The sequence below is a fragment of the Diabrotica virgifera genome, chromosome 3 (assembly GCF_917563875.1).
Source record: "Diabrotica virgifera virgifera chromosome 3, PGI_DIABVI_V3a".
NCBI lineage: Eukaryota > Metazoa > Arthropoda > Insecta > Coleoptera > Chrysomelidae > Diabrotica > Diabrotica virgifera.
The window spans coordinates 247,124,425-247,196,513 of NC_065445.1; the positions used below are offsets into that span (position 1 = coordinate 247,124,425).

At 34.2% G+C, this 72,089-nt stretch overlaps 3 protein-coding genes and 1 long non-coding RNA gene across 5 annotated transcripts; 2 read left to right on the top strand and 2 right to left on the bottom strand.

Annotated features, from left to right (window-relative positions):
* Positions 1-20,848: 20,848 nt before the first annotated feature.
* LOC126881653 (uncharacterized) lies at positions 20,849-46,976 on the top strand. The gene is made up of 2 exons (XM_050646032.1): positions 20,849-21,292; positions 44,812-46,976. Exon 2 carries the CDS (start codon positions 45,762-45,764, stop codon positions 46,521-46,523), a length of 762 nt encoding a protein of 253 aa, XP_050501989.1. The 5' UTR covers positions 20,849-21,292; positions 44,812-45,761; the 3' UTR covers positions 46,524-46,976.
* On the bottom strand, positions 35,616-38,539 carry LOC126881654 (uncharacterized). The gene is made up of 2 exons (XR_007696952.1): positions 38,098-38,539; positions 35,616-35,935 (listed from the first exon to the last, which is right to left on the bottom strand). It is a non-coding gene; the product is annotated as an uncharacterized LOC126881654 (long non-coding RNA).
* Positions 46,977-65,626: 18,650 nt separating the features above from the next.
* On the top strand, positions 65,627-67,130 carry LOC126881655 (uncharacterized). The gene is made up of 5 exons (XM_050646033.1): positions 65,627-66,000; positions 66,085-66,282; positions 66,600-66,668; positions 66,728-66,778; positions 66,843-67,130. The coding sequence occupies exons 1-5, from the start codon at positions 65,764-65,766 to the stop codon at positions 67,107-67,109; spliced, it is 822 nt and encodes a 273-aa protein (XP_050501990.1). The 5' UTR covers positions 65,627-65,763; the 3' UTR covers positions 67,110-67,130.
* A 1,986-nt stretch (positions 67,131-69,116) lies between these two features.
* LOC126882465 (putative nuclease HARBI1) lies at positions 69,117-70,638 on the bottom strand. 2 transcript variants are annotated; one of them, XM_050647427.1, is made up of 5 exons: positions 70,163-70,638; positions 69,707-69,903; positions 69,512-69,644; positions 69,305-69,460; positions 69,117-69,250 (listed from the first exon to the last, which is right to left on the bottom strand). In XM_050647427.1, the coding sequence occupies exons 1-5, from the start codon at positions 70,403-70,405 to the stop codon at positions 69,224-69,226; spliced, it is 756 nt and encodes a 251-aa protein (XP_050503384.1). In that variant the 5' UTR covers positions 70,406-70,638; the 3' UTR covers positions 69,117-69,223. The 2 variants fall into 2 exon arrangements, with proteins under 2 accessions (XP_050503384.1, XP_050503383.1); XM_050647426.1 differs by having other exon boundaries at positions 69,216-69,460.
* Positions 70,639-72,089: the final 1,451 nt, after the last annotated feature.

Below are 72,089 nucleotides of genomic sequence, written 5' to 3' on the forward strand. Positions count from 1 at the left end.
TATATTACATGAAGATTCAAATTTTCTCTTTACAATTTCAAACATAATTTTTATAATTAAGATAAATATAGATGCTAATATTACACAAGACATTGCAAAGACATTGTCTATTTCACTTTTCACATACTCGCTGGTGTTGTTGCTGGCACCCATGGTGTAGGCTGAATACGTCTCAATGGATATGTAGCTTGTGGTAGTTTTCTAAAAGCGTAAAGACCTTGCTGCTGCTGCTGTAAATTCAACTCTTCAGGCTTCCACGTTTTGTCCTCAATATGCAGACTATCGAAATGTCTTTTAATTTGTTTTATATCCTCATATGATTTAATATCTTTATTTAACTGATTAAGTTTAGTTTGAAATTCCATAACCCTATGTATGTACTCGGTGGGATTCATATCAATACTGAACATGTTCAGTGTCACAATGTCTCATAAATGCCACGTTCTGCGTCAAATGTCGGACGGAAAACTGAACAATGTCACATATCTACGTCAAATGTCACGTTCTGCGTCGAATTTCACGTCATTCACGTCCTACGTCACGTTCTGCGTCAAATGTCGGACGGAAAACTGAACAATGTCATATAAATGTCACGTCATACGTCAAATGTCACGTTCTGTTAGGCACTATACGGAAAAGAAGAAGAATTGACAGTTAATATTGAACGTTGACAGAAGAAGAATTGACAGTTGGCTTCTGTGTCGTTACCGCTTTCATTTGACACCCCATACGTCAAAATCGGACCAATGACAACAAAGATGTCGAATGTCACGTTCTGTTAGGCACTATACGGAAAAGAAGAAGAATTGACAAACGAAAAGAAGAAGAAGTGACAATAGCTCAACACAATGAAGAATAATTGACAAACGAAAAGAAGAAGAAGAATTGACAGTTGGCTTCTGTGTCACCGCCGCTTTCATTTGACACTCCATACGTCACAATCGGACCAATAGCAACAAAGATATGCTGTAATGCCGTTTTGGCACTGCCGCCATCTTTGTTTTTTGTCTCAACTTATTCGTTACCCCCTCCACGTTCCGACGAGCCCTCTTACGTCAAAATCGGACCAATAGAAAAGAAGATATGACGTAATGCCCTTTTGGCACTGGCGCCATCTTTGTTTTTTTGTCTCAACTTATTCGTTACCCCCCTCCCCGTTCCGACGAGCCCTCTTACGTCAAAATCGGACCAATAGAAAAGATATGACGTAATGCCCTTTTGGCATATTCCGATGCGCACGCCACATACTGCGTTCAACCCCCCTTTTCATCCCCTTTCCAACGATACGTCACACGTCATCCTACGTTAAGCCGTTTGGCATTTATTAATATTTAAGGGTTGCGATTTAGGGGATGTGCCAGAACGCAGGTTGTCTATCTACTTATCACAAGAATAAAGAAAAGTCCCAGATATAAAATTCACTATTAAAATAAAAATAGTAAATAATTATTTAAATCTGACACTTTTCTTATTGGAACTTCTTTCTGGTAACATCCTTAATCTCTGACTTTTACAATTTATAAGACAAGAGATGATGAATAAAGAAAGGGAAAAGGACTCTGCAGTATACAGTTACATTCTGCTTTCATTAATCTAGAAAAAAGATCAGAAAGATAATTCAAAGTCCGAAATTGTAAAAGTCAAAAAGAGATTAAGGATGTTACCAGAAAGGGGTTCCAATAAGAAAAGTTTCAGATTTAAATAATTATTTACTATTTTAATAGTGAATTTTGTATCTGGGACTTTTCTCTTTTCTTTAAGAGATATCGCTGAAGCATCCTAATAGTAGATAACTATTTTTGAAATTCCACTTAAATAGACAATTTGATTTCGTTTTGATTCAGAGGTGTGCAGGAAGCTCCACTGGGGACGCCGTAAGGCAGAAACAGCTGTCTGGAGATTGTGTATCGCCTCTGGATCGAAAGGAAACATAAACTGTCTCTTCACTATCACAAGAGTATTTTAATATTTTTATTGAATAAAAGTAGTCAAAAAAGGACTAGTTGGTGGAGCGAAGAGATAAAAATAGCTGTGAAAGAAAAGAAAGTACCATGGAGAGCTTATCTAGAAAATAACAGTTAATAAGCAAAGAAGCTTGTGAAAGAAAAAGTTAAAAAAGCTAAATTGGAACAGTGGGAGAGATTTGGAGAAAAGATGGAGCAAGACAGTAGTAGGACAAACCAAAAATTGTTCTATAAAGGTCTGAAAAAATGAGAGGTAAATCAGGTAGTACTGTCGTGCAAATAAAAAAAATAAAAATGGAGAAACACTTACCCAACCACAAGATATAGTTAATAGATGGAGTAAATATTTCAAAGAGTTGAGTAATGAAATAACAATGGAAGAATTAACGGAAGCCATTGCAAAAATGAAAAATGGTAAAGTGGCAGGAATAGATAATATCAAAACACGATTGTTGAAATATATGGGGGAATCTGCATTACACTACTTACACAAATTACTGATAACAATTTGGAAACAGAAACGCATCCCAGAAGATTGCAGTAATGGCTCTTCTGGTAAAGAAGAGAGGTAAAAAAGTAATGTTCAAATTAACGAGGTATTTTCATGCTAAGTGTACTGGCTAAGATTTATGAATGAACACTGGAGATGAGACTGAGAAAGAAAGTGGAACATCAACTAGACGATGCACAGAAAGGTTTCTGACCTGGCACAGTGTCCAAGATCATATATTTACTATAAGACAATGGAAAAAGCCTTTGACAAGGTACCCGGACATCACATTTGGAAAGGGCTTAAACTGTTCGATGTTTGAGGAGAACTAATTGATGCAAGTAAAATTTATGTACTGGAACATTGTGCGAGCATTAAACTGTGAATCAAACAAATTTGCTAATACACAAGGAGTAAGGCAAGGTGGAGTTTTAAGCTCACTGCTATTCATTATATTATATATATGAATGAACCAATAAAAAAATGCAGTAGAGTCCCGAAAATTAGATTTAGGTTACCATTGATTAAAAAGTATAACTCTGAGTAAATGTGTATTTGCAGATGACATTGCATTGATACCAAGTTCAGAGAAATCTTTACAAAGCAACCTAAATTTATAGACGAGAGAACTTGCAGACAAAGGAATGAAAATAAAATTAGCAAAGACCAAAACTTTACTTATTTCCAAGACACCGAGAGAAATCCATATAAACATAGACGGAAATTTAGTAGAACATATGAACGATTTTGAATATTTATAAACTATAATAGACAAAAAATGCAAAAAAAAATGAACAACAGAATTGCTAAAATATCGCGATTATATCACTCCCTCACTACAGGTTTCATTAGCAAAAGAGAAATTAGTGAGAAGACAAAAGCGACAGTATATTATATACCTCTCTTCTCTGCTTCATGGAAGTGAAACATGGCTGGCTTTCCTAATAATTAAGCTTGAATTATCACATCTTTATTATTATTGTAGACATTTAAAATCCTTATTAATTGAATTACATTAAACTTACCACTTATAAAATGTTTACTTTTCATATTTTAATTTTAGTTCCCTTATATCTGTTCTTCTTGTGGCTTTTATCCATTGTCCCCAGCTTTGTTTGGATAATTCATTTAAATGTATTGCATGGGGAGCCTTGGGAACAGTACAAAATAAGACTTTTCCATGTCTGCCCTACTCCCACAATTTACAACAATACAAGTTACATGTATAAGCTTCTCAAGAAAGCCCTTGCTACTTGCAAACTGATAACTGCTATGGACTAATTCAGTTCTGTAGGCGATAAACTACTTTATATTTGATTTGCTAGCACAATTTCGCTGCACAATCGACAATAAAAAATAAAAACGAGCAGTTCTTTACAAATGTAAATAGTAAATATTAGGATTAGGTTATGTTTTGTGCCCCCAGTTAGGCCATATTCGGAAGTTCCTTGTCCCTTTGCTTGATTGGCACACCGATATATTCGTTTAATACTGTCCGCTGTCACGAGTCCTAGTTATATATACCTTATCTATGCACGAGCCGCTGTCACATCCGCTGGAATTTACACTCAAATGTCCATAGAATTTCTGACACTTACACTCAAAAGTGTAACACTAAAAAACAAAGGAACAGACCTAGTATTTCGTGTTCTGAGGTCGTCCTTGTGACAGTCGGAAAGAAACTCAGCTGAGCTTTCACTTTTAGTTGGGAATTGTTCAGAGTGGCATGGGACTAAATTTAGATCAAGTACCGGTTAATACCTAGTTTAAAAAAAAGAAAAAAATGTGAATTCCATTCCAACCCATTGAGGATTATTTGGGAGAAATAATTATTCTTCCAATGGGGTTTTCTATACAACATCATCGAGTCTCATGCCACTCCCTTGAAAACTTAGACCTCCCCGTACCATCGGAGAGGTAGGACAATTTCCAACCACAAGTCATCATGGGTAGTAATTTTGGGAACAAGCTATTTGGGGACATTCCGGCTCCTTTTCATTCTACACCTGGACCTACAGGAGGTACCATTTCGTACCGTCCAGGTGCTCATTTTGGGATGCAGTAGCGGACTTTTAGGAGTCATTTGGATTTGTTTGGGAACATTTAAGTTTGTGTGGATTTGAGTAACTATAGTGTTTATATTTCAGACATTTGGTTAATGTAATATTTCTTTTCAATTTAGCTTAACTTTGGTTTTTATTATAACATATTTCAATATTAGTGTATTAGGTTCCCAAACTTATTTACGATCTATGGTAAGTTACTTGTGCACAAGGTAATAAGCCTAGAAAATTAGGTTTTTAATACTTTATTATTGCTTTGATATTGGTTTATGTAATTCGGGTAAATTTATTTTTTAATATTACTAGCTTGTTTCCCAAATATTTTACTGTTATTCGCTTTATTCCATTTGTTCGGTTAATTTAGGTCATCGTCGGTATTTATCTGAACTTCATTTCTACTTTAGTCAATTGTATATTTATCTTTATTTATTCATTATTGTATTTTCCCTTAGTGAGGCTTGGGCCTATTTATTTGTAGTATTTTCATCTTTGTCAGTTTCCTTTAGTTGTACGTAGCAGGCGTACTATAACCATTTGGTAGAAGACATATGTAATTTTGTACACTATATGTAAGTAAGAGGTACTTATACCTGTAATTTTGTAACAGATAACATTATTGTTGTTATCTTAGATATAACTTTTTGTATAACTTATGTCATTTTAGAGTCACATGATATACACTTTGTGTAACTCAGAGATTGTCAAAAATCTAGTAGTTATTTTTAATAAATATTTATTTATTTTGTATATCAATTATTTTATTATTCCTTTATGTTCATTATTACAGGTTTAATATATTTAATATTTGACAGCAGTGTAAGATACCTGGGAAAATGATCGAAGATCATTTTCATGGCGCCCATGATTAGTTAGTTTTATTTATTTTGTTCGTCTTTAGTCATTATTCATCTCCATTCATTTTCAGTACATTATTTTTATTTTATTATTTCACCTTTTAGTCATCATTACTATCTATATAGAGCTACTGTTCTTCGACAGGCATGCAAACGAGCCGTATCCATCCTTGAGTGTCAAGTGGTTTTCTTGCATCTCTTGCTAGCCAACTCTATTCAGTTTGCCTCTGTCTCTTCCCACTTCTACTTCTATCCCTTCTAATCCCCCTTTCTTCAGTACTACTGCACTTTAGTAGTATTTTTCCTATTGCGGCTTCTCAACGTAGAAGCCACTTCATCCTCTTCTTTACATCTATATCTCTACATATTATGTCTCATATATTTGTCCCATAGCTTACATCAAGTTACACAGATTTTTTTCTTACTTCTGTTGGAGTATATCTTTTTACTTTCACTCCAACAGAAGTTTTCTTATTTTTGTTACACTCTGGGGATTTTACTTAGTTATGTCATGGTCTACTTATTCCCAAATTTTGGTGCATTATCTCGATCAGGAACGTCACAAAAAACCCAATTATAATTTTTATATTCACCCCTGTCCCCACCCCTTTGTCAGCCATGCAGCGTTCCGCCTCTGGAGATTTTAATTCGTTACGTCATGGACTACTTATTCCCAAATTTTGGTGCACGATCTCGATCATGAGCGTCACAAAAAAATAATAAAAACCGCGACTTTGACCCCTTATATCTACCCTCGGCCCCCACTCTGGTTTCCGGCCGTTGGGGAAAGTAATGTACACAACTAGTTAAACATATCCCCATATAGTTTTTCCATATTACTTATCACACACAAAATCCGCTTCTATCTCTCCGACTATAATGACAATTCACGGTAACAAACAGACAAGGTGAAGTATAAGGTTTGTTCGTAGTACGATCCAATTGATCAGCAACCGTTGCCAACCATCAGACGCATGCGCAGTGAACAGTTAGCGTTGCGCAGTTAACAGTTAGCGTTCGTAGACTACGAACGCGCATGCGTCTGATGGTTGGCAACGGTTGCTGATCGTTCTACGAACAAACCTATAATAAATATACAATAAAATGTTTTAATAATACTCATCTTACTCCTGAGGAAGACAAATCCAAAGACACAAAAAATATAATAAAAATAACACTAATATATTCTTTTCACATCTTTTCTTGCACTGATATATTTATACATAACTTGAAAGATTTAGCAACTAAACGCCGTACTGTCTGTGTGCGCATGCGCGCAGTATTATGAAATTTTACTCTTAATCGCGCCTAAAGAAGTATAACTTCAAAAAAACTATAGAACGAAAGTTGCTTAGAATTAGTCATTTTATCCATTTCTGGACTTATTTTAAACACGCATTTTTTCACTCCCATGTCAAAGCAACCAACAGCACAAGTTCAACTTTGAAGTGGAGAGTAATAAGTAGAACCTAAATCTAAAAATTTACGCAATTCGGAGTTGACCCTGAAAATTACACTCCAAAACGATTATTTACTGGACTAGTAGAGAAAACAGAAACACTAGCTTCTAAAACATACATATTTATTTATATCAGGTTTGTTCCAACATGAACTTTTGGACGGTCCAGAAACCGTCACGAAACTACTTGTACCGTTTGTTGTGCGCATGTTCGTAATTGTATCGCCCAGTTATCGTCCCATGACGGTAATAATATATTTGTTGGTGACAGCTTGTGTGCTTTTAGTCGATCAAAGGCTCAAAAACTTTAAGGAATTAAATCCTAGTGCACAATTCAGTCCAACCAGCACATTATGCATTTGCCCGATAACTGAAATGATCATCACGAAACCGTCACCGAAAGATCACAATTCTTGTTGGAACAGTGGGAAGGACGATCCGATGACGATCATATTTTTGTTGGAACGGATTTTGTTTACTGCTCAGAAGCGTTACCGTTTCGTGATGGTTCTCGGTCGTGTTGGAACAAACCTATCATTTTTCTATTCTCATACTATAATATATCAATTATGATGTCACTACCTGTATCATAATGTTGGTTTGTATTTTAGGATATTTCGAAAATGAAAATAAAATGAAAGTTTTGGAAAAACTCATCGAAGATTCATCTTACAAAGGAAATGATATGACTGGACAAGCAGAAGAAAATACATCAAATAGAAACATGAAAGTTGTGATTGGAAAACGATCTTGTAAATGTGAAGTTTGTTTTAAGCAGTTCTCTCACGAATCTTTTTTGAAAAAACATTTGAGAGTGCATACTGGGGAAAAGCCATACAAGTGTGAAAGCTGTTCTAAGCAATTTTGTGAAGCAAGTACTTTGAGAAATCATTTGAGAGTGCACACTGGGGAAAAACCTTATAAGTGTGAGATTTGTTTTAAACAATTTAATCTAGCAAGTCATTTGAAAAGACATTTGAGAGTGCACACTGGAGAAAAATCTTACAAGTGTGAAATTTGTTTTAAGCAATTTAGTAGAGCAGATCATTTGAAAAAACATTTGAGAGTGCACACTGGAGAAAAATCTTACAAGTGTGAAATTTGTTTTAAGCAATTTAGTCGAGTAGATCATTTGAAAAGACATTTGACAGTGCACACTGGAGAAAAATCTTACAAGTGTGAAATTTGTTTTAAGCAATTTAGTGAAGCAATTAATTTGAAAAAACATTTGAGAGTGCACACTGGGGAAAAACCATACAAGTGTGAAATTTGTTTTAAGCAATTTAGTGAAGCAATTAATTTGAAAAAACATTTGAGAGTGCACACTGGGGAAAAACCATACAAGTGTGAAATTTGTTTTAAGCAATTTAGTGAGGCCAGTACTTTGAAAAATCATTTAAGAGTGCACACTGGGGAAAAATCTTACAAGTGTGAGATTTGTTTTAAACAATTAAGTCAGGCAAGTGATTTGAAAAAACATTTGAGAGTGCACACTGGGGAAAAACCTTATAAGTGTGAGATTTGTTTTAAACAATTTAATCTAGCAAGTCATTTGAAAAGACATTTGAGAGTGCACACTGGAGAAAAATCTTACAAGTGTGAAATTTGTTTTAAGCAATTTAGTAGAGCAGATCATTTGAAAGCACATTTGACAGTTCACAATGGAGAAAAATCTTACAAGTGTGTAATTTGTTTAAAGCGATTTACCCAAGCAAGTAATTTGAAAAAACATTTGAGCGTGCACACTGGAGAAAAATCTTATAAGTGTGAGATTTGTTTTAAACAATTTAGTCACGCAGGTAATTTGAAAAAACATTTGAGAGTGCACACTGGGGAAAAACTTTACAAGTGTGAAATTTGTTTTAAGCAATTTAGTCAAGCAGGTAATTTGAAAGCTCATTTGACAGTGCACACTGGAGAAAAATCTTCAAGTGTGAAATTTGTTTTAAGCAATTTAGTGAAGCCAGTACTTTGAAAAATCATTTTAGGGTGCACACTGGAGAAAAACCTTATAAGTGTGAGATTTGTTTTAAACAATTTAATCTAGCAAGTCATTTAAAAAGACATTTGAGAGTGCACACTGGAGAAAAATCTTACAAGTGTGAAATTTGTTTTAAGCAATTTAGTAGAGCAGATCATTTGAAAAAACATTTGACAGTGCACACTGGAGAAAAATCTTACAAGTGTGTAATTTGTTTAAAGCGATTTAATCAAGCAAGTCATTTGAAAACACATTTGAGAGTGCACACTGGGGAAAAACCTTACAAGTGTGAAATTTGTTTTAAGCAATTTAGTAGAGCAGATAAGTTGAAAAATCATTTAAGAATACACACTAGAGAAAAATCTTCAAGTGTGAAATTTGTTTAAGGCACCCGAAGTCCCATTTAACATTACATTATGTCGCATAGCTCTGTAACCGAAGCACTTATGTCCGATTTCACCAAAGATACCTAAACAGTTGCCTTACTAAGTAATTCTTATCGAAAGGAACTTTGAAACCTCTTTACTCTGGGTATAGAGATTTTTGAAGAGAAGAACTGAATAAAGATGGGTAAAATAAATGATAAGAGATTTAAGACGACAAGAAGAGGGGCTTAGCTCAGGAGAAAAAAATTAAAAGGGCAGAGAGACACTAAATCTCAAGTGAGTATTCGGGCTAGCTTCAATATACCGAATATTGGCTTTGGAGATATGAGAAGAAAATTTGGTAATGAAATGATAGTAACTAGGAAGAAAATGAGACTGTTAATACAAAAATGGAAGGAAAATAGATCAGAATGCTAGAGATAAAATAATAACGAGATACAACAAAGAAAGAAGAAGAACAAAGGGCGCCAACTCGAACGAACAACTTGGCTCTCAGAACCAAAAAGTTGGACAGGTTCGAGATTTTGAAGTAACGAACAACAGGAACTCTATGACACTGGTTACAACCACCTGAAATACAAAAATACTAAATACTGATCTTGTCTTGCTATGTTATATACTGGTAATACAGACTGAAATAAAACACCAACCTTAATACATACAAATATATTAATAATAAATATTAAATGTTAACAATTTACATATAACGCAACGTGATAACAGTGATAGTGGATGGGGAAAAGATCAAATAGGACCGCAAAGGCCACTTAACAAGCAATTATCCACTATCACTGGCCAAGCAAAGGTATTAAAATCAAAATCCAAAGCAAAAGTCCGTCAGAATAGCACTAAGTCCTTACAACTAAAAAGTTAGTAATTATTTCCCAAATTGAACTACGCTAGAGTGAGATCCACAACAAGAACGCTACGGTTACCAAAAATAATAAAGATCTCACCTAGCAAAAACACTAATAAGTAAATATATAATGAGTTATATAAATGAGTTATATAAATGAGTGATATAAATGAGTTGTATAAATGAGTTGGTCAGTTACTCTTTATATACAATGTAAAAACCTACAAGACATATTCCCTATTTGAAATCCGCGACAAACCTTTAACGACCCCTTCCCTATCAAATTTTTAAGCTACAATTTTTATTTATAATGATTATTGAACAAGACCTAATTTTATTTATTGGAAACTACTACTTCTATTAAATTAAAAAAAAACCAAGGACCTAAAACCCTATCTATCAAGAAATATGTACCTAGTTTACCTCAATTGTATGCATACAAGAAGTTTACAGTGCAAGCAACTATAGAGTACCCAAAATATGTAAATAATAAGATTAAACAACTTATCTTAACCACAAGTCCTATTTAAAAAGGTCCAGATAGGAATGAATTTCCTCTTGGCACGGCAAAAACTAGTGGGCTGCTGTGGTGATAAATCCAATCCAAAGTAACTCTAGGGGTAACCCATACCCTAGCTGCTTACAGTAACTGGCACATATTTATATGATGGCACATTAAATGATGATACAATCTATATAAATTGACTAGGCTAAGTGTCTATGTGACAAGTAGCTACGGGACGGAATCTAAAATAAATTTTATCAATTTAATTACATTATTTATAACACTATGTGTAGACAGCACAGAGTCACTGCACTGGAAACCAAAACAAAAAAAAACTCAGGTTAGGTATACATATGTCATGTCAAACTGAAACTAACTCAAATCATCAAATCAGACATGGCAGGGACATTCGCATGACATGTCTGATATTCGTTAAAACTTTTTTATATTATTACCTCAAAAAAACCTAGAGCAAAAAGTGTAATGAGAAATTGGAATTTAACTTTAGCACTAAAACATATGGCCTTGACTGTTCCTTTGCAAATGGAAACGAATATCCTTACCGTAATATAACTTATAATGTGACATTTAAATTATTTCTTAACTGAAATTAATATCTACAGATAACGAACGAGATATCTAGGATGGTGAATTTGATTTTATAATGAAGAAATAAAGAGAACTATATCAATATACTCACTTGAGCAAAGCAACACATCGGCGGTATTATAACCTTTTTCCTTTCTTGTAAATAAGCCTCCAGATATAACTACTGCATGATTATTATTAGTATGGGTTATTGGCTGATGTTCGAGGTCTTTAGTTATATATTTTCCCAATTTTGCCCAAACTCCGTCACCTAAGTAATGACGATGTGTTGCCTCTTTGTGAGTTCGTGACCAACTAAACTAGAAATCGACAATCATCGATTTTCTTTCTATTGGCGCGCCTGTGCACCGAAAAATCGTAGTTGGATCTTCGCGGGCGTCACCCAAGGATTTTGTAGAGGGGTATATTTTAATCCAATTTTAATTAAAGTAATTTAATTAGTAGCGTGATCGCTATATTCTCCCTCTTCTCCAGCAAAAAAAGGAAAACTCTACAAGTTTCCTTTTTTTTTATTTTCCAGAACTAACTGACGCTAGGCGAACCTGAGGATGGACACGGTAAAGGAGAAACGTTGTGGTATAAAACCATAATTTTGGTAGGCTCAACAGCCATACTATTTGCTGAGGAGACAGAACAAAAATCAGGACGAAGTCATACAGACAGTATAGAGGCCACGCGAGATATCTTTAATGGTACGTGCAGAAAGTATAGAACATAGAAGGGATGTGTAACTAACCGACATACGTAACTGACTGACATAAGTTATTCAACAAGATAATTTACTTTAATTTAGTAAAACCAAAGATAGAGAAAAACAAATAATTACGCGTTAATCACTAACATTCTAAATATAATTATACAACCTTATAGAGTAAGTTAACTCTTAACACTACTTACTATCTACATTCTCAAGTGTTAGTAAACCCATGATTAAAACTAAATTACAGGTGTGTATTAACAACCCTTAACACAATATAACTAAGAACCATAAACAACAATTAACCTAAACGCATCCTATTAACTTTACCCAACATTGACACTAGAGCGAACAAATTCTATTAATCACCCCAGAATTCAATGAGGGACTAATTCATTAGGACCAGTTAAAACTACATTACTACAAACCTAAACATATATGATATGGTTCCGGATATCAACATCTAAAACTCAAGGTAAAAGATAATCCATAACGTCTACTTGCTTTCGTAGCGATAGGAAGACACAATCTAGGTAAAGATACTAGCAAGCGCACTATACGCATAGTATAGGGTATGCTAAAAGGTAAAAGAGATAATTGCAAGCCCACATTTACTCGTGGTATGCACAAAGGTAAAAGGTAATAAAAATCCTAAGTGTAATACCTAAACTGTACTATTGACGTGGTCCAATTCTTTACTCACGACAAGCACAGGGAAGGACAGATTCTTAGGACTTTAAAATAATCAAGATAAAGATAAGATATGCATTCAATCAATATATAGATAAGAGATAAACTCATCTAGGTAAAAGTACGAGATAAACTCAAGGTAAAGATAAAGATAAATGCATCAAGGTAAAGGTACGAGATAAACTCAAACTAAAGGTAAAGATAAACTCACATCTACCTTTTCATATTTAAGGTAAAAGAACATCTACTAACACAATGCTCAGTAGGGAGACAAATAAGGTAACTCACATACTCACATCCACTAATCCAAGCAAGTGGTAGAGACAGGTAACCAAACTTACGGTAATAAGATATGTTAAAACTCAAATCATTTAAAAGATAACAGCATAGGAGATGACAACCAAGTTAAACAGACTGACTTACTGCTGAATATCAGAACGATCCAATTCTACATGACACATTCTAATTTCAACCTAAGAGATACTCTAGGAACAACTTATAGATATTAATATATTTGTGAGCCAAGTGAAATGCCCAAGTCCAGGGTGATCAGTCCTGAACCCACGCTAAACCCTGACACAGTAAGTAAGTGAATGCATAAGCTTTATGGCCATGGTCCACGAGCTCATGCAACCGTCAATCAAAGAAAATATTATAGAAACGGTTTCCTAACTATCCCTATAAATATCTATCTAACCCAGAATTCAAGATGGGGAAAATTCCCATTATCCATCCTGCACTCCTATGATATATAGTTTGGACTTTAAGAGACAACCAACAGCAAAATGAACAAGTCCATAAATTAAGATATTAACCAACATTAAGATAAGATAATATAAGATAAAATAAGATAAAAGGCATAACAACAGATGTTAACCAGGTAAACAGAATAGATAAATAGATCATAAATAACAAACTGGCCCTCACAATTTAATCTTCATCTGAAGATGAACCATCTGAATTGTCAGACAAGTTATGTGGACCTACAGTCTTATCCTCAAGTAAATCTTTGACATGAAACCTTCCTAGTTTCCTGCCGGTGGACGTTTCCTTTAACTCATAAATCAAAGGGGAGATAACCTTAATAACAGTGCAAGGTATGTATTTTTGACACAACTTGGCAGATTGGAAATTCACTTTATCTGACTTGACAAAATTTTTCTTCAGAACGGAATCTCCGACTCTGAACGATAAGGCTCGCTTTCTCAGGTCATAACGGCACTTATTTCTGTCATAAGATGCTTTCAAACGTTTGCGAGCATCCACATATATGTCAGGAAGATGCTGAATATCTTCTAAGCGGTGTAACTTATCTGATATTGCAGGAAAATTAGTGGCATTTTCTGAGATTTTACCAAAATAATCACCAGAAAGAGGAACATGACGACCAAACATTAAGTACGATGGAGGACATTTGGTTATTTCGTGAGAAGAAGTCCTGATAGCTTGTACTATAGAGTGGATATGAGTATCCCAAGCTCTCTGATCAGGAAATGAATATGATCTTAAAGCAGTAACGATAGATTTGTTTACTCTTTCAGTATGATTAATTTGAGGATGATAGTTCGCATTGTACCAGATCTTTTGTACATTATATTTGGACATGAGATCACGAAAAGCCTTGGCTGTGAACTGGGGTCCATTATCGCAAGACACGATCTGTGGAACACCATAAATTAGGAAAACTTCATTCTCTAGATACTTGATAATGGCTGAAGTAGTTGCTTTAGACATAGTATGCACCAAAGGAAATTTTGTAAAGTAATCAACAACTACTAAGGCATATTGAGCACCTTTATACGACCTAGGATAAGGACCAATAAGATCTAAAGATATAAGCTGGAATGGAAAATCAATCCGTCGATAATTACCCATTAAACCTGGTTGGGGAAGATTTGTCGACTTACACGTAGCACAAATTTTGCATCGAGCGAGATAACTACGAATAGTCTGACGCATCTTGGGCCAGTAATACAGTTCAGATATACGACAGAAAGTTTTGTAGAAGCCAAAATGCGCTGCAGTAGGATGGTCATGAAAAGTGGCCAAAACCTCTGCTCTGTTTGCTGTTGGAACGACTATCTTCCATTCAGACATTCCAGTAAGGGCATCCATAGAACTTAAAACATGTTTATATAAAACACCATGCTCAACTTTAAAATCAGGAAATTTACCTGGAACATTCTGAACATCATACAACATTTTTCGATACCAATCATCTGGTTGTAAAGTAGATAAATCTAACAAATTAATATCAAAAGTTCTAGATAGTGCATCTGCGACTACTACACCTGCAGCTTTACGATGAACAATTTTATAATCATATTGTGCCAATTTTAAAATCCACCTAGCCAAACGAGGAGATGGGTTCTTCATACTTTGTAGCCACACCAAACTACTATGGTCAGTTATGACCGTAAACGAACGACCTTCCAGAAAATATCTGAAATGTTCAATGCCCGTAATTATAGCTAACAACTCTTTTTCGGTTGTAGTATAATTTTTCTGGGCTTTGTTTAATTTCCTGCTTGTATAGGCTATAGGGTGTTCCTCTCCATCGACAATTTGATAGAGTACACCACCAGATGCTGTGTTTGAACAATCAGTCATCAAATAGAAAGGCTTAGTGAAATCTGGGGCTACCATAACTGGGGAGTTGGTGAGAGCCTCCTTGATTTTAATGAAAGCTTCATTAGCTTCAGGAGTCCACGCAATGTTTTGTCCCTTTTTCCTATTTTGAAGCAAATCAGTGATAGGGGACAACAAGGTAGAATAAGACTTAACAAACTTTTTATAATAGCCCACCATTCCTAACAATCGACGAACCTGGGTGGTATTTTTAGGCACAGGAAAATCACGAATAGCTGACACTTTGTCAGGGTCAGTATGTAAGCCATGAGAATCTACAACATATCCTAAAAACTTAATAGAATCACGACAAAAGCTGCTTTTATCTAAGTTAATAGTCAAATTTGCATCTTTGAGACGCTGAAACAACTGTTGCAATACAGAGATATGAGTGTCGAAATCAGGAGTAATGACTAGAATATCATCAAGATAATATTGACAATAGGGATCTAAAGCAGGACCTATTACCAAATCCATTAATCTACACATAGTCTGGGGAGCAGACACCAGACCAAAAGGCATTGTAGTAAACTGGTACAATCCTTTGCCACTTACTGCAAAAGCCGTAAGTTTCTTACTCTCTTCGCTTAATGGGATCTGTAGAAATGCCTTCTTTAAGTCGATGGATGAAATGTATTTAGCATTTTGTAGCTTGGTGAGGATGATATCTATACGAGGTATAGGATAGGCATCCCTATTCATCGTAATGCTGTTAAGTTTACGTCCGTCAAAACAGACACGAAAAGTCCCATCCTTCTTCTTTGTCATCCATAAGGGACTACAAAAGCTAGACGAGCTCTGCTCGATAATACCAAGCTTAAGCATTTCCTCCACCTCCTTAACTAAGCTCTCATGCCAGGCTTGAGGCAATGGATACTGGTATTGTCTGAAGGGCTTAGACGAACCCACATCAATGTGATGTTCGATGAGATGAGTTCTGCCTAACTGATTCTTCGAAGAGATAGAAGAGAATGATTTGATGACATTATTCAACTGCTCTAACTCCTGAGCATTGAGTCTACTCATATCTTTAACTGCATCAACACAAGAGTTATTAAAAGAAGAGACAGATAAAGAAAATTCAGAAAAATTCAATTCACTATTAAAAGTTTTCAGAAAATCCATCCCTAGGATAACTGAATTCTTAACAGAAGGTATAACAAAAAATGTAATCATCCTTTTACATGAACTAACAGAAATCTCAGTTGTGAACTGACCTAAAATTGGTTGGACCTGACCATCAGCTGTAGTCACTTGCAAACTCTCATCCATTCCTATCTTAACATTAGAATTCTGGAGAAATTCCAGACCTAAAGAACCTAAAATAGAGATATTGGACCCTGTGTCCAGTAAAGCTAAACAAGAATGTCCTAAGATAGATATTTCAAGGTATGGACGATTATCCTTGTTTTTTCTAACTAATAATGAATTAATGTCAATATCAATGAGGGAAGATAAGGGATTACTTGGAGAAACTACAGAAGAATCACAAAGGACATGGTCAACTAACGTCCTCTTTTCGGTTGGTATCTGCCGTTCCGTGGTCTTTTGTCTTTCGGTGGAGGTTGGGATGTTTGGGTGGTTGAGGCATGGACCTCCTGACTCGAGAAACTGCTTCCTGGGTTTTGAGGATTTTCTAGGGTATTCCCTGTATTTTGATGAGGAGTGGGAGCCAGGGGAGACGACCCACTCCTTCTGTCGTTTCCCGAACAGAATTCGCACTCAAACTTACGGACTCCTTGATGTCCACACCCATAGCAAAACAACCCTCTCGGTTCAGAACAGTCAAAATACCCATGTCCTGGCTGACGACAATTCCAACAGGTAATTCTGGAGTTAAAAGTGGAGACATTACCCGACCGGGAATAATTTGGCCTACCAGAATAGGAAGATTCGTTATTTCTAATGTTTGACCGACTAGGGACACTAGATATAGGTTCAGAAGACCATGACAAAACTTCTTCTAACCTCTTACATTTTTCTGTAAGGTCAGCAATCGAGAGAATGTCAGTGAGTGCCAGAGTAGGATGATAAGACGGCAACAAATTTTTCTTAATGATTCTCACTATATGGGACTCAGAAAGAGGGACTTCCAAACGTTTACACAAACTGACAACTTCATTGATGAAGATGGTGACTTTCTCCTGGGGAGCTTGTTTCCGGGATTTAATTTCGTCTAATAAGTTGTCTTCATAGTTGTAAGGAAGAAAATCAGACTTAAGTTTGGCAACTAACTCTTGCCATGAAGTAAAACTACCTCGATTATTGAGGTACCAAGTAAAGGCTGAATCCTTAAAAAGATCACCTGCTGATGAAAAGCACTCATCTTCACTGTTCCCACGCGCTAGACGCAGACATTCTATTTTCTCTAAGAAACTAACAACATTTTCATTCGAACCACCAGAAAAATGTACACCCCATTTATGAATTGGAGCTGACTTAAAGAAAGGAAATGAATTAACCGAAACACTAGGGTTATGAGGAGTGGAGTGAGCCTGTGGAGTTACTTTAAACTCAAGTTCTCCTTCCAGATTAAGTATCTTGAAGTTAAGAGACTTCTTGATGGCATCCTCTTCCTCGGTTACTGACTCTAACAAATGAACTCTACCTGAAACATGACCTAAACGGGAAGTCAAGCGACCATATAAAACATCACTATGGGAGCCAACAAAAGAGCTAATTTGGGTCTTCAAATCTGCAAGGGTAGCTTCTATTTCACGGACCTCATCACTAAAATTTAGTTGGAAAGCTGACAGAACAGCATGACTCCGATTTGCTGAAGCTTGCTTTAACGCACCTGTCAAAACGATCACTTTAGCCCTATCAGTAGTTAGCGATGGATCAGCTAACTGACGAATTTTCAACTCGTAATCTAATTCAGGGGTTGACAGATGTTCTGCCTTAAAAGATGCCATTACACACCACTGGGAAGTAAACACGAGAATGAGATAAAATGTAAGTAGGTAAAGTTTAACTTACTCTCTGTCCTCAAGTTAATGTTCTGAGTCGATACCTATACCAGCAATGTTTATTTGTTTGGTCCAGTCGTGAAATCCGATGAAATGTACTGCTACACTCCCGATAAACCTAAAATTGAATAATACTTTTAATTCAAGGTAGTGATTCACTATTAATGCTACTCCGGACTTGTAAACATCGATGAGATTGTTAAATTCAAGATATTTAAATTTTTAATTTTAATTTAATTTATTATTAATACCAAAATAGTTCTTTAACCAATCAAAACAAAGCGATTTATTCAGTCAACACAGTATACTATAGCAAAACAAGTTTATACAAGATATAGATATAAGATAATCTCCAAAAAAAACCAAATTGAAGTACAACACTGAACGTTAAAGTGAGAATCTAAAAACACAATCACTGAAACCACCAAGATAAAACCAAAAGTTAAAGAAAATATATTTACAGCCAAAAATGTAAAAGAAGCCACACGTTGGGTCTAGCCAATTGAAACCTCTTTACTCTGGGTATAGAGATTTTTGAAGAGAAGAACTGAATAAAGATGGGTAAAATAAATGATAAGAGATTTAAGACGACAAGAAGAGGGGCTTAGCTCAGGAGAAAAAAATTAAAAGGGCAGAGAGACACTAAATCTCAAGTGAGTATTCGGGCTAGCTTCAATATACCGAATATTGGCTTTGGAGATATGAGAAGAAAATTTGGTAATGAAATGATAGTAACTAGGAAGAAAATGAGACTGTTAATACAAAAATGGAAGGAAAATAGATCAGAATGCTAGAGATAAAATAATAACGAGATACAACAAAGAAAGAAGAAGAACAAAGGGCGCCAACTCGAACGAACAACTTGGCTCTCAGAACCAAAAAGTTGGACAGGTTCGAGATTTTGAAGTAACGAACAACAGGAACTCTATGACACTGGTTACAACCACCTGAAATACAAAAATACTAAATACTGATCTTGTCTTGCTATGTTATATACTGGTAATACAGACTGAAATAAAACACCAACCTTAATACATACAAATATATTAATAATAAATATTAAATGTTAACAATTTACATATAACGCAACGTGATAACAGTGATAGTGGATGGGGAAAAGATCAAATAGGACCGCAAAGGCCACTTAACAAGCAATTATCCACTATCACTGGCCAAGCAAAGGTATTAAAATCAAAATCCAAAGCAAAAGTCCGTCAGAATAGCACTAAGTCCTTACAACTAAAAAGTTAGTAATTATTTGCTAAATTGAACTACGCTAGAGTGAGATCCACAACAAGAACGCTACGGTTACCAAAAATAATAAAGATCTCACCTAGCAAAAACACTAATAAGTAAATATATAATGAGTTATATAAATGAGTTATATAAATGAGTGATATAAATGAGTTGTATAAATGAGTTGGTCAGTTACTCTTTATATACAATGTAAAAACCTACAAGACATATTCCCTATTTGAAATCCGCGACAAACCTTTAACGACCCCTTCCCTATCAAATTTTTAAGCTACAATTTTTATTTATAATGATTATTGAACAAGACCTAATTTTATTTATTGGAAACTACTACTTCTATTAAATTAAAAAAAAACCAAGGACCTAAAACCCTATCTATCAAGAAATATGTACCTAGTTTACCTCAATTGTATGCATACAAGAAGTTTACAGTGCAAGCAACTATAGAGTACCCAAAATATGTAAATAATAAGATTAAACAACTTATCTTAACCACAAGTCCTATTTAAAAAGGTCCAGATAGGAATGAATTTCCTCTTGGCACGGCAAAAACTAGTGGGCTGCTGTGGTGATAAATCCAATCCAAAGTAACTCTAGGGGTAACCCATACCCTAGCTGCTTACAGTAACTGGCACATATTTATATGATGGCACATTAAATGATGATACAATCTATATAAATTGACTAGGCTAAGTGTCTATGTGACAAGTAGCTACGGGACGGAATCTAAAATAAATTTTATCAATTTAATTACATTATTTATAACACTATGTGTAGACAGCACAGAGTCACTGCACTGGAAACCAAAACAAAAAAAACTCAGGTTAGGTATACATATGTCATGTCAAACTGAAACTAACTCAAATCATCAAATCAGACATGGCAGGGACATGCGCATGACATGTCTGATATTCGTTAAAACTTTTTTATATTATTACCTCAAAAAAACCTAGAGCAAAAAGTCTAATGAGAAATTGGAATTTAACTTTAGCACTAAAACATATGGCCTTGACTGTTCCTTTGCAAATGGAAACGAATATCCTTACCGTAATATAACTTATAATGTGACATTTAAATTATTTCTTAACTGAAATTAATATCTACAGATAACGAACGAGATATCTAGGATGGTGAATTTGATTTTATAATGAAGAAATAAAGAGAACTATATCAATATACTCACTTGAGCAAAGCAACACATCGGCGGTATTATAACCTTTTTCCTTTCTTGTAAATAAGCCTCCAGATATAACTACTGCTTGATTATTATTAGTATGGGTTATTGGCTGATGTTCGAGGTCTTTAGTTATATATTTTCCCAATTTTGCCCAAACTCCGTCACCTAAGTAATGACGATGTGTTGCCTCTTTGTGAGTTCGTGACCAACTAAACTAGAAATCGACAATCATCGATTTTCTTTCTATTGGCGCGCCTGTGCACCGAAAAATCGTAGTTGGATCTTCGCGGGCGTCACCCAAGGATTTTGTAGAGGGGTATATTTTAATCCAATTTTAATTAAAGTAATTTAATTAGTAGCGTGATCGCTACAACTTTCTAAGTCAATACTTAGGAGCAATAGCGTTTCACAACTAAAAGAACTGCTTATCTAGGAAATTATTTACGATTACGTATTACTAGGGGTACATTTGAACTATTTTTGATAAATAAAAAGAAGAATAAGATGACATTTCCTTACTTTTTCTATTATTTGTCATTATTGTTTGTTTGCCAAGTTGGTTTTATTCAGATTTGTACTGTTACAGGTATTTTATTTATAGTATTGTAGGATTACATTCGTTTAGGTTTTTTATTTTATCATAAACGCGAGCCGAAAGCCAGTTAAGTGGCATTTGCCTAATAATAAAAAAAAACGCAATAGATCTATAGGTTTAACATATCATGGCCAAGTGACAGTAGTCAAAAAGTCAGAGAAAAGTCGAGTTGACATTAAGACGCTGATGATAGGGGGCAGACGGCCTATTTCATCAGAATAAAGACGAACGACGAAATAAGATAGCATATTTTTGATATAAAGCCGTTTTAGATGTTCAGTGTTAATTGCCGTTTACATTAGTTGTTGCATTATCCTTGTAATTTACGAGTAAAGTATTTGTTGTATCCTAAAATCGACCTGTACCCAAATAATCAACCCTAGACAACAAAAGAAAAAAGCCTACATTTTGGGGGCTCAACCGGGATAGAAGATAGAAGACAGATATATAATAAGGATAATAAGACAAATATAATAAGGATATAATATGGATTGAACGTGAGATCGACTGACGCTGACGTTTAGCCGCATATTGCCGTGCCGATATTGTTTTGAATGCTGATATGTTTTGAATGAAAACACAATGACGAACTCAAGCCGATGAAATGGTAATAACGAGTTAAACTATTAGAGACGATTTGCAAGGTAAGAGTTAGTAAGAGATTTTTTTTCAACATTCTACCAAGCGACTAAGGCGATAAGAAGATTGAACGTTATATTTTCAATGACATTTCCCTTTTGTTGATGTGCTGATGCAACAGAAAATTCAGATGAACTTTGAAAACACGTTTTAAGAAAAAGTTTTTTATATGAATGGACGATTAATTGATCTTGATTTAATTTCGTGTCCATTATAAAAACATTCTCGTATATTTTTTGTTGGCGATATATTTTCGTTTTAAGATTAGGAAAACGTTAATTTTTGTAGGTTTTATAGCACAAATATGCATTACTAAGGTTATTTCATTTTTTGAAAAGGTTTAATTTTTGCATGCTTTAGTTTTTTACGTAGTTATAAATATTTCTTTTGACATTGTTGAATATTTTTTGAAAATATTTTATTATGGCAACTTTAGGTTCTATTCATAATATTGACTATAATATTACTCACGCTAAGTTGAGAGTTGTTAAAATTTTGCATTACATTTGTTTTTCCACTGAAGGTGAACCTCGAAAAACTAGAAAAGCTTTGCGTGCTTTTCCTGGTTTTCGGCTCGACGACACTTCTGAACAATTTTTGAGTAAATGTAACGATGTAAGTGAAAAATTTGATCTTCCTGATTTAATTGCGATATGCCAAATTCTTGATTTGAATTATAAAAATGAGAAGCATGACGTGGTTGTTCGCATTTGTTCCTTTTTGAATACCTTCATTAACGACGACGAAACTGAAGATGACGAAGAGGAGGATGACGTATCAGATATAGACGAAGACGACGAAGAAAAAAGACAACTGGAAGACGAAAAAAGACGAACGCAAGAAGAAAAACGACGATTGGAAGACGAAAGACGGGAAAATGATGAAAGACGAGAAAAAGAGAAACGACGATTGGAAGAAGAAAGACGAAAAGACGCGCAAAAGACGATGAAAGACTTGAAGAAGAAGAAAGACGAAGACGTGAAAGAAGAAACGCGAAGGGCGAAATTATGACGAAGGACGACAAATATGTGATGAAAGACGTAGATATGAACGAAGTAATGACGAAGAAAGACGAAGATACGAAGACAGACGATATGACGAAGATATTCACGTATATGAAGAAATTGGAGAAAGAAGCTATAGCGCAAGCAATAACGCTGAAATGAGATCCGCGAATAATGGAGCGACTGGTACAAGACGACAGGAATCATTTGCATTAAGTTTTAGAGATGTGGAAGACAGCATAAGATCATTTAATGGAAAAGATGAATATCCTATTCGCACGTGGATTATCGAGTTTGAAGAAGTAGCTGAGATAACAGGATGGAACGACTTACAAAAATTAATCTACGCAAAAAAATGTTTAAATGGACTTGCCAAACTGTTTGTGCAGTCAGAAAAAGGCATCAGAAGTTGGCCTGATTTGAATAGATGTTTAATCGAAGAATTCGGAGTACATGTAAATAGTGCACAGATACATAAGATGTTGATGACGAGACGAAAAAAATCTGATGAGACTGTACAAGAATACATGATTAAAATGAGAGAAATAGCTAATAGAGCTTACTTAGAACAAGAAGTTGTTATAGAATACATAATTGATGGAATACAAGACGAATCATCCAATAAACTAGTGTTATATGGAGCAAAAGATTTTGCAGACTTTAAGGAGAAAATTAAACTGTATGAGAGGATACACGGTAAGGAAACTACTGGACAAGCTCAAGGCTTTAGAGCAAATAAAGAAGAATCTAAGAAAAACGAAGACATCGTTAAAAATGAAAAAAGAGAGAAGAATGACAGGAAAAGAGAGAACAACATTACTTGTTTTAATTGTGGAAATAGAGGTCACAGATCTAAGGACTGTCCAGATAAGTCCAAGGGAACGAAGTGTTTTAGCTGCAACAAATATGGCCACGTGTCAAGTAAATGTCCCAATAAAAATTCGACGAAGGCTACTACAGAAAACACAGCTTTGAATGTAATTGAGATTCAGCCAAAAACAGCGCTTAAACTTACAATTAATCAGATCACACTAACAGCTTTATTTGACACCGGAAGTGATATATGTACGATAAGAGAAGATGTGTATGACAAATTTTTTAATGATATTTGTTTAACACCCGACACCATAATGTTGAAAGGCTTAGGAGAAAATGCGAAAGTTAATACATTAGGATCATTCTCGACACAAACTGACGTTAACGATGAGAAGTTTGACCTAAAATTTCATATTATCCCAGAAGCTGCGACATCTTTTCAAGCAATAATTGGAAATAATATTTTACAACAAGCATCTGTTAGTATAAGAGATGATGGGATAGTAATGTGCAAGAGGACGGACGAAAACTTTATTATGCACATTATGCTTGACGAAAAAGATAAAGAAGATGAAGTAAAAGTAGCACATATTAAAGACGAAAAACATAGAGAAACTGTTAGGCAGTTAATGGAAAGTTATGAACCAAAGAAAACGAAGACGACAGAAATTGAAATGAAAATTGTCTTAAAAAACGAGGAACCAATTTATGAAAGACCCAGACGATTATCTGTTCCTGAAAAAGAAGAGGTAGATACGCAGATAAATGAATGGTTAAACGAAGGCATAATTAAACCTAGTTGGTCGGATTTTGCCAGCGCAATAGTATTGGTAAAGAAGAAGGACGGTCGGACAAGAATTTGCTGCGATTATAGAAAAGTAAACAAAAACATAATAAGAGACAGATTCCCACTTCCCCTCGTTGAAGACGTGCTTGACTGTTTACAAGGTGCAAAAATTTTTAGCACAATTGATTTAAAGAACGGATTTTTTCATGTTCCCGTAGAATCTAGTAGTACTAAGTACACATCGTTCGTCACGCCCAGCGGACAGTTTGAATTTCTTAAGTGTCCATTTGGACTGTGTAATAGCCCAGCAGTATTTCAGAGATTTATTGCTCACATTTTTAGAGAATTGACGGCTCAAAAATACGTAATTTATTATATGGACGATATTATCATTCTGAGCGCTGATATAGAAGAAGGGATATATAGATTAAAATTGGTATTGAAGTTAGCACAAGAATATGGACTGGAAATTAAAAAGAAGAAATGCCAATTCCTGCAAAAAAGAGTAGAATTTTTAGGATTTATTGTGGAAGACGGAAAAATTCAACCAGGTGATGCGAAGGTCATAGCAATAAAGAAATTTCCTGAACCTAAAACTCAGAAGCAAGTTCAATCTTACTTAGGTCTTACAGGTTATTTTCGAAAATTTATAGCCGGATATGCAAACATTGCAAAACCGTTAAGTGACTTATTAAGAAAGGATGAAGAATTTAGGTTTGACGACAAGCAAAAGAAGGCTTTTGAAACACTAAAAGAAAAACTAATAAGTGAGCCGGTGTTACACATTGATCGACAAGGTGCTTATACGGAACTTCACACTGATGCAAGCCAGCATGGTTATGGAGCATGTTTACTACAGCGGTCTATTGATGATTCCAAGCTCCACCCAATATATTATATGAGTAAAAAAACCACACCAGCGGAAGAGAAGTACACCAGTTACGAGCTAGAGGTACTCGCTATTATAAGAGCGGTGAAGAAGTTTAGAATATATTTACTTGGTAACAAATTCAAAATTGTTACAGATTGTGATGCCTTTAAGCGAACTATGGACAAGAAGGACCTTACAACAAGAGTTGCACGATGGGCACTGATGCTAGAGGAGTACCAGTATGAAATTGAGCATAGAAAAGGTACTCAGATGTCTCACGTGGATACTCTTAGCCGATATCCAAAAGTTTTAACGGTTACAGAAGAAGATGGTATAATACAAAGAATTAAAGTGGCTCCGGATAAAGACGAGCACATCAAGGCGATAAAACAAATACTTCTGACAGAAGCATATGAAGATTTTTGCTTAGAGCACGAAATATTATACAAGTATGTCAATGGATTAAAACTGTTAGTTGTACCGAGAAATATGCAGACTGAGATAATAAGAAGAAGTCACGAGATAGGACATTTTTCTGAGAGAAAAACTGAGGAAGTAATAGTTAACGACGAAAGAAGTTATAACTTGTCTTGAAAAGCAACGTAGAATATTTGGAAACCCTTCTCGAATGATAACCGACCGAGGTACAGCATTTCGATCAGAGGAATTTGAAAGATATTGCCAAGAAGAAAAGATTCAACATGTTCTAGTCACAACTGGAGTGCCACGAGGAAACGGTCAGGTTGAACGAGTGAATAGAACAATTATCCCTGTTCTTACGAAATTGAGTTTAGAAGAACCTACGAAATGGTATAAGAATGTTGACAGGGTACAAAGTGCATTGAACTCTACTTATCAACGAAGTATAGGTACTACACCTTTCGAAGTATTGGTTGGCGTAAAAATGAAAAATAAAGAAGACATTCGAATCAGAGAACTCATAGAGGAAGAGGCGATAAAAATATATGATGAAGATAGAAAAGAACTTCGAGAAAGATGTAAAGAACAAATATGTAAGGTACAAGCTGAAAACAAAAAGTTCGCCACAACGTGCTGTTTCGAACTGAGGTCTCATTGCACATCGCCGCTTATATAAAGCCAAAACGAGGCTACGAGAACGTTCCAGAGTGCCATCTAGTAGCGAAGTAACGAGTAGAGCCTTCGCGAATATCATGGAAAAGTATTGCGATGTAGACACAAAGATGTCGCGCTAGTGGGACAGATCGCAATTATTAAAATAATTGTTGAATTTTTTAAATGTATTTAGTTTGAATTTAAACAGTAAAGTAAAATAAAATTTGAGAAACCATCAGTTGTAAATTAGGAACGCTATTTTTGTCGCTATTTTGGTTTGGGTGATGAGTAGGGGGTCGTGAACAATTTTTTTAACAAAAATGGGTCGCGCTTTAGATAAGTTTATGAAACACTGCAGTAAACAGTTAGCCAGTTATAGCTGTTTAAACCTCTATTAACCAGCAAACACCCCCTTATTCGAGCCCTTTAAACCCGCCACAATTAAAAACTAAGGGATCTTACGGAATTTAATTTACACAGTCTTATAGCTCTTTAAAAATCCTACAAAATCATTTTTGAAGAAACTTTTTGTCGCCAAAAATGTATAGAATATTTTTCGAGGTATTCTCAAAAAACCCTCTTTGTCGAAAAACTGTTATTTTCAAGCGCGAATAACTCAAAAAATATTTTTTACGAAGAAAATGTACAAAACATTTTTTTCTTAAAATCACATTTTCCATCGAATTACATGGTTAAAATGTAATAAAAAATTCCCACCCCCGAGATGGGGTGGCAACCACCCCCAAGGTTTTAGCGTATGAAAGCAGCATGATATAGAAAATGATCCTTGGACTATTCCCTACCTTCTGTGAAAATTTCAAGTAAATCCGTGCTGGACGAAAAAATGGCGAGCCAAAATGCTTCATTTCCTCAATCGACTATTGGGGCCGACCGACCGGCTCTGTCCCGTCATACAGCTGACCTACTATAATAACTTTTATTTATATTTAATTTAGAATGTGTGTACTGATTTTCAGCCTTAGTAAATGGATTTAATTACCTTCGTAGGTAAGCAACTTTGATACCCTCTCAGTAACCCCTCTTCTACGTTTCGCTTGACCGACCGCAGTATGTTTCTCTACACACTCACAGTAATCAACTGTGAAAAATCTAGCTTTAGTAAACTCATATAGATTTTTCAGCACTGCCTCTCCGTCTATAACAAGATCCGCTTATAATGAGGTAATTAGTCTGCCATTTCAGTTCTCGTTATAGAGGGAGTCTACCGTGTAGTAGAGTAGCAGGAAGCATATCTCTATAACATTGAATTCTTACAGGTGATTTCAGGAATATCTTTTTAACGCTTGCTACAGTCGAAAAAAATAAAGAATACCAATGAACGATCACATCAATCACATATTATTCAGATTATTAATACTATAGTGGATATATTGAGCTTTACCCCACTAATCAATCACTCTGTATGTAAAAGTTATTTTGAAAAAAAGAGCATATTTTTTTTATTATAAAAACCTTCAAAAATAAGCACATGTACTTATGTATACAAATAAAGTAAATGGTAAATAGGGGAGTGCATTTAGATTTTCACTTCGGAAAAAATCAAACAAGATAAAACTTTTTGTAATTTCATTAAGAAATGTTTAATAAACAACATATCAAAAAGTTCTACTCGAGAAGTGGGTACTTCATTTTTTATTAAACAAATGAACAGCGAAGTTAGATGTTTTTTTAAATGACTCCGAAAATATAATTTTTAGAATAAAACTGACTTGACCATTAAAAAAATTCAGAAAACTTTACAAAAAAAACCTTATATAAAGATTTTTCTAAAATTAAATCTCTAGCTTCTGTAATTTTTTATTTATAACGCTAAAGTCACCCTTCTCACACACATTGGCGCACTGTAAACTAGCGTTGGAAGAAGTGCACGGTTGAGTTTTTTAAATGTAATTCTTTAACTGCTGGATCAAAAGAAATTTTACAAATTGTACATGAAAGAAGATGAAATAAGCTATCTTATAATTGTAATAAAAAGAAATAAAATTTATGGACATAAGTACGGTGTGGGCGGAAAGTGAGCCTTACATGAATTTTGTTTAAAAATGATTTGAAAATGTGTAACTAATACAATTTTACTTATAAAACTCTCAAATTTGCACAACTTACCTCTCAATTATCTTACTAAACGATGTTTCATTCAAAAAAAATCTCAAAAATTTAATTCAAATAATACGATGTCTCAAAAAATGTAATTTTTGAAAACTTCGTAGTTTTACAGAATTCCCACCGCTTTAAGACGGTATTACTCAAGTTTGAATAAATCTAATACAATTTTTTTGATATTTTTTTAAAGCTTAGGATGTAAGTTTTAAAAAACACTGAATTATTTTAGTTTAAAAATGAAATAAATAATTTCTTTTTGAGAAAACTAAGAAAGATAACAAAAATGTAATACAAAAACCGAAAATTACCAGCTGAAAAAATGTATATACAGAATGATCAAAACTTTTTTCTGTAAAACTTACCTAAAATACATTTAATAATAAGCTTCAACAATAATAAATGTTCAACAAAAAAATTTTTTTTAGCTCTTATACAGTATGTCTGCGTAACTTGGAACCTATTGATAACTTTTTTAATATCAGTTTTACGAAAAAAAGTTATTCTTTATAAAATACTCTGTATCGTATATAACATAAGATGCAACCATCAAATATCAGATTTTGTTAATTTTGTACGAGGTATGTCAAAAAATATGAATTTCACTCAAGAGTAAAGTACCTTTATATTTCACAATATCGAAAATTTTTATAAAGAAAAGTTGTTTGGAATTAAAAACTATGTTCCAGTATGTAATTATATCCTTCTAATCGAAAATGTGCTTTTTTTTAAATATTGTTTCAAATTAATTATACCCAACATAATTAAATTTTCACTTATTATTTATGACAACTATTTTATTATTAATTTTATGAAGAAATTTATTCGTCATAAATAGCTGTGTGTGGTCTAACACTTAGTATGCAAATATAAAAATTATATTTTATCAATATTATACGAGGTATGTAAAAAAATTATATTTCGCGCAATAAATATGCACCTTTATAGTTCACAATATTTCGATTAGAAGAGTGTAATTGCATATTGACACATCGTTTTTAATTCTGAACAACTTTCCATAATAACAATTTTCAGTATTATGAAAAATATAGGTATTTTACTCCTAACTGAAATTTTTATTTATTGTCATATCTTGTACAAAATTGATAAAAATTGATATTTTATGAATGCATTTAAAGTTTCAGAATACGCGGAGCTTTTTACTAAGAATAACTTTTTTATTTATGATCCCATTGCAACAATTTTTTGAATATTGAAGAGATAGATTTTGAATAATTTGATCTTTCTTTCTAATACATTTTAATTTTTAATATTATTGTGAAAATTATTTGTTTATCTTTTTTTAAGAATGAAATTCCATATTTGTTTGATTGGATTCTACTTGTTTTTCATTTAAATATCCGCCATTTTGGATCCGCCATTTTGAAATTTAAATTTTTAATCTTTAATTCAGATTCAACAACCTGTTAAAAATAAAGACAATAAATGTTTTAGAAAAATGTTCTTTTTTATGTTCTTTTAGGAAAATCCGCATTTTGGATCCGCCATTTTATAGTTTATAATGTTAACATTTAAGTTAGGTTTATCAAAGCTCTCAAAAATAAATATATGTAGAAATAAATACATTTTGTAAAGAAATTATGATTTTACAACTATTTTTTAAGTTATCTGCCATTTTGGATCTGCCATTTTATAATTTAAATTATCAAAATTTGATTCAGGTTCAGCAACCTCTCAAAAATATCCACATATATGTATACAAACACGTTTTATAAAAAAAAAATCGGATTTTACAACTACTTTTTAAGGATTTTTAGGAAAAAATCCGCCATTTTGAATTTGCAAATTGTAATGTCAGATTCGGGTTCAGCATAATCAAAACTAAAATAAAAACATTTTTTATCAAAATAAAATGTTGAATTCACCCATATTCATAACATTATTTATACAAAACAATTGTTATAGTTTAAACAATTAGCGGCGAAATTTGTGAGTAGAACTTTTTACTTTAACATATTTATAAACTAACAAAAAAAGTTTTAGAAAAATATAACCTTGTTTGATTTTTTCCGAAACATTGTATCTTTTCGTTCTAATTGCACTCCCCTAAAAGAGGTAACAACTAATTTTATTTAGAGTGGTAAATAGGGGGAGATTTTCACGATGTTTTTTACCAACAAAAAGGGGCCAACTTTATTTTGAGCGTAACTCGTTTGGAATAAAAATAAAGCTTCTTTAAACAAAACAAAAAAATTTAATGAAACTGTCCCGAAAATTGTTTCATTTTTTGTTTATTTCACTTTGAAATATTCGATTTGGAATGTGACGAAATTAGAACGTATTTTTGACGACCTATAACTTTGCTTTTAGTGGGTTTGTAGACTTCATTAATACACCATTTGTTCGTTTTTTTATAAGCTATCATTTTGCTATGAATATTTTTTTCAATAAAATAATTACTTTTTGAGTTATTTGCGAAAAACCGCCTGAAAACGTGTTTTTTTGTCGAAAAATAAACATGTTCGATCGCAAATAACTTGAAAAGTATTGACTTATATAATATATAAAAAAAAGAATATGTCTGTACTTTGTACGGACGTAAGAAGTTATACTTCTATTATATGATTTCTTAAAAATAAATATACTTTAAACAGTTTGTTTTAATTTTTTTTAAACACCAAACTAATTTTGTGCTTACCGCGTTCAAAAAAATAAAAAAAAAAGTATACGATTGCTCCGGATTCCAACTCAAGACCTCTCGATCTCTAGCCGAATGCTAGGATACGCTAATAGGAAACCAAATACGCTACGAGGACAGTGTCTGTATCGGTTCGGACGTACCTAATAGTCTAAGAGCTGGGAGCGGATTTTGTGCGTGATAAGTAATATAGAAAAACTATATGGGGATATGTTGAACTAGTTGTGTACATTACTTTCCCCAACGGCCAGAAACCAGAGTGGGGGCCGAAGGTAGATATAAGGGGTCAAAATCTCGGTTTTTATTTTTTTTTGTGGCGCTCTTGATATAGTTCACCAAAATTTGGGAATAAATAGGTCATGACGTAACTAATTAAAATCTCCAGGGGCGGAAACCTGCGCGGCCGACAAAGGGGTCGGGGAAGGGGTGAGTATAAAAATTATATTGGGTTTTTTGTGACGTTCCTGATCGAGATAGTGCACCAAAATTTGGGAATAAGTAGACCATGACATAACAAAGCTAAATCCCCAGAGCCGGAAACCAGAGAGGGGGACGAGGGTAGTTATAAGGGGTCAAAGTCGCGGTTTTTACTATTTTTTTTCTGACGCTCTCGTTTGGGAATAACTAGTTCATGACGTAACTAAGGAAAATCTCTAAGGGCGAACGCTGCATGTCCGACAAAGGGGTGGGGCAGGGGTGAATATATAAATTATAATTGGTTTTTTGTGACGTTGTGATCGAGATAGTGCCCCAAAATTTGGAAATAAGTAGGTCATGACATTACTAAGTAAAATCTCCAGGGGCGGAACGCTGCGTGAGAGAAAAATGTTGTGTTGCGTCACAAAAAAAAATAATACAAACTGCGACTTTGACCCCTTAAAACTACCCCCATCCCCCACTCTGGTTTCCGCCCCTGGAGATTTTGCTTAGTTACGTCATGATCTACTTACTCCCAAATTTTGGTTCACTATCTCGATCACGAACGTCACAAAAAATCCCTTAAATTTTTTATATTCCCCCCTGCCATCACCCCTTTGTCGACCACGCAGCGTCCCGCCCCTAGAGATTTTACTTAGTTACGTCATGACCTACTTATTCCCAAATTCTGGTACACTATCTCGATCATGAGCGTCACAAAATAAATAATAAAAACCGCTACTTTGACTCCTTATAACTACCCTCGTCCCCCACTCTGGTTTCCGGCTCTGGGGATTTTACTTAGTAATGTGATGGTCTACTTATTCCCAAATTTTGGTGCACTATCTCGATCAGGAACGTCAGAAAAAACCCCTTTTAATTTTTATATTCACCTCTGTCCCCACCACTTTGTCGGCAACGCAGCGTTCCGCCCCTGGAGATTTTAATTCGTTACGTCATGGCCTACTTATTCCCAAATTTTGGTGCACTATCTCGATCATGAGCGTCACAAAAAAAATAATAAAAACCGCGACTTTAACCCCTTATAGCTACCCTCGTCCCCCAATCTGGTTTCCGGCTCTTGTAACGGTCACGTTACGTGCTCTTTTCTTATTTGCTCTAAAAATTAGCTCTTTAATTATTATTATAATTATTTTCCCTCGGTCTCTCATTTAAATTCTCTAATTTCTCGTAAAGGACTTCTGACGTGACGTCACACTTCGGTGAGGGAACGTACTATGTACGCCACCTATCGAGCAATCGTAGGTCTGTTCCTTTGTTTTAAGTGTAACACTAGTTCTTGAAAAGTGTAAGAAAAGTGTAAAAGTGTTACACTTTCTTGTTTCTTTGTTTTGCTAGTGTTTACACTTTTTTTCACGATACACTCAACTTCTGTCGTAGAACGGGTACAACTCGTTTCTTTGAAACAGCTGTAGGAAAAAAAGTGTAACACTTTTCGACACCTACCTCCGAGACGGTGGTGGATATTACACTCGTCCTGCGCAGTATCATCCAACCGGAGCCAGCTGTTTAGCCGTTAAATGTGTTTGTTTACAAAAAAGATATATTTCTTTTTAGTTTAATTTAAACTAGATTTATAAATTGAAAAAACTAAAGTAGTTACAAGTTTTAATTTAATTTTGCTTAAACTCCGAGTGGCACTTTCCTGTAATTTTAAAATTATCACTTTTCAGTGATTTTTTTAATATGCTTTTATGTACCTATGTTCAACAAAGCATTTCCTTTAATTACAATTAAGCCAAAACATCGCAAATCCTGGGCCCTGGACTACTAAAGGTATCCGGTATCCGCATATCAGCCATGAATATGCGTTCACTACTCTACATCAAGAAATTTACTTTCCAATGGCTCTGTCACTGAATATATCACCCAGTACAGGAAAACCTATTTAAAACTTATAAAATCAGCTAAAAAATCGTACTATCAAAATCGTCTGAGAAGCTCTAAAAGTGTTGCAAAAAGAAACTTAGTCCATAATAAACGATCTTCGAAATAAAATTCACCCAGCTTAAACATTTTTCCTTTCAGACCCTGGAAATCTAAATGAATACTTTGTTAATGTGAGTAAAAATATAACATCAACTATTTTGTCACAAGATCCGGTTTCCTATCTCATTAATTCATTCTGTATATGGCCAGTTGATCTGCCATCTGAACTGATCCAAACAATCAATGGTATCAAAAACAAATCTTCCTATAGTACTGATAAAAATTTTCTTAAATCTCCCAGGACATGTGTTGGGAGTCCTCATCTCGCCAATTAATGATTCTTTTGAGAAAGGTAAATTTCCAGAGTACCTAAAGACAGCTATCATTATTCCTCTTCATAAGGGTGGTGAAAAATCAATTCCTGCAAGTATATATCTATTGCATTACTACTGGTACTCCAAAATTATTGAGAGACTCATAAAAGCATGACTTATGTCCTTTCTTGTTGAAAACATTTTATTACAAAATCAGTTTGGCTTTTTAAATAATAAATGTACTGCTGATGCCATGTTTTCTGTACTACATGATGTTTATCAAGCACTGAGCAATAATCTTCACACTGCCACTGTTTTTTGTGACTATGCCAAAGCTTTTGATTGTGTAAATCATGAAATTTTGATAAAAAAAAACTAAATTTCAATGGAATTCGAAGTATTTCTTTGAATTGGTTTCAATCTTACTTGGATAGTTGGAAACAACTGGTTAGAGCAAATAATACAGACTCTAGTCTCCAAAATATTGTATGTGGGATCCTCTACAAACCACAAGGTTCAGTATCAGGTCCTCTACTTTTCCTTACGTTTATTAATGACATCCCTAGTTTAAAAATTGATGGAAAAAAATTTCTTTTTGCTGATGATACCAGTATTACTTGGAGCAACTCAAATATTGCTACTACACCTTCTGATCTACTCACGATAAAAACCTGGTCCGATTCTAATTTACCTTTTTTTAACATAAAACAGTAGCATTATCCTATACAGGAGCTTGTCAATCTTTACCTCTTAACACATTGACAGACACAACTGCATATGAAGCCACTTACTTCATAAGATGTGTCTACATCTAAAGTGTGTCTGTGAATGTGTTAATAACAGCCAGATCAGTATTGTTGATTCTGTAAAGTTTCTTGGTATTTTTTTTAGATAGCAATCTTAACACATTCGCGGTCATGACTGCATATGAAGTCATTTACTCCATAAGAATACGTGTATAAAATGACAGCGTGTCCGCGAATGTGTTAAGGGTTAAACGGGTCTAAAGGGATAAACGTTGACTGAAAGCGATATTATCTTTAATACCTGTGGTGTCTTCAACATTTAATGTCTGACTAAATTATTCTGTATAGGCAAAAAAATTTAAGGAATTTTGAATTAATTAGTTTTCAAATAAGTACATTTACCAGCAACAGTCGTAACGTAATTGTGTCAACTCGACATTATTTAACTAGTTATTTGAATTTAATACCCTAGCTAGGGCGGTATTTTTCAAAATAAATATTGAAAAATAACGCCCTAGGGCATTATAATATAACTGACTTCGAAATCGTGTAATAATATTAATGTCCGACTGGTATATTATTTGACAAATAATGACATGATTTTGAAGTCAGTTTGATAAATAATGACACGATTTTGAAGTCAGTTAAGTATGATATAATGCCCTAGGCCCTAGGGCATTATTTTGAAAAATTACGCCCTAGGGTATTAAATTTAAATAACTAGTTAAAAAACTATGGTTACCACAATTATGTTACGACTATTGCTGGTAAATGTACTTATTTGGAAAACTAATTAATTCAAAATTCCTTCAATTTTTTGCCTATAAAGAATAATTTAGTCGGACATTAAATGTTGAAGGCACCACAGGTATTAACGATAATATCGCTTTCAGTCAACTTATATCCCTCAGGCCAAAGGCCCTCGGTATATACACCATTGACCTCAAGTGTTATTATCCTTATAATACCCTTGGTACCTTAATAACTATACTCTCACAATCAGCCCATAGAAGGTGTCAAACAAATAAAATATTTGGGAATCATACTTGATAATTTATTAACATTTAAACGATTACTTTATTGATTACAGTTAATTTATTTAATGGAAATTAAGATAATAATAATAATAATAATGTTTATTCAAAAATAATCAAATAAAAATCTTCCTGAGACTAAAAACATATTTAAGTGTATAATTAATAAGAATTAACATAGGAAGCCACAAGGAAATAAATCTGCACGTAGCTATAGCCCAAAGTAACTCCTGTTATTTATCCAAATCTTTACTAGTCAAACACATTTGTTTTGAAGTTCCAGCAGTTTCTTCTTTTTATACCTTTTAAATATCTGGTGGTTGTTCCTAAAACAAAGACATAAATAAAAATTCTACATTGTGTACCTTAAAAAAATCATAAAAATGTGGAAAGTATCACAAGAATAAAGAAAAGTCCCAGATATAAAATTCACTATTAAAATAAAAATAGTAAATAATTATTTAAATCTGACACTTTTCTTATTGGAACTTCTTTCTGGTAACATCCTTAATCTCTGACTTTTACAATTTATAAGACAAGAGATGATGAATAAAGAAAGGGAAAAGGACTCTGCAGTATACAGTTACATTCTGCTTTCATTAATCTAGAAAAAAGATCAGAAAGATAATTCAAAGTCCGAAATTGTAAAAGTCAAAAAGAGATTAAGGATGTTACCAGAAAGGGGTTCCAATAAGAAAAGTTTCAGATTTAAATAATTATTTACTATTTTAATAGTGAATTTTGTATCTGGGACTTTTCTCTTTTCTTTAAGAGATATCGCTGAAGCATCCTAATAGTAGATAACTATTTTTGAAATTCCACTTAAATAGACAATTTGATTTCGTTTTGATTCAGAGGTGTGCAGGAAGCTCCACTGGGGACGCCGTAAGGCAGAAACAGCTGTCTGGAGATTGTGTATCGCCTCTGGATCGAAAGGAAACATAAACTGTCTCTTCACTATCACAAGAGTATTTTAATATTTTTATTGAATAAAAGTAGTCAAAAAAGGACTAGTTGGTGGAGCGAAGAGATAAAAATAGCTGTGAAAGAAAAGAAAGTACCATGGAGAGCTTATCTAGAAAATAACAGTTAATAAGCAAAGAAGCTTGTGAAAGAAAAAGTTAAAAAAGCTAAATTGGAACAGTGGGAGAGATTTGGAGAAAAGATGGAGCAAGACAGTAGTAGGACAAACCAAAAATTGTTCTATAAAGGTCTGAAAAAATGAGAGGTAAATCAGGTAGTACTGTCGTGCAAATAAAAAAAATAAAAATGGAGAAACACTTACCCAACCACAAGATATAGTTAATAGATGGAGTAAATATTTCAAAGAGTTGAGTAATGAAATAACAATGGAAGAATTAACGGAAGCCATTGCAAAAATGAAAAATGGTAAAGTGGCAGGAATAGATAATATCAAAACACGATTGTTGAAATATATGGGGGAATCTGCATTACACTACTTACACAAATTACTGATAACAATTTGGAAACAGAAACGCATCCCAGAAGATTGCAGTAATGGCTCTTCTGGTAAAGAAGAGAGGTAAAAAAGTAATGTTCAAATTAACGAGGTATTTTCATGCTAAGTGTACTGGCTAAGATTTATGAATGAACACTGGAGATGAGACTGAGAAAGAAAGTGGAACATCAACTAGACGATGCACAGAAAGGTTTCTGACCTGGCACAGTGTCCAAGATCATATATTTACTATAAGACAATGGAAAAAGCCTTTGACAAGGTACCCGGACATCACATTTGGAAAGGGCTTAAACTGTTCGATGTTTGAGGAGAACTAATTGATGCAAGTAAAATTTATGTACTGGAACATTGTGCGAGCATTAAACTGTGAATCAAACAAATTTGCTAATACACAAGGAGTAAGGCAAGGTGGAGTTTTAAGCTCACTGCTATTCATTATATTATATATATGAATGAACCAATAAAAAAATGCAGTAGAGTCCCGAAAATTAGATTTAGGTTACCATTGATTAAAAAGTATAACTGAGTAAATGTGTATTTGCAGATGACATTGCATTGATACCAAGTTCAGAGAAATCTTTACAAAGCAACCTAAATTTATAGACGAGAGAACTTGCAGACAAAGGAATGAAAATAAAATTAGCAAAGACCAAAACTTTACTTATTTCCAAGACACCGAGAGAAATCCATATAAACCTAGACGGAAATTTAGTAGAACATATGAACGATTTTGAATATTTATAAACTATAATAGACAAAAAATGCAAAAAAAAATGAACAACAGAATTGCTAAAACATCGCGATTATATCACTCCCTCACTACAGGTTTCATTAGCAAAAGAGAAATTAGTGAGAAGACAAAAGCGACAGTATATTATATACCTCTCTTCTCTGCTTCATGGAAGTGAAACATGGCTGGCTTTCCTAATAATTAAGCTTGAATTATCACATCTTTATTATTATTGTAGACATTTAAAATCCTTATTAATTGAATTACATTAAACTTACCACTTATAAAATGTTTACTTTTCATATTTTAATTTTAGTTCCCTTATATCTGTTCTTCTTGTGGCTTTTATCCATTGTCCCCAGCTTTGTTTGGATAATTCATTTAAATGTATTGCATGGGGAGCCTTGGGAACAGTACAAAATAAGACTTTTCCATGTCTGCCCTACTCCCACAATTTACAACAATACAAGTTACATGTATAAGCTTCTCAAGAAAGCCCTTGCTACTTGCAAACTGATAACTGCTATGGACTAATTCAGTTCTGTAGGCGATAAACTACTTTATATTTGATTTGCTAGCACAATTTCGCTGCACAATCGACAATAAAAAATAAAAACGAGCAGTTCTTTACAAATGTAAATAGTAAATATTAGGATTAGGTTATGTTTTGTGCCCCCAGTTAGGCCATATTCGGAAGTTCCTTGTCCCTTTGCTTGATTGGCACACCGATATATTCGTTTAATACTGTCCGCTGTCACGAGTCCTAGTTATATATACCTTATCTATGCACGAGCCGCTGTCACATCCGCTGGAATTTACACTCAAATGTCCATAGAATTTCTGACACTTACACTCAAAAGTGTAACACTAAAAAACAAAGGAACAGACCTAGTATTTCGTGTTCTGAGGTCGTCCTTGTGACAGTCGGAAAGAAACTCAGCTGAGCTTTCACTTTTAGTTGGGAATTGTTCAGAGTGGCATGGGACTAAATTTAGATCAAGTACCGGTTAATACCTAGTTTAAAAAAAAGAAAAAAATGTGAATTCCATTCCAACCCATTGAGGATTATTTGGGAGAAATAATTATTCTTCCAATGGGGTTTTCTATACAACATCATCGAGTCTCATGCCACTCCCTTGAAAACTTAGACCTCCCCGTACCATCGGAGAGGTAGGACAATTTCCAACCACAAGTCATCATGGGTAGTAATTTTGGGAACAAGCTATTTGGGGACATTCCGGCTCCTTTTCATTCTACACCTGGACCTACAGGAGGTACCATTTCGTACCGTCCAGGTGCTCATTTTGGGATGCAGTAGCGGACTTTTAGGAGTCATTTGGATTTGTTTGGGAACATTTAAGTTTGTGTGGATTTGAGTAACTATAGTGTTTATATTTCAGACATTTGGTTAATGTAATATTTCTTTTCAATTTAGCTTAACTTTGGTTTTTATTATAACATATTTCAATATTAGTGTATTAGGTTCCCAAACTTATTTACGATATATGGTAAGTTACTTGTGCACAAGGTAATAAGCCTAGAAAATTAGGTTTTTAATACTTTATTATTGCTTTGATATTGGTTTATGTAATTCGGGTAAATTTATTTTTTAATATTACTAGCTTGTTTCCCAAATATTTTACTGTTATTCGCTTTATTCCATTTGTTCGGTTAATTTAGGTCATCGTCGGTATTTATCTGAACTTCATTTCTACTTTAGTCAATTGTATATTTATCTTTATTTATTCATTATTGTATTTTCCCTTAGTGAGGCTTGGGCCTATTTATTTGTAGTATTTTCATCTTTGTCAGTTTCCTTTAGTTGTACGTAGCAGGCGTACTATAACCATTTGGTAGAAGACATATGTAATTTTGTACACTATATGTAAGTAAGAGGTACTTATACCTGTAATTTTGTAACAGATAACATTATTGTTGTTATCTTAGATATAACTTTTTGTATAACTTATGTCATTTTAGAGTCACATGATATACACTTTGTGTAACTCAGAGATTGTCAAAAATCTAGTAGTTATTTTTAATAAATATTTATTTATTTTGTATATCAATTATTTTATTATTCCTTTATGTTCATTATTACAGGTTTAATATATTTAATATTTGACAGCAGTGTAAGATACCTGGGAAAATGATCGAAGATCATTTTCATGGCGCCCATGATTAGTTAGTTTTATTTATTTTGTTCGTCTTTAGTCATTATTCATCTCCATTCATTTTCAGTACATTATTTTTATTTTATTATTTCACCTTTTAGTCATCATTACTATCTATATAGAGCTACTGTTCTTCGACAGGCATGCAAACGAGCCGTATCCATCCTTGAGTGTCAAGTGGTTTTCTTGCATCTCTTGCTAGCCAACTCTATTCAGTTTGCCTCTGTCTCTTCCCACTTCTACTTCTATCCCTTCTAATCCCCCTTTCTTCAGTACTACTGCACTTTAGTAGTATTTTTCCTATTGCGGCTTCTCAACGTAGAAGCCACTTCATCCTCTTCTTTACATCTATATCTCTACATATTATGTCTCATATATTTGTCCCATAGCTTACATCAAGTTACACAGATTTTTTTCTTACTTCTGTTGGAGTATATATTTTTACTTTCACTCCAACAGAAGTTTTCTTATTTTTGTTACACTCTGGGGATTTTACTTAGTTATGTCATGGTCTACTTATTCCCAAATTTTGGTGCACTATCTCGATCAGGAACGTCACAAAAAACCCAATTATAATTTTTATATTCACCCCTTTCCCCACCCCTTTGTCAGCCATGCAGCGTTCCGCCTCTGGAGATTTTAATTCGTTACGTCATGGACTACTTATTCCCAAATTTTGGTGCACGATCTCGATCATGAGCGTCACACAAAAATAATAAAAACCGCGACTTTGACCCCTTATATCTACCCTCGGCCCCCACTCTGGTTTCCGGCCGTTGGGGAAAGTAATGTACACAACTAGTTAAACATATCCCCATATAGTTTTTCCATATTACTTATCACGCACAAAATCCGTTTCTATCTCTCCGACTATAATGACAATTCACGGTAACAAACAGACAAGGTGAAGTATAAGGTTTGTTCGTAGTACGATCCAATTGATCAGCAACCGTTGCCAACCATCAGACGCATGCGCAGTGAACAGTTAGCGTTGCGCAGTTAACAGTTAGCGTTCGTAGACTACGAACGCGCATGCGTCTGATGGTTGGCAACGGTTGCTGATCGTTCTACGAACAAACCTATAATAAATATACAATAAAATGTTTTAATAATACTCATCTTACTCCTGAGGAAGACAAATCCAAAGACACAAAAATTATAATAAAAATAACACTAATATATTCTTTTCACATCTTTTCTTGCACTGATATATTTATACATAACTTGAAAGATTTAGCAACTAAACGCCGTACTGTCTGTGTGCGCATGCGCGCAGTATTATGAAATTTTACTCTTAATCGCGCCTAAAGAAGTATAACTTCAAAAAAACTATAGAACGAAAGTTGCTTAGAATTAGTCATTTTATCCATTTCTGGACTTATTTTAAACACGCATTTTTTCACTCCCATGTAAAAGCAACCAACAGCACAAGTTCAACTTTGAAGTGGAGAGTAATAAGTAGAACCTAAATCTAAAAATTTACGCAATTCGGAGTTGACCCTGAAAATTACACTCCAAAACGATTATTTACTGGACTAGTAGAGAAAACAGAAACACTAGCTTCTAAAACATACATATTTATTTATATCAGGTTTGTTCCAACATGAACTTTTGGACGGTCCAGAAACCGTCACGAAACTACTTGTACCGTTTGTTGTGCGCATGTTCGTAATTGTATCGCCTAGTTATCGTCCCATGACGGTAATAATAGGTTTGTTCCAACATGAACTTTTGGACGGTCCAGAAACCGTCACGAAACTACTTGTACCGTTTGTTGTGCGCATGTTCGTAATTGTATCGCCCAGTTATCGTCCCATGACGGTAATCATATATTTGTCATTTTTATTGGTGACAGCTTGTGTGCTTTTAGTCGATCAAAGGCTCAAAAACTTTAAAGAATTAAGTCCTAGTGCGCAAGTCAGTCCAACCAGCACATTATGCATTTGCCCGATTACTGAAATGATCATCACGAAACCGTCACCGAAAGATCACAATTCTTGTTGGAACAGTGGGAAGGACGATCCGATGACGATCATATTTTTGTTGGAACGGATTTTGTTTACTGCGCAGGAGCATTACCGTTTCGTGACGGTTCTCGGTCGTGTTGGAACAAACCTACAATATTTGTTGGTGACAGCTTGTGTGCTTTTAGTCGATCAAAGGCTCAAAAACTTTAAGGAATTAAATCCTAGTGCACAATTCAGTCCAACCAGCACATTATGCATTTGCCCGATAACTGAAATGATCATCACGAAACCGTCACCGAAAGATCATATTTTTGTTGGAACGGATTTTGTTTACTGCGCAGAAGCGTTACCGTTTCGTGATGGTTCTCGGTCGTGTTGGAACAAACCTATCATTTTTCTATTCTCATACTATAATATATCAATTATGATGTCACTACCTGTATCATAATGTTGGTTTGTATTTTAGGATATTTCGAAAATGAAAATAAAATGAAAGTTTTGGAAAAACTCATCGAAGATTCATCTTACAAAGGAAATGATATGACTGGACAAGCAGAAGAAAATACATCAAATAGAAACATGAAAGTTGTGATTGGAAAACGATCTTGTAAATGTGAAGTTTGTTTTAAGCAGTTCTCTCACGAATCTTTTTTGAAAAAACATTTGAGAGTGCATACTGGGGAAAAGCCATACAAGTGTGAAAGCTGTTCTAAGCAATTTTGTGAAGCAAGTACTTTGAGAAATCATTTGAGAGTGCACACTGGGGAAAAATCTTACAAGTGTGAAATTTGTTTTAAGCAATTTAGTAGAGCAGATAAGTTGAAAAATCATTTAAGAATACACACTAGAGAAAAATCTTACAATTGTGAAATTTGTTTTAAGCAATGTGCTAAACCAGGATATTTGAAAAAGCATTTGAGAGTGCACACTGGGGAAAAACCATACAAGTGTGAAATTTGTTTTAAGCAATTTAGTGAAGCCAGTACTTTGAAAAATCATTTTAGAGTGCACACTGGGGAAAAACCTTATAAGTGTGAGATTTGTTTTAAACAATTTAATCTAGCAAGTCATTTGAAAAGACATTTGAGAGTGCACACTGGAGAAAAACCATACAAGTGTGAAATTTGTTTTAAGCAATTTAGTGAAGCAATTAATTTGAAAAAACATTTGAGAGTGCACACTGGGGAAAAACCATACAAGTGTGAAATTTGTTTTACGCAATTTAGTCGAGTAGATCATTTGAAAAGACATTTGACAGTGCACACTGGAGAAAAATCTTACAAGTGTGAAATTTGTTTTAAGCAATTTAGTGAAGCAATTAATTTGAAAAAACATTTGAGAGTGCACACTGGGGAAAAACCATACAAGTGTGAAATTTGTTTTAAGCAATTTAGTGAAGCAATTAATTTGAAAAAACATTTGAGAGTGCACACTGGGGAAAAACCATACAAGTGTGACATTTGTTTTACGCAATTTAGTCGAGTAGATCATTTGAAAAGACATTTGACAGTGCACACTGGAGAAAAATCTTACAAGTGTGAAATTTGTTTTAAGCAATTTAGTGAAGCAGGTGATTTGAAAAAACATTTGAGAGTGCACACTGGGGAAAAACCATACAAGTGTGAAATTTGTTTTACGCAATTTAGTCGAGTAGATCATTTGAAAAGACATTTGACAGTGCACACTGGGGAAAAATCTTACAAGTGTGAGATTTGTTTTAAACAATTAAGTCATGCAAGTGATTTGAAAAAACATTTGAGAGTGCACACTGGGGAAAAACCTTATAAGTGTGAGATTTGTTTTAAACAATTTAATCTAGCAAGTCATTTGAAAAGACATTTGAGAGTGCACACTGGAGAAAAATCTTACAAGTGTGAAATTTGTTTTAAGCAATTTAGTAGAGCAGATCATTTGAAAGCACATTTGACAGTTCACAATGGAGAAAAATCTTACAATTGTGTAATTTGTTTAAAGCGATTTACTCAAGCAAGTAATTTGAAAAAACATTTGAGCGTGCACACTGGAGAAAAATCTTATAAGTGTGAGATTTGTTTTAAACAATTTAATCTAGCAAGTCATTTAAAAAGACATTTGAGAGTGCACACTGGAGAAAAATCTTACAAGTGTGAAATTTGTTTTAAGCAATTTAGTAGAGCAGATCATTTGAAAAAACATTTGACAGTGCACACTGGAGAAAAATCTTACAAGTGTGTAATTTGTTTAAAGCGATTTAATCAAGCAAGTCATTTGAAAACACATTTGAGAGTGCACACTGGGGAAAAACCTTACAAGTGTGAAATTTGTTTTAAGCAATTTAGTAGAGCAGATAAGTTGAAAAATCATTTAAGAATACACACTAGAGAAAAATCTTCAAGTGTGAAATTTGTTTAAGGCACCCGAAGTCCCATTTAACATTACATTATGTCGCATAGCTCTGTAACCGAAGCACTTATGTCCGATTTCACCAAAGATACCTAAACAGTTGCCTTACTAAGTAATTCTTATCGAAAGGAACTTTCTAAGTCAATACTTAGGAGCAATAGCGTTTCACAACTAAAAGAACTGCTTATCTAGGAAATTATTTACGATTACGTATTACTAGGGGTACATTTGAACTATTTTTGATAAATAAAAAGAAGAATAAGATGACATTTCCTTACTTTTCTATTATTTGTCATTATTGTTTGTTTGCCAAGTTGGTTTTATTCAGATTTGTACTGTTACAAGTATTTTATTTATAGTATTGTAGGATTACATTCGTTTAGGTTTTTTATTTTATCATAAACGCGAGCCGAAAGCCAGTTAAGTGGCATTTGCCTAATAATAAAAAAAAAACGCAATAGATCTATAGGTTCAACATATCATGGCCAAGTGACAGTAGTCAAAAAGTCAGAGAAAAGTCGAGTTGACATTAAGACGCTGATGATAGGGGGCAGACGGCCTATTTCATCAGAATAAAGACGAACGACGAAATAAGATAGCATATTTTTGATATAAAGCCGTTTTAGATGTTCAGTGTTAATTGCCGTTTACATTAGTTGTTGCATTATCCTTGTAATTTACGAGTAAAGTATTTGTTGTATCCTAAAATCGACCTGTACCCAAATAATCAACCCTAGACAACAAAAGAAAAAAGCCTACATTTTGGGGGCTCAACCGGGATAGAAGATGGAAGACAGATATATAATAAGGATAATAAGACAAATATAATAAGGATATAATATGGATTGAACGTGAGATCGACTGACGCTGACGTTTAGCCGCATATTGCCGTGCCGATATTGTTTTGAATGCTGATATGTTTTGAATGAAAACACAATGACGAACTCAAGCCGATGAAATGGTAATAACGAGTTAAACTATTAGAGACGATTTGCAAGGTAAGAGTTAGTAAGAGATTTTTTTTTTTCAACATTCTACCAAGCGACTAAGGCGATAAGAAGATTGAACGTTATATTTTCAATGACATTTCCCTTTTGTTGATGTGCTGATGCAACAGAAAATTCAGATGAACTTTGAAAACACGTTTTAAGAAAAAGTTTTTTATATGAATGGACGATTAATTGATCTTGATTTAATTTCGTGTCCATTATAAAAACATTCTCGTATATTTTTTGTTGGCGATATATTTTCGTTTTAAGATTAGGAAAACGTTAATTTTTGTAGGTTTTATAGCACAAATATGCATTACTAAGGTTATTTCATTTTTTGAAAAGGTTTAATTTTTGCATGCTTTAGTTTTTTACGTAGTTATAAATATTTCTTTTGACATTGTTGAATATTTTTTGAAAATATTTTATTATGGCAACTTTAGGTTCTATTCATAATATTGACTATAATATTACTCACGCTAAGTTGAGAGTTGTTAAAATTTTGCATTACATTTGTTTTTCCACTGAAGGTGAACCTCGAAAAACTAGAAAAGCTTTGCGTGCTTTTCCTGGTTTTCGGCTCGACGACACTTCTGAACAATTTTTGAGTAAATGTAACGATGTAAGTGAAAAATTTGATCTTCCTGATTTAATTGCGATATGCCAAATTCTTGATTTGAATTATAAAAATGAGAAGCATGACGTGGTTGTTCGCATTTGTTCCTTTTTGAATACCTTCATTAACGACGACGAAACTGAAGATGACGAAGAGGAGGATGACGTATCAGATATAGACGAAGACGACGAAGAAAAAAGACAACTGGAAGACGAAAAAAGACGAACGCAAGAAGAAAAACGACGATTGGAAGACGAAAGACGGGAAAATGATGAAAGACGAGAAAAAGAGAAACGACGATTGGAAGAAGAAAGACGAAAAGACGCGCAAAAGACGATGAAAGACTTGAAGAAGAAGAAAGACGAAGACGTGAAAGAAGAAACGACGAGCTTAGACGAAGACGCGAAGGGCGAAATTATGACGAAGGACGACAAATATGCGATGAAAGACGTAGATATGAACGAAGTAATGACGAAGAAAGACGAAGATACGAAGACAGACGATATGACGAAGATATTCACGTATATGAAGAAATTGGAGAAAGAAGCTATAGCGCAAGCAATAACGCTGAAATGAGATCCGCGAATAATGGAGCGACTGGTACAAGACGACAGGAATCATTTGCATTAAGTTTTAGAGATGTGGAAGACAGCATAAGATCATTTAATGGAAAAGATGAATATCCTATTCGCACGTGGATTATCGAGTTTGAAGAAGTAGCTGAGATAACAGGATGGAACGACTTACAAAAATTAATCTACGCAAAAAAATGTTTAAATGGACTTGCCAAACTGTTTGTGCAGTCAGAAAAAGGCATCAGAAGTTGGCCTGATTTGAATAGATGTTTAATCGAAGAATTCGGAGTACATGTAAATAGTGCACAGATACATAAGATGTTGATGACGAGACGAAAAAAATCTGATGAGACTGTACAAGAATACATGATTAAAATGAGAGAAATAGCTAATAGAGCTTACTTAGAACAAGAAGTTGTTATAGAATACATAATTGATGGAATACAAGACGAATCATCCAATAAACTAGTGTTATATGGAGCAAAAGATTTTGCAGACTTTAAGGAGAAAATTAAACTGTATGAGAGGATACACGGTAAGGAAACTACTGGACAAGCTCAAGGCTTTAGAGCAAATAAAGAAGAATCTAAGAAAAACGAAGACATCGTTAAAAATGAAAAAAGAGAGAAGAATGACAGGAAAAGAGAGAACAACATTACTTGTTTTAATTGTGGAAATAGAGGTCACAGATCTAAGGACTGTCCAGATAAGTCCAAGGGAACGAAGTGTTTTAGCTGCAACAAATATGGCCACGTGTCAAGTAAATGTCCCAATAAAAATTCGACGAAGGCTACTACAGAAAACACAGCTTTGAATGTAATTGAGATTCAGCCAAAAACAGCGCTTAAACTTACAATTAATCAGATCACACTAACAGCTTTATTTGACACCGGAAGTGATATATGTACGATAAGAGAAGATGTGTATGACAAATTTTTTAATGATATTTGTTTAACACCCGACACCATAATGTTGAAAGGCTTAGGAGAAAATGCGAAAGTTAATACATTAGGATCATTCTCGACACAAACTGACGTTAACGATGAGAAGTTTGACCTAAAATTTCATATTATCCCAGATACACGGTAAGGAAACTACTGGACAAGCTCAAGGCTTTAGAGCAAATAAAGAAGAATCTAAGAAAAACGAGGACATCGTTAAAAATGAAAAAAGAGAGAAGAATGACAGGAAAAGAGAGAACAACATTACTTGTTTTAATTGTGGAAATAGAGGTCACAGATCTAAGGACTGTCCAGATAAGTCCAAGGGAACGAAGTGTTTTAGCTGCAACAAATATGGCCACGTGTCAAGTAAATGTCCCAATAAAAATTCGACGAAGGCTACTACAGAAAACACAGCTTTGAATGTAATTGAGATTCAGCCAAAAACAGCGCTTAAACTTACAATTAATCAGATCACACTAACAGCTTTATTTGACACCGGAAGTGATATATGTACGATAAGAGAAGATGTGTATGACAAATTTTTTAATGATATTTGTTTAACACCCGACACCATAATGTTGAAAGGCTTAGGAGAAAATGCGAAAGTTAATACATTAGGATCATTCTCGACACAAACTGACGTTAACGATGAGAAGTTTGACCTAAAATTTCATATTATCCCAGAAGCTGCGACATCTTTTCAAGCAATAATTGGAAATAATATTTTACAACAAGCATCTGTTAGTATAAGAGATGATGGGATAGTAATGTGCAAGAGGACGGACGAAAACTTTATTATGCACATTATGCTTGACGAAAAAGATAAAGAAGATGAAGTAAAAGTAGCACATATTAAAGACGAAAAACATAGAGAAACTGTTAGGCAGTTAATGGAAAGTTATGAACCAAAGAAAACGAAGACGACAGAAATTGAAATGAAAATTGTCTTAAAAAACGAGGAACCAATTTATGAAAGACCCAGACGATTATCTGTTCCTGAAAAAGAAGAGGTAGATACGCAGATAAATGAATGGTTAAACGAAGGCATAATTAAACCTAGTTGGTCGGATTTTGCCAGCGCAATAGTATTGGTAAAGAAGAAGGACGGTCGGACAAGAATTTGCTGCGATTATAGAAAAGTAAACAAAAACATAATAAGAGACAGATTCCCACTTCCCCTCGTTGAAGACGTGCTTGACTGTTTACAAGGTGCAAAAATTTTTAGCACAATTGATTTAAAGAACGGATTTTTTCATGTTCCCGTAGAATCTAGTAGTACTAAGTACACATCGTTCGTCACGCCCAGCGGACAGTTTGAATTTCTTAAGTGTCCATTTGGACTGTGTAATAGCCCAGCAGTATTTCAGAGATTTATTGCTCACATTTTTAGAGAATTGACGGCTCAAAAATACGTAATTTATTATATGGACGATATTATCATTCTGAGCGCTGATATAGAAGAAGGGATATATAGATTAAAATTGGTATTGAAGTTAGCACAAGAATATGGACTGGAAATTAAAAAGAAGAAATGCCAATTCCTGCAAAAAAGAGTAGAATTTTTAGGATTTATTGTGGAAGACGGAAAAATTCAACCAGGTGATGCGAAGGTCATAGCAATAAAGAAATTTCCTGAACCTAAAACTCAGAAGCAAGTTCAATCTTACTTAGGTCTTACAGGTTATTTTCGAAAATTTATAGCCGGATATGCAAACATTGCAAAACCGTTAAGTGACTTATTAAGAAAGGATGAAGAATTTAGGTTTGACGACAAGCAAAAGAAGGCTTTTGAAACACTAAAAGAAAAACTAATAAGTGAGCCGGTGTTACACATTTATCGACAAGGTGCTTATACGGAACTTCACACTGATGCAAGTCAGCATGGTTATGGAGCATGTTTACTACAGCGGTCTATTGATGATTCCAAGCTCCACCCAATATATTATATGAGTAAAAAAACCACACCAGCGGAAGAGAAGTACACCAGTTACGAGCTAGAGGTACTCGCTATTATAAGAGCGGTGAAGAAGTTTAGAATATATTTACTTGGGAACAAATTCAAAATTGTTACAGATTGTGATGCCTTTAAGCGAACTATGGACAAGAAGGACCTTACAACAAGAGTTGCACGATGGGCACTGATGCTAGAGGAGTACCAGTATGAAATTGAGCATAGAAAAGGTACTCAGATGTCTCACGTGGATACTCTTAGCCGATATCCAAAAGTTTTAACGGTTACAGAAGAAGATGGTATAATACAAAGAATTAAAGTGGCTCCGGATAAAGACGAGCACATCAAGGCGATAAAACAAATACTTCTGACAGAAGCATATGAAGATTTTTGCTTAGAGCACGAAATATTATACAAGTATGTCAATGGATTAAAACTGTTAGTTGTACCGAGAAATATGCAGACTGAGATAATAAGAAGAAGTCACGAGATAGGACATTTTTCTGAGAGAAAAACTGAGGAAGTAATAGTTAAAGACTTTTATAGACCAAAGATAAAAGAGAAAGTTAAAAATGTTATTTCTAACTGTATAGCATGTATATTAGGAAGCAAAAAGGAGGGAAAAAAAAGAAGGAACACTTAATCCCATACCAAAACTGGATGGTCCACTGCATACATACCATGCGGATTATTTGGGTCCATTGCAGTCTACAAGTAAGAATTATCAGCATATACTTGTAATTATTGACGATTTCACCAAATTTGTTTGGCTTTACCCGACGAAGTCGACAACGACGAAAGAAGTTATAACTTGTCTTGAAAAGCAACGTAGAATATTTGGAAACCCTTCTCGAATGATAACCGACCGAGGTACAGCATTTCGATCAGAGGAATTTGAAAGATATTGCCAAGAAGAAAAGATTCAACATGTTCTAGTCACAACTGGAGTGCCACGAGGAAACGGTCAGGTTGAACGAGTGAATAGAACAATTATCCCTGTTCTTACAAAATTGAGTTTAGAAGAACCTACGAAATGGTATAAGAATGTTGACAGGGTACAAAGTGCATTGAACTCTACTTATCAACGAAGTATAGGTACTACACCTTTCGAAGTATTGGTTGGCGTAAAAATGAAAAATAAAGAAGACATTCGAATCAGAGAACTCATAGAGGAAGAGGCGATAAAAATATATGATGAAGATAGAAAAGAACTTCGAGAAAGATGTAAAGAACAAATATGTAAGGTACAAGCTGAAAACAAAAAGGGGTATAATTCAAGAAGAAAACGAGCAAGAATCTATAAGGAGAAAGATTTAGTTGCAATAAAAAGAACCCAGTTCGGCCCAGGACTTGAAACTTAAGATAAAGTTCTTAGGTCCTTACGAGATTGTCAAGGTTAAAGATAACGATCGTTATGATGTTATAAAGATTGGTGAGCATGAGGGACCAGTGCGAGCATCAACGTGTGCTGAATATCTTAAACCGTGGGTCGACAATGAAAGCGACGAATCCGAGTCGGATTCTGGATAGGATGGCCGAGTGTAGGATTACATTCGTTTAGGTTTTTTATTTTATCATAAACGCGAGCCGAAAGCCAGTTAAGTGGCATTTGCCTAATAATAAAAAAAAACGCAATAGATCTATAGGTTCAACATATCATGGCCAAGTGACAGTAGTCAAAAAGTCAGAGAAAAGTCGAGTTGACATTAAGAGGCTGATGATAGGGGGCAGACGGCCTATTTCATCAGAATAAAGACGAACGACGAAATAAGATAGCATATTTTTGATATAAAGCCGTTTTAGATGTTGAGTGTTAATTGCCGTTTACATTAGTTGTTGCATTATCTTTGTAATTTACGAGTAAAGTATTTGTTGTATCCTAAAATCGACCTGTACCCAAATAATCAACCCTAGACAACAAAAGAAAAAAGCCTACAGTATTTTTACTACAAAAGCGATATTACGTAGGTCAAAATTTTTGACGTAAGAGAACTGTCAAAACAGTAGAATGTGACTTTTCATTATTGCCATGTTTATTATAAACATGGCAATAATTAAAAGTCACATTCTAATGTTTTGACAGTTCTCTTACGTCAAAAATTTTGACCTACGTAATATCGCTTTTGTAGTAAAAATACTACAGTAGCTAGTTATATGTGAATTAAGTTGTAGGTTATTTGTATATGATGTATAGTGAAATGAAAGAAAAGACTGTAAATTTCACATATTATAACGAAAAATTAAAGTTAGTTGAATTGTCATTAATGAAATAATTTTAAAATAAATATTAACTTATTCAAAAATTACTTCTTTTATTATTAATGTTTAATATAGTCGGTTCGCTAAACTCAGACACAAATTGCTAGTGATTTTAGTAAGTTATTTTGCGAATTAGGAAAATTGTCAAAAAAATAATTACTAAATAGTTAATAATTTTGCCAATTTTGGCAAAATTGGTCAAAAACAAAAAAATTACCTACTAAAATCCAGTGGCGGCTTTTCTTTATGTGCTGCTGAGCTGCAGAACTACCAAACAACCATAGCAAATCTTAATTATTAAAGAATAATTAATATAGTTTTATTTCAAATCTGCCATATTATCATATTAAACATCAACTGTTAATAATAATTCACCAACAACGATGATTAATATTATTTTTTTTACGTATTTACTCCTCTAGTGAAACCGTATAATTTTTTTACGTATTTGGTGCTCCAGTGAAGCAATCTTTTTACGTATTTGCTGCTCCAGTGAAGCCGCGTCGATAACAACCGAAACACTGGCAGCGGTAAAATGCATTTATTAGGCAAACGGCGATCTTAGCCGATGTGCTTCGGCAATCGGCTGATTAACGGCCTCGGAAATGTGTTTGCGAGCTGCAATTCACGACAGTTATTCGTGACCGTTGCATCTGTGCCGTGTTTAGAAATTCTTAGGTTACAATTTTGTTTAATTTGTTTTGTTCGAGCGTGTTTAAAACAATGGAGTTTCAATTTAAATTAGGTGTAAATAAATTTCAAAAACTTCACTATCAACAACAGTTGATTATAAAAGAACGTGGCCGTCCTATGCCTGATCTTAATATTGAAGTGTCCGGTAAAAGCCGTGGAAAAACATATACGCGTAAATTTAATAAAGACATGTATCTACGAAATCAGTGGATTTGTGGATGTTCCGAAAAAAATGCTTTTTTCTGTTTTCCGTGTGCATTATTCGGCGCAGATAAAGAGGAAAAATTGTGGCGCGAGACAGGAGTGCGGGATCTAGTGCATTTAAGTGAAAAAATAAAGAAGCATGAAAACACGCAAACTCATATGAACAATGAAATGCGATTTGCATTATTTGGGAAACTTAATATACAGGCCCAACTTGACTCTGCTTATTGGATAAATATACAAAAACACAATGAAGAGGTGACGAAAAACAGGTATGTTTTGTCAAAAATAATTGACTGTATAAAATTCTGTGGGGCTTTTGAGCTCGCCTTACGAGGACACGATGAATCTGAAACATCAGATAACCCTGGAATTTTTCGTGGTTTAGTGAATTTTTCTGCTGAACTTGATAAAACACTTAGTGAACACCTTACAAATGCGACAATTTTCAAAGGTACCTCAAAAACAATACAAAATGATATTTTGGATTGCATGCTAGAAGTATACGCTGAGGAGATTTTAAACGAAATCAATGAAGCCCCATTTTTAGCAGTGATAGCTGATGAGACAACGGATGTTTCTATGAAATTTCAAATGGTCATTGTTTTTCGTTATGTAAAAAACGGTGCTCCAGTTGAAAGGTTTTGGACTTTTTTGCTTCCAGAAAAACATGATGCTGAAACCTTAGCTAACACAATTTTGAATGTTTTAGACCCAATATTAAAGAATAACAAAAATAAGCTCATTGCACAAAGTTATGACGGAGCAGCTGTTATGAGTGGGATACATGGCGGAGTGCAAACAATAATTAAGAGAAAATATGAAACTGCTCATTTTGTGCACTGTTACGCCCATCAATTGAATCTAATAATGTCAAGAGCATGTTCTATTAATTCCCAAGTACGCGTATTTTTTGGAGATTTACATGATATACCTGGATTTTTTAGTCATTCACCTCAAAGAATAGCTGTCTTAAATCAAATAGTTGGAAAAAATATTCCTCGTTCAATCCCTACACGCTGGAATTTCAATATTCGTACAGTAAATGTCGTTTACGAATATAGAGACTTTATTATTGAGTGTATGGAGCAACTAGAAGAAGAGTCAAATGCTATTACTTCCAAGGAAGCAAGAGGACTTAGACGTATTCTGGAAGATCAAAATTTTACTTTCTGGCTGACTGTTTTTCATTATATTATGCCACATGTTGACGTTTTGTACAATAATCTTCAAAAAAAAAGAACATGGACCCAACCGAAGCACAGAAAGCTATACATGTTTTTGAGCAAAGTATTAACAATGTCCGAAATAAAATAGACCCTATCATACATCAAGCTTCAAATTTAAATGCGGCGCCTAGTGTCCAAAAAAGGAAACGCCCAAATAACAGCCAACAGGATCACCGTATTGCCTGTCTAGAAGTTTGTGATGTTATTATAAACAATGCAAAAGAACGGTTTGCATATACAAATCATCTAGTTGCCGCAACACTTTTATCTTCAGAACATTTCGAAAAATATAATAATAAGTTTCCTGAAAATGAATTGGATTTAACTTGTACAGCTTATAACTTCTTTGATAAAAACCGTTTGCGAACAGAACTGTCAGTTTTGTATTCCAATATCGAGTGTAGAACATTAAAAGGTGCAGTGCCTTTACTAAAATTTATAATTTCTAATAATTTAGAGGACACATTAACAGAAACCAAAAAGTTGATACAAATTCTGGTGACTACGCCAATGACCACAGCAGAAGCTGAACGTAGTTTTTCAACTTTAAAACGGATCAAAACATTTTTAAGAAATTCAATGCGCGAAGACAGATTAACAGCCCTTTCCACACTCTCGATAGAAAAAAAGTTCATCGCTTCAATACCGAACTTTAACGATAAAGTAATCGAAAAGTTTGCGACAAAAAAGGACCGGCGTATTAATTTCCAATTTAGAAAAATGCAATAAATGTAAGTTAATCAGATTTTTATAGCATGTCGTTATTAGTTACTATTAATTAGTATTAAAGCTAATTTTATTGTTTTTGTTTTCGTATGTTATTCTATTTCTATTATTTTATATTGGCCGTGGTTCATGCAGCACACCCTATAGCAGATGTCACGAGCCGCCACTGCTAAAATCAGAATTTAATCCTAATATTAAAAATGGAAATACGAGTAGAACCTTATACAGTTTGACCTCAGGAACAAAATGAGTAATAATGATAATGGAATACAACCAAACCAAATGGTTTACTATGATCAAAATGGACAAATGATAACAAACCAAGCCATGATGCCGCAACAGCAACAGCTTATGCCCACAAATATTTCACCAAATACAATGATAATGCCTGATCAACAACAAACAAATATCGTGCTACCAATGGATCAGACTACATCCCAAATCAATCCGTATCCTTCAATATCATCATCCGCAAGCGGATCCCAACAACAGTCTCATATAAACTACGAATGGCAAACAGTCAGCAGAAAAAGGTTATGCAGCCCTGAAGAAAACCCAAGAATTAAAAGACAAACCTCTATTAAAGACTACTGGCTGAGCTCGAATAGAAAAGATGGAAATATATTTAATGATCTCGAAAACGAAGATGATGCCCCTCCCACAGAAGGTAATTTAGAAAAAACAAATGAGCCCAAGCCTCCTCCAATATTCATAGATAAGGTAGAAGATATCAATCCATTAACCGATCTATTAACAAAATTATGTCCCAATCAGTATACATTAAAAGCCTTGGGAGAAAAACAAATAAAACTACAACCTAATACAGGAGAAGTGTATAGTAAAATCACAAAAGCACTACAAGAGAAGAAAACAGAATTTCATACATACAAACCAAAACAGGACAAAAGTTTTAGAGTGGTATTAAAGAACCTCCACCATTCAACAAACATTGAGCATATTAAAAACAACGTAGAAGACCTCGGCCATGAAGTTGTCCAGATATGGAATGTGAAACAAAACAAGACAAAAAACCACTACCAATGTTCTTCGTCGACTTAAAGGTCAAAGAAAATAACAAAGATATATACAACACTAAACTGTTCATGAATACAAGCGTAATATTCGAACCGCCAATCTCTAGAAGAACAATACCACAATGTATGCGATGTCAAAGGTACGGACATACAAAAAACTTCTGTCAAAGAGAATACAGATGCGTCAAATGTACAGAATTTCACCAAACATCTGAATGTCCTAGAAATATAAAAGACGAACACAGTCAAATGCGTAAACTGCCTGGAAAACCATCCAGCAAACTATAGAGGATGCATAATACACAAAGAATTACAACAAAAGTTATACCCCAGACTGCGACAGAAAAACACAGCGACCACAACTAATAGTGCACGCACAGTAACCGCTGATAATACATATGCACAAGTTGTTACAATGCAAAACGTAACAAATAATCCTAACGGAGCAACCAATATCCAACAATCACAATCAAATGATCTCACGGAACTAAAAAATATGATGAGAGATCTAATAACCCAAATGGGAACGATCATGAATCTAATCACAACGCTTGTTTCAAAACTTTCTTAATGGATACTCAATTGTTAAAGATAGTACAGTGGAACGCCAATAGTCTGAGTCTACATGCTCATGAAATTAAAGCTTACATCATCGGCAATAACATTGATGTATTTCTAGTCTCAGAAACACATTTTACCAATGAAAACTATTTCAAAATACCTAAATATAACATCTACCACACAAACCATCCAGATAATACAGCTCATGGAGGAACAGCAGTTATAATTCGTAGCAGTATACAACATTATGAATTAGAAAGTTATCAAAAAGAATACCTACAAGCAACCAGTGTAGCAATAGAAAGTAGCACTGGTACTCTGGTTCTATCAGCAGCATATTGCCCACCTAAACACAACAAAAAAGAACAATATACTAACTACATAGGAACACTCGGAAACAAATTTATAAGTGGAGGTGATTACAATGCCAAGAATACACATTGGGGATCTCGACTTACAAACGCTAAGGGCAGAGAATTATTGACCACAATCACAGGTAACAATTTAAGCATCAAAGCAACAGGAGAGCCCACCTACTGGCCGTCCGATCCTGCGAAAATACCAGACGCTATCGACTTCTTCATCGTAAAAGGTATTAACCCAAACTACCTAAAAATTGAAAGCAGCTATGATCTTTCATCAGATCATTCTATAATATTGACGTTACATGCAAAAGTAATAAGAAAATACCAAGAACCTCAATTATGCAACCTAAAGACCAACTGGGAGCTATTCCGACAAAATCTTGATGAGAACATTGAACTAAACGTTCCACTCAAGACACCACAGAACATTGATGAAGCCGTCGCAAATCTAACAAGGAATTTAAACAGCAGCCTGGCACGCAACTCCCAATGTTGCCGATAATAAATCCAAAGGTGATAATCCAATTATTGTAAAAGAAAAAATCATAGAGAAACGAAGACTTCGTAAAAAGTGGCAAAACAATAGAACTGAAATCAATAAAAGGAATTATAACAGAGCAGCATCTGAATTAAAAAGACTACTACACACAATAAGGAATCAGAACGTACAAGAGTACCTCGATAAACTAACACCTACGGAAGCAACAGATTATTCTCTATGGCGTGCTACACGAAAAATGAAAAGACACAATACAACAAATACCTCCGCTTAGAGACTCTGCGGGAACATGGGCCAGAAGTAATAATGCAAAAGTAAAGGCCTTTGCTGAACACCTAAGCAACGTCTTTAAACCTTACAACATGGACCAAAACGACGAAGATAATAATGAAATCTTAAATTTTCTTGATATACCTTTTCAAATGGATCTCCCAATAAAAAAATTTAAACCTAAAGAAATCCGAATGGTAATTATAGATGAAATCAATACAAAAAAGGCTCCTGGATATGACCTCGTCACTGGAAAAATCCTGCAAAACGTAACTAAGAAAACAATCATGGCAATAACACATATATTTAATGCAATACTTACGTATGCACATTTTCCTAATCAGTGGAAAGTAGCAGAGATCATAATGTTACAAAAACCAGGAAAAGACCCCAAAGAACTGAACTCATATAGACCCATTAGTCTCTTACCTATATTATTTAAGCTATTTGAAAAAATGTTTCTACGTCGATTAGAACCAATAATAGAAGAAACAAGATTAATTCCAAAACACCAATTTGGTTTTCGTAGCAAACATGGAACAATAGAGCAAACACATCGTATAGTCAAACAAATCAGCAATGATCTAGAAAACAAGAGGTACTGTAGTGCAGCTTTTCTAGATATCAGCCAAGCATTCGACAAAGTGTGGCATACAGGACTCCTCCTAAGCTGAAGAAAAATCTTCCGTATCAATATTATTTAATTATAAAATCGTATCTGACAGATCGCTTTTCATTAGTAAAACAACAAGATGCTCGCTCAGAACTATTTAAAATAAAATCCGGCGTCTCACAAGGTAGTGTACTTGGTCCCTTACTATACCTGTTATTTACTGCTGACCTACCTACAACTAGATTGACAACAGTCGCAACATTCGCGGATGACACAGGTATTATCGCATCTCACACAGACCCCCAAAGAGCTTCGCATAACTTACAAGCCCACTTAAATAAAATAGAAAAATGGTTAAAAAAATGGAAACTAAGAGCTAATGAAACAAAATCGACCCACATGACATTTACCATGCGAAGAGAGAGCTGTCCACCAGTATACATAAACAACAAACAATTATTACAAGTAGATACAACCAAATACCTGGGCATACATCTAGATAAAAGACTAACATGGAGAAAACACATATTCACCAAAAGAAAGCAACTTGGACTCAAACTTCAACAAATGTACTGGATTCTGGATAGACATTCAAGACTGTCAATTGAAAATAAATTAGTGGTATACAAAGCCATACTTCCATATGGACCTATGGCATACAGCTATGGGGCTCAGCCAGCAACTCTAACTTGGAAATTATACAACGTTTTCAAAATAAGGCATTAAGAACCATAGTAAACGCTCCATGGTACGTCCCCAACGCAATAATAGAGAGAGACCTGAAAGTTCCCAGCATCAAATAAGAAATCGGCAAATACGGTGAAAAGTATGAAGAAAGACTTAGTGCGCATCCAAATGATTTCGCGAGTGAATTATTAAACACGGAGGGTGAAGTTCGCAGACTTAAGCGTTATAAACCAACTGACTTACCAAATAGATTTTAGATAAGTTAGAACTATTTTAAGTTTTACTTTATTTTACTAGTAGTACTATCTACACATTTGTTGATAATTTAGAAAGGAAAGTTTTCATTGGAATTCTTACCTACATGTCATAGCCTAAGAAAGTCATAACTTTAACTGACTGTTCCTAACGGAACAGATTGTTAAATAAATTCTTCTTCTTCTTCTTCTTCCTCTTTATAAGCAATTCTGCTTGTTCATTGGCGGATTGATACCTCTATGGAAGGTTGTCGCTCCATCTTTTGCGCGGTCGGCCGATACTTCTTCTGCCGATTGGTGATTTATCTCGTGCTATTTTGACCACACGTGTCTCCCCCATTCTGGTTATATGGTTGTTCCATTCTTTTTTTCCATTTAGTGTCCATTCGTTTATACACTGTACGTTACATTGTCTTCTAATATCTTCGTTCCTCTTTCGATCTCTCAGTGTATTTCCTGTAATTCTTCTCAGTACTCTCATCTCTGCCGTTTCCAGTAGTCTTTGTGTTGTGGCTGTATCGGGTCTTGTTTCTGATGCATATGTCATTATTGGTCTTGCACTGGCTTTATAAATTCTTGACTTCATCTCAGTGTTAATATGTCGGTTTCGCCATATAGTGTTATTAAGGCATCCTGCCAATCTATTTGCTTTTTGTACTTGATTTCTCACTTCTTTTTCTAGGTCTCCGTAACTTGACAATGTAATTCCAAGGTATTTTACTTCCATTACTTGTTCAATACTGATACCATCAATTTCTATTTTGCATCTGATTGGTTCTTTACTGATTACTATTGTTTTAGTTTTTTGAGATGAAATTGTCATATTGAATTCTTTTGCTCTTATGTTAAATCTGTGGACTAATCTTTGCAGACTATCTTCATCTTGGGCTATCAATATTGCGTCGTCTGCGTAGCAGAGTATTTTTACTTCTTTGTTTCCCATTCTATATCCTCTTCCTTTGTTGACGTTTTTGATGATTTCATCCATGATTAAATTGAAAAGCAGAGGACTCAATGAGTCTCCCTGTCTTATTCCGCTGCCTATATCTACAGGTTCTGTAAGTTGTCCATCTATTCTGACTTCCATCTTGTTATTTTGGTAGATGTTCTTAATAGTTTTTATGATATCTAGAGGGATTTCTCTATTATACAGAAGGTGGATTACATCCCTGAGTCTTACTCTGTCAAATGCTTTCTTTAAGTCAATCAGGCATAGAAATGCTGGTCTATTATACTCTAGTGATTTCTCAGTAATTTGCTTTATGACGAATATTGCATCTGTACACGATCTTCCAGTACGAAAACCCTGTTGTTCATCTGCTAAACTTATCCTCTGATTCATTACGTCTTGTAAGATTTTAGTTGTAAGTTTTAGGGTAGTATTTAAAAAGTTGATACCTCTGTAGTTCTCTGGCTGCTTTTTATCTCCTTTTTTGAATAGTAGGATTAGTTCGCTCGTTCTCCATTCTTCCGGTATTTTACCGTGTTTTATGATTTTGTTAATTAATGTTGTTAATTGTTCTGTCATTGCTGCTCCACAATATTTCAGTAGTTCGTTTGGTATTCCATCCTTACCTGCAGCTTTTCTGTTCTTCAGATTTTCGAGTGTTTTTCGTACTTCCTGTGCACTTATATTAACATCTTCATCTGTGGTAATTTCTGGTGTTTCCGGTTCTAGCATTATTTGTTCTTCCTCTGCATAAAGCTTTTTTAGATAGTCAATCCATGTATCCTTTTCTATGTGTTTTGGTTCTATTAGTTCCTTTACCTCCATTCTTTGACCTCTTATAAAGCGCCATATTTCCTTTTGGAGACCATAAAAATCATGTTCCATTTCTTTCGAAAAACGTTCCCAGTGATCGTTTTTTATTCTTCTTACTACTGAATGTGTTTCGTTTCTTATGGTCTTATAATTGTTAAATAAATTGGAGTAATAAAAAAAAACTAAAATCACTAGCAAGTTGTGTCTGAGTTTAGCGAACCGACTATAACACACTTTTAGTGATATCATAAATGGGTTTTTGAAACAGAACACTAGTTTGTTAGGTAGACTACATAATTTTGTCAATAGACCTGTAATAAGCTGGAAACAAGAAAACTGGAATATTTAGGCCACATAATGAGAGGCGAAAAGTACTCCCTGCTAAGCCTCATAATCCAAGGAAAAATCTCCGGAAAAAGAAATGTGGACATAGAAGGAATTTCCTTGTTGCAAAATTTAAGAGAGTGGTACGGGTGCAGTTCAGTACAATTGTTCAGAGCTGCAGCCAACAAAGTTAAAATTGCTATGATGGTTGCCAACCTCCGATAGGAGACGGTACTGCAAGAAGAAGACCTGTAATAAACTCCAAATCATTTTCTATTATTTGTTCAAACCCATATAAAACTGTTGGTTTGGACATTCGAAACCTTCGAAAAAAAATCCACATCTTCCAAAATTTTAAAATAATTTGGTTGATCCTTGATAACTCGAGATCTTTCTATTTCCTCTTCAGAAGAAGAACTTATTAATATTATTTCAAACCAGAATTTATTGATATTAAAATATAAAAAATTAAAACTAATATAATATTACAGAATGGCAACACAGAAATTTAAGTAAGAAGTTAATTATTGACAAACGTCATAAGTACATCGGTCAACACTGTAAAAACATAACCTCACTTTCAACTATAAGTAATGCCTAAAAAGCTTAGGGAGATCGCAAAACGAATACTAAGATATAGTTCAAAGAAATAAAGAAAAAAATATTCTGTTGGTGACACAACCCCTTCCAGGCCGAAACCAAATTTTTTGAGCAGTATATCTATAATAATAACCTATATGTTTCCTGCAGCCGATTTTGATGATATACATAGTTATAAACAAATGAAGATCAAAAAACGTTAAATTTTCGCTTTTTTCGTCTATTACCAAAAAGTTAAGCATTTTAAATAAATTTGAGAGTAAGAAACTTAATAAATCGTATAAAAAACTTCAATGTGGCGTTCGGTGAATATGTCTATCCTTATTGGTTGCTTAGAAAATTACAAAATAAATCATAAATTTTGAGTTTTTATAAATATTCATAACTTATGTAAAAATTAACATAGAACCTTCTTATTACACGGAAGCTGAGATTTCTGGTGCTTAAATTATACCCTAAATTTCAAAGCAATTGGTCATATAGTTTAAAAGTTATTTAATTTATTTAGCCCAAATTAATTTTTTTTGCAACACTATAAGTCAGAAAATGATGAAGTTACAGTAATACTTTGGATAGTTTATGAAAGAAGAAAATTTACACTATTAATTTAATTAAAAAAAATTCCAAAAAAATAATTCTAAATATTGCAGAATTTAAAAAACGGGGCCGGCTATCTTCGTTGTTTTTCTTTCTAAATGTATATAAAAATTCAGTCTTTCTAAATATGAAAAAATAATTTTTCTAAGGGTAGCGGTTAAAAAGTTATTCTAATTGTTAGAGGGCACTATAGTTGAGGATATTGAGAGAAAACAGCTCGTAGGGTATGGGCATGTGAGCCGAATGGTGGACGAAAGATTGCCTAAAAAAACTATGATGTAACAACCCCCAGAGAAGAAAAAACGAGGAAGACCACCACAGAGCTGGAATCTGGGAGTTAGGAAAGCGATTAGCGCTCGAAATCTGAATGAAGACCTAACTCAAGACAGAATACAGTGGCGTTTGGGAGTCGGACAACGTCGCAAGACGTTATGAAACCGAATATATTTATATATATAAATTGTGTAGAAGTATTTAAATTTGAAATAAATGTAAAACCTAATTTTGGGTGGGAAAAAACGATTTATTTCGCGACCGTCATCTTTTCGGCGAAATACATTTTGTACGTATATTTATTATGTGTATTGTTGAATACCCAGTAAAAATAAGCAACGGCAAATCTAGGGGATTTTTGTTATTGTATGATGTAGTTGGAAACAATGTTATATAAGTGTCAGATGTCAACTGTAAGCAAAAATAAGTGTCAAGGAAAAATAAATGTTGATTTTGATGTTTAAGTTATTTGTAGAATTATTGAGTTTTCTTTTAAAATAAAACTGACTAGAAGTACTTCGGTGTTTAATTAACATCCACGCAATTCTGCAAAACATCAGGTTATGGCCCAGATCACTTGTTTCGTGAGTATTTCGCCAGTAAAAAAGTCAGTGTTGAAGAGCCTGTGTCGGTAGTTTGCCGCGGCCAACGAAAATAAAAAAAAAAGAAAAGCTGAAAAAAAGGTGAAAAAGAAGCTCGAGTATATATACATAAAAAAAGAAAAACATAAATCCGAAAAATGGAAAATTCATCGGCTGCGTTGAAACTTAGTGGTGGTGACAACTGGGTAGCCTGGAAATTTCAAACAAGGGTAGTGCTAAAAAGCCGTGGTTATTATGACATAGTAATAGGAAAGTCTGTGAGACCGAGCACTACTGGAGATGACCAAAAGAAATGGGATGCTAGTGATTCAAAAGCACAAGAATTTATAGTAACCAGAATAGAGCAAGGCCCTATGACACACATTTTATCCTGTGAGACCTCGAAAGATATGTGGACAAAGTTGAAGTCTGTCTACGACAAAGAGTCAGAGGTGAGCATTCATTTAATGCAACAAAAGTTTTTTCTCTTGGAGTTTTCATCAGGTAAAAATGTTGCCTCATTCATATCACAGCTTGAAGAGATAAAAAATAAGCTAAAGCAAGCTGGTGAAGAGCTGTCCGATAAAATGATCATGACAAAAATACTTATGGCATTGCCAGAGGAATATAAGCATTTTCGATCCGCATGGGAATCCGTACCATCTGATAAACAAACCCTAGATGAACTTACATCAAGACTACTTATCGAAGAAGAAAGAAGTAAGTCAGCACAGGGCAGCACAGCATTGGCGATGAAAAGTGATACAAGCAGAGAATTTAAAGGGCAAAAGAAAACCAGATTAAAGTGCCATTTTTGTGGCAGAGGTGGCCATATTGCGAAAAATTGCTTTTTCAAGAAGAAAGAGAGAGATAATAATAGCCAGAAAGACATAAAAGTATGCAGTCAATGTAAAAGACGAGGACACAACTTACAAGAGTGTTGGTTTAATAAAAATAAAAATGAAAAACAACAGACAAGCAGAGAAGAAAATAAAATTGACAGTAATGCATTCATGGTATATACTGGGAGTAAGAAAAATAAAAATGAATGGTGCTTGGACACAGGAGCTAGCGAACATATGTGCTGGAATCAAGATCTGTTTGAAGAATTGATAGAGATAAGCTATAAAAAACAAGTAAAAGTCGGAAATGGAGAAAAATTACCAGTTAAAGGTATTGGAAAAATAACTCTATGGGCATTTAATGGTAAGAAATTTATAAAGTCAACCCTGTCAGATGTATTATTTGTGCCAGATTTACAATTTAATTTATTCTCAGCTGGATGTGCCTTAGATAAAGGTTATAAGATGTTTTCAAACAATGAAAAATGTGAATTTTATAATGACAAAGGAGAAATAAGAGCATTGGCAACACGGGATAACAAATTATACAAAATGTTATTCTCACAAGAACAAAACACTGAAACCTTTGCAAATATTTTAATTTCGGAACGCACCCCTAACGAAAACTTGTCTGACGGTCAAGTTCAAGAAAACAGCTGTTTAGTAGATGTATTTTTATCAGAGTGTAATTCTGCAAAAACAACAGAAAGTTTGAGAGTTTGGCACTGCAGACTAGCACATCAAAATACTACATATGTGAGAAACTTTTTAAGGCAAAATAACATTGATTTTATAGACGAAAAATTCGTGTGTGAACAGTGTTTAACAGGTAAACAACACAGAATACCATTCAAGTTAAGTGAATCAAGAGCAAGTGAGCCATTACAATTAGTGCATACAGACGTATGTGGCCCTATGGAAGAAGAGTCTTTAGGGGGAAATAGGTATTTCCTGTTGTTAAAGGATGACTATACAAATTATAGGTATTCTTTTTCTCATGATCATCTTTCAGTGCGTCACAGTTTTTCGATTTCTCTCTAACGCATTAAATTGTATGTGACAGAAAAAAAGGCACGTCGGTGAATACTTTGGTAATTATTCTAGTTTGGTGATTATTCTAGTTGTCGATAGATGGCGCCATAATCAAAAAATAATTATTTATTAAATAAAATAATACTATTATCAATATAATCTGTACAATTTATAAGACTATACAAATGAAAGAAAATACCATTTTATAAATGCAATAGACACAATTGATTTGGTTTTATTCCAAATTGAAAATAAAATTTGACAACTGTCAGATTTAACTAAAATGTCACGTTAGAATAAATGTCATAAATGTGTATTATCACGGACTTACCTTTTTTTCTATAATTTGTGACGCACTGAAAAATGTTCATGAAAAGGAGAATACGCGTATTTCATGAAAAATAAATCAGAAGTTAAGAAACACCTTAAAAATTTTATATCATTAGCCGAGAGAGAGACAGGCTGCAAGATGAAAAATTTACGATCAGGCCCCTGATTCTAAATCAAATTTCGACACTAAACAAGTCGCTTTCAATATGGCGACGGTTGAAATGCGATTGTGCGAGCCTTGTGGATTTGAGTTGAACTAACGAAGTGACGTCATGAAATAGCGACTATCGAAATTAATAGAGAGTTATTGCCAACGTCTTTTAAGTCGACCTGGAGCCGTATTCTGTAACTCGTGAGAGTGCTCGTGCACGACAACTCATCGGTGTGAGTACTCTCTCGGTCATCGCTCACATGGTGCCAAAAAACGCTATTCACTATGATTCAGCGAGTCTACTACATTTTACCCAGCGTTGCCAAAGCGAACGAGTAACTTTGACCTATTATTTAGTTCAAATGTAGCTACTGTAGGCATAGCCACAACCATATTCACGATAAAACGAAATGAAGAAGAAAAGTTTTTGGTTAGTTGTTTTTTGTCTTGTCGATGGTCGATGTTATTTATAAACTATACCATACTTTTAAGGACTTTGTTATTTATTAAAAAAATGTTGTGTGAGGCACAAAAGAAATTATTAATTATTTACATGGAGCAACATGAAGAGTTGCGTAGGGGACAATTTACTGCAACATTTACATATAAAAAAGCCCAACAACTTTGGGAAGAAATTACCACAAACTTAAATAGTGTCCCAAATGGTCAAGCAAAAGATTGGAAAAAATGGAGAAAAGTAAGTTTTTTTATATAATAAAATGAAATTGTGACAAGTAGGATTATTGAAATCAGCAGCTTATTTCTTTTTTTTTTTTCACAGACATGGCAAGATATTAAAAAAAATGCAAAGGCAAAAAATGCTGCCATAAAACGTCACAGGAATATGACGGGAGGAGGCCCAGCATGTTCCAGCAGTCTCAGTGACCAAGAAACTGAGGTTTTAAGCATGATTGGCCCTATGCAGACTGATGGGATTGGTGTTGAAGAAACCCCATTAGAATTTTCTTTTGTAGAACAAGTAAGTACTTTTTATAACTGTGCTCTGCTAGGTACAAATTTTGTTATGGTAAAACTCAAATTCAATTGAAGCCTGTTTTTACTACAGAAATTTAATTTTAATTAACTGAACGAGTTTAGTAGCTGCTCAAAATTGAACCAGTATATTTAATACATATTAATAAAATAAAATTTGATGAAACATTCCGTGCCGCTTTCCACCTTATACTAAGTGTTTCGTTGTATTATATATTCTAGTAAAATTGGGGTTTCCTTAAAATTAGTTATTACTGTAAAATGATATTTTAAAACTAATTTTTTGTTCAAAATATGTTTTAGAGCTTGCCCTCTACAGAAACTCCTCTTCAGGATGTTATATATGATATTGCCGAGATGGATAGTGAAAAGGTAACTTTTTCTCTTTAAGATTATTTAGAATAAAGTACCTATTATTAATTTCTTTCCAGGAAAAAGTAGACCAAAAGATTGTGACCGACACTGAAGAGAAAAACAATGGGGTAATAGTCAAATCAACTAAAAAATGAGCGTTGAGAGTTTTTAACATATTTTTTATTATTGCAGGCATATCAGGAACACAACTACACGTTGGAATATCCAATACAAAAAAAAGGAAAAGGTAGACCTCAACCACCTAGAAAAATTTCGAAGACTGCTCGGCTACAAACTTCACTTGCTCTAAGTCAGAAACATCTAGCTTCCATGAAGGAAAAAAATGATATTGAAGCAGCCTACTACAGAAACAAAAATTTTATAGATGGGTTAAAAATGAGGGCTCACCTACGGTCGGAAAGGTTTCAAAATGTATGGTGGAGACACCTAAAAATGTAAATACATAATTTTATTTTATTGTTTTACTATTTTATTACCTACCTACCTTCAGTCTGCGACCATTTATTTGTTTATCATTGTATTGCTTACCTTAAGCTCAGGGGGAACACCATTGCAGGTTAGTAAAATTAGGATAGGGTGTTGGAATGTAGGAAGCCTAACAGGCAAAAACATGGACTTAGTGGGTGCACTTAAGAGAAGAAGGGTGCACATTGCTTGTATTCAAGAGACAAAGTGGAAAGGTGAGAGAGCGAAGGAGTTGGATGAGGGTTACAAACTGTGTAGGGAAAAGCAGCACTAGAAATGGAGTTGGCATAATTGCTGATAGCGAAATGAAAGAAAAAGTAGTAGAAGTTGTAAGAACGAGTTACTGAATAATGACTGTAAATTTGTTGTGAATGGGAATTGCTGAATGTAGTGTGTATGTTCCTTAAGTAGGTTTGGGTGATGACGAAAGAAAAGCATTTTATGATCAATTAGGGATATAGTTCCAGACTTACCAGCGGAAGAGAGAGTAATACCTGGAGGTGATTTTAATGCACACGTTGGTCAGGAAAAAAGTGAATATGAAGGGGTTCACAGTGGACTAGGGTTTGGAAGTAGAAATGATGCTGGAGGTGATATGCTTGAACTGGCAATGAGAGAGCTAACTAATTACATATAAAAGTGGCGGTAATCAATCCCAGATAGATTATTTTATGACGAACTATGGCAAGTATTATTAGAGGTTGCTGTGGAAATACTTGGAAAAACTACAGGAAAGAAATTTGAGAACAAGGAAAAGGCAGAAGTGCATAGCAACTTGTATGAAGAACTAAACACCAAAGGAGGTGAACAGAAAATATAGAGTATGTAAAACTTGTCTTGTGAAAGGCATGTATGAAGGAGTGACAACTAGTGTTGGAACAGGGGTTGGAGAGGCTGACAAATTTAAAAGTAGGACTGCATCAGGGCTCAGTGCTAAACCTGTATATATTTTCATTGGTTTTAGACCAAATCACCGGAGACCTTCAGGATGACATTCCGTGATGTTTGATGTAGTGCGGATAAGAAATACTGAGTGGGAAGTACAGCAGCGACTTGAGAAGTGGAGACAAGCTCTCGAGGGAAAAAGGTTTAAAACTGAGTAGGTCAAAGACAGAATACAGTCGGAAAAATGAAAGAATACCCATGAACGAACATATAAAACACGCTGTATTTTCCTGTCACCGTGTCACAAAGAAAATTGTCCAGTGAGTGCAAGTACATGTAACAATAATTATTACATGTACTTGCGCTGGCCAATTTTTTGTGTGACATGGTGACGGGAAATACATCGTTTTTTATATGTTCGTTCATGGGTATTCTTTCATTTTTCCTACTGTATCTCTGGTGAAATGGTTTCAAAAACCAATAGTTTTAGGTATTTGTGGTCAACACTGCAAAGCAATAGAGAAATAGATGGAGATGCATCCAGTAGAGTTAGAGCAGGATGGATGAAATGTAAAGAAGCGAGCGGTGTGTTGTGTGATAGAAAAATTCCAATGAAACTCAAAGATAAGTTTTACAAGACAGCTGTAAGACCAGTTATGATGTATGGCACTGAATGCTGGCCAGTTAAAAAGAAGACCTCAAGAAAAGGATTAAAATATCCATAAAACATTTCACTTTAGCATATTTATATATTGAATTTTCTAATATAAAAAATTATAATAAAATGTACTTATAATGAGTACAAATGCAAAAAAATTACATTTTTTTTAAATATTAATTATAATGGGTATCAATAATTAATTGCTGTAGTAGTCTTCCAGCTTCCAAATCATTCTGAGCCGCAAAATTATTCACTGCTCCTGCAGCTAGGTTTTCTTGAATTATTCCAACATCTGCATTCAAGAATTCATCATCTCTGTCAGGCTCGAGAATTCTATAATGTATGCAAATATTGTGTAGCACACAACAAGCCATTGTTATTTTGGCTGCTTTTTGAGGCTGATAGTGAAGAACCCTATGTTTAAGTAAACATCGAAACCTGTTTTTCAAAACACCATTGCATCCTTCAATCCTGCTCCTTATTCTTTTAAAATCGTTATTAAATCGTTCCTCTGCACCTGGCGCAGGGTTTCTCAATGGGGTTAGCAACCAAGGTCGTAGAGGATAGCCTGTAAGAAACAATGGTAAAGATCCTGATCAAGATTTTGTGTTAATTTTTTTACCCGAATCGCCAAGCAAAAAAAATTATTTTGAGGTTCTCTTCTGTAAACTCTTTCGAGAACATTTGAAATATTTGATTGCCCCCAAATGTAAGCATCATGTGTACTGCCTGGGAAATTAGCATTTACATTCATTACTTGAAGATGTTCATCACATACCTAAAATAATGAAATTTAAAATAAAAAAAGTGAAAACGTAAAATAGTTTACCAGTTGTACATTTAAGGAATGGTAGTTTTTCCTATTTACAAAAATATGTTCCTCTTGGATTGGTCGTACAAGTGCAACATGAGTGCAATCAATGATCCCAATTCCCCCTGGAATACCAGTAGATTGAAAAAATCTAAAAAAGAGAAGTCAAACTGAAAACTTTCTAAAATCGGTATAAGTTCCATTTACTTCTACCTTGCTCTCCGCTGAGATAGTTCCTCAATATTTCTTGGAAAACTGATCCATCTACTAATGAATTCTGGCCTATTTAAAGCGTTGGTAACTTCTTCAATGCATCGACAAACACTGCTTTGACTCATTCCACAAAAAAAATTGGAACCTGTCACTGCTTGGTAGCTGCCTTGGCCATAAAATAAAAGGGTCACTAACAACTAAAAATAATGTTTCGTCATTTTCAAAAATATAATAAGTAGACACCTACATAGGCGTAACCAGGGGGGGGGTTTTGGGGGTTGTAACCCCCCCCCCCATTGGGATGTACTTTCAGCTCTATACGCTTTACATCATATCCCTCAGATATTTCCAGTAGTTGTAACCCCCCCCTTTCAGGTAGATGTAACCCCCCCCTTAGGATCATCCTGGTTACGCCTATGGACACCTAACTGTATCAAGTAAAATTAAATTTATTACCTTTGTTTTAATATCCAAACCAGATGTTCTTTGGCGAACTTGTAAAAATGGCGTTAGTTCATCGCAAAGATATATAAAGCTGTCTTTATTGAGACGGAAATGTTTAATAAAATTCACCTCAGATAACATCAAAAAAGGGTCTTCCCGTTGGAAATAGAGACGTGGTATATTATTTTCAGCTTGTTCTGCCGCCTCTTCAACATCGTCGATTAACATTAACATTATTATATCGTCATCATCCATTAAAAAACAATAAAAACCAAATACAAATAAAAGTCAACAACCTTTTTAAAATGTCATTAACCTTTCTTTCATAATATAAACTATATTTATACAATATACATTCTTCATTTTATAGGCCTTCTTTCATCTACTATAATTCTACGGCGCATGTCATTCTCTTAAAATTTAGCAATTCTCTTACTTTTACCCAGTAGAGTACTCGCATAGGAGTATATGAGCGTTCTCTTACATTTTCGTGAATACGGATTTTACAATTTTAGGAGAGTGACATGCGCATTAAAGCAAAATTGTGAGAGAGAACTCCTACACGACCACTCACACAAGTTAGTGAATAGGGGTCCTGTAATAAAAGATCCTTTATTTTGACATATAAGCATGCGCAGTATTGCGTCTTTTATTTTTGTCTTTTAATAAAATACAGGCCGCCTGTATTTAAGGAAAATTAGAGGACACCTTTATTTTAATAAAAGTTCCTTTATTTTGACATAACGTGTCAAAAATGTGAAGAAAGGTGTAACTTTACTTGTATTTTGAATTTATCTTGTCGCTTCTTTGGATTGATAATTTATGTATTGTGGGATTGATATTTGATTAAACTTTCATCATTAAAGTTGTATGTTGGGTTTTATTTATTAAAAACAACTCTAAGTAATATTCTGAGATATAGATTATTGATGTTTTGACCCAAACGAATATAGAAAAGAACATTTTATTGAAGCTTGAGTTATTACAAGAAGTTGTAAAAAGGAATATTACGTAAATAATTTTAAATTGTTACTAATTACAATGATAAGACTTAAAATATCAGTAACTCATTTATTAAACTCAATATATTTTACATTTTTCTATAGAAATAAATATTTATTGAAGATATAAGAGATTGAAGATATAAGATCAATACATTTTAATGAAAGTTAGGATTTGTTAAAATTCTAGATTCAAAATAGAGTTCTATTCAAGAGATATATAACAACAGGTTAACAAAATAAAACAAAGGTTCAAGTATTTATTTTTGAAAATTTAATCTTTTATAGATTAGAATCTATAAAGTTTTTAATCAAAAGTATTAATACACTTTCATTTTCATGCCATCTTCTTCTTTTGGTTCTTATCCGTTTCGAATGTTGGAAATCATATAGCAATCGTAATCTTGCTAGCTGCGATTCGAAATAGTTCCATTGATATTCTCCCTCTACCAGGTCTTCGCTTACCTTTGACTGTACCTTGCAATATGTACTGCAGCAGGGAGTAACGGTGCTGATTTATCATATATGTCCCAGATACTGCAGTTTTATGCGTTTAATGGTAAACACAATCTCCAATTCCTTCTTCATTCCTCCTTGTTCGTGATCCATTTCATGCCATCAGTATTTGTTTATTTAAACATTGCCAAAAAAATTAATAAAAACCAGCATAAAGCTTAATTCTTCTATTATCTTTTTGTATATCGGGAAGTTTATCTGACAGATTAGAGGTCTTTTCATTTTCAGATAACTAATTATGTATTGGGAAGTTTATATAACAGTATCCTTAGTATCTGTCTTTTCAGCTCCGGATAACTAGTTAACGGGAAGTTTTTCTCTGTCAGATATCTATTAGTATCTAATCTGTCAGATAAACTTCCTGATAACTAGTTATCCAGAGGTAAAAAGAAAGAAAGAGAGGGCCATAATGGATAAAAGAT

Excerpts from the sequence above, each read along its gene's own strand:
- LOC126881653 (XM_050646032.1), top strand. The coding sequence starts at position 45,762 with ATGGCAACTTTAGGTTCTATTCATAATATTGACTATAATATTACTCAC.
- LOC126881655 (XM_050646033.1), top strand. The coding sequence starts at position 65,764 with ATGTTATTTATAAACTATACCATACTTTTAAGGACTTTGTTATTTATT. Across the intron at positions 66,001-66,084 it reads ATTGGAAAAAATGGAGAAAA|ACATGGCAAGATATTAAAAA; the intron begins GTAAGTTTTTTT and ends TTTTTTTCACAG. Across the intron at positions 66,283-66,599 it reads AATTTTCTTTTGTAGAACAA|AGCTTGCCCTCTACAGAAAC; the intron begins GTAAGTACTTTT and ends AATATGTTTTAG.
- LOC126882465 (XM_050647426.1), bottom strand. The coding sequence starts at position 70,405 with ATGGATGATGACGATATAATAATGTTAATGTTAATCGACGATGTTGAA. Across the intron at positions 69,904-70,162 it reads GTTTGGATATTAAAACAAAG|TTGTTAGTGACCCTTTTATT; the intron begins GTAATAAATTTA and ends CATTATTTTTAG. Across the intron at positions 69,461-69,511 it reads ATTCCTTAAATGTACAACTG|GTATGTGATGAACATCTTCA; the intron begins GTAAACTATTTT and ends TCATTATTTTAG.